The sequence below is a fragment of the Gracilinanus agilis genome, chromosome 6 (genome assembly GCF_016433145.1).
Source record: "Gracilinanus agilis isolate LMUSP501 chromosome 6, AgileGrace, whole genome shotgun sequence".
Taxonomy (NCBI): Eukaryota; Metazoa; Chordata; class Mammalia; order Didelphimorphia; family Didelphidae; genus Gracilinanus; species Gracilinanus agilis.
Genome location: NC_058135.1, coordinates 154715474 through 154787562, shown reverse-complemented (window position 1 = coordinate 154787562; position 72089 = coordinate 154715474).

Here is a 72089-nt window from a genome sequence, read left to right as displayed (position 1 = left end):
TAAGAAGTTGGAAGAAGAAAAATATTGGTTTAAACATATTCTTCTTTAAAATTAATTTTACATTATTGGTAGAACTACAATGGTACAAATTTTATTTTAAAGTTTGATGTAGCATAATATATGATTTGGTTCAATCCTGACACTTACTGGCTCTGTGTCTATGGACAAATGACAACCTCTCTGAGTCTCGGTTTCTTAAGCTATAATTTATTTGTGTAATATCTGTGATTTTATAATTGCAGGCAGTTATTGGTGAGAAATTTTACTAATGAGACTTGTACTTTCTCTGCAATTTTTAATCTTAGAGAGTTGTCTAAAGCACTGAGAGTTCAGTAGTAGGTCTATGGCCACAGAGCTAATATATGGCAAAGTGGGGATCTGAAACAAGGTCTTCATGATGGCAAGGCCGTTTCACTATTTACTTTAGACTGTGAGCTCCTTGAGGTCAGGGTCTATTTTTGCTTTATTTACTCTCATTTGGACATTTGAGACAGCCTATGAATTGATTTCTCTCTCTCTGGTTTTCCATTAACCACCTAGAAGTCAATGCAGGATTCCCAAGACAAGTTTCACTTGTCAATAATTCAAGTGGCTCCCTACAACCTTTAGAATCATATGTAAACTACTCTTTTTAGTACTTGAAGATCTTCCCAACCTGGCTCCTATGTACATTCATAGTAAACATTACTTCTTCTCTTTAGGACATAAATCAGTTCTCTGCCCAAATGAATCTGATTATTCTTCCCTCTTTAAGTTAATTTTAATGCACTTAAATATTAAGCATTTCCTCTCTCCAACCTCTTTACCCTTCCAGTGTACTGATCTTCTCCCCTTTTCACCCACATACTTCTTTACAGAATATAAATTTACTCAATTTTGTCTATTTTCCCATTTTTCTTAGTATTATCTCCTTTTTACCTCTCTAGTTATATATATATATATATATATATATATATATATATATGTAATGTGTGTGTGTATACACATATATATCTTGACATTTCACCTTATACAGTTTGTCACTGTTTCCTATAAGTAAACTTCTTCTAGTTATCCTGTTGATAATAACAAATTTTAATATTTACCAATATCTTCTTTTCTTCTATGGATACAAATCTTATTGGGTGCCTAAAGAAAACATTCCCCCACACACACGCACACTCTCTTAATTACCTTATGGTGATTCTCTTGAGTTTTCTGTTTGGGCAGCAAACTCTCTGTTTAAGATGAGTTTTTTTTTTCTTTATGAATGCTTGAAAGTCTTCAATTTTATTGAATGACATACTATATTTGCAAAAATATAGTCAGTTTTGCTGGATAGTTGATTCTTGGTTGTAGAACCAGTTCTCTTGCTTTCCAGAATATTGTATTCCATGCCTTCCAGTCCTTCAATGTAGATGCAGCCAGATCCTGTGTTATCCTAACTGTGGTTCCCTGGTATCTGAATGACTTCTTAGCAGCTTGTAATATTTTTTCCTTGGTCTGGTAGTTTTTGAATTTGGCTATAATATTCCTGGAAGTTGTCTATTGTGGATTAAATATAGGAGGTGATCTGTGGATTCTTTCAGTTTTCACTTTTCCCTCTTGTTCAAGAATATCAGGTCAGTTTTCTTGAATAATTTCCTGTAGGATGATCTCCTCAAATTTTTCATTTTTTTCATATTGTTTTATATATTCCTGCTGCCCTTTGAAGGCATTTGCTTTCAGTTGTTGAGTTCTATTTTTTAAAGACTGAATTTCCTCCCTGGCTTTTTGGTCATCCTCTTTCTGGCCTGATTTTCTTTGTAGATCATCTTTTGCCTTCTTTGCTTCATTTTTGAGCTGGTCAATTTTAGCTTTTAGGACTTTATTTTCTTGTTTTAGTTCATGTATTTTCTTTTTTCAAATTGTTTTGAGCCTTTCTTGATTGGCAAAAAACTGGAAAATGAGGGTATGTCCGTCAATTGGGAAATGGCTGAACAAATTGTGGTATCTGTTGGTGATGGAATACTATTGTGCTCAAAGGAATAATAAACTGGAGGAATTCCATGTGAACTGGAATGACCTCCAGGAATCAATGCAGAGTGAAAGGTGTAGAACCAGGAGAACATTGTACACAGAGACTGATACACTGTGGTAAAATCAAATGTAATGGATGTCTGTACTAGCAGCAATGCAATGACCAGGACAATTCTGAGAGACATATGGAAAAGAATGCTACTCACATTCAGAGGAAGAACTACAGGAGTGGAAACACAGAAGAAAAACAACTGCTTGATCACATGGGTTAATGTGGGCATGATTGGGGATATAGACTCTAAATGACCACCCTAGTACAACTATCAATAATATGGAAATAGGTCTTGATTGATGACACATGAAGAAACCAGTGGAAATGTGAGTCGGATATGGGGGAGAGGTGTTGGGAGGATAGAGAGTAAGAACATGAATCATGTAACTGTGGAAAAATTTTTTTTTCTAAAAAATAAAATTATAATGTATAAAAAACAAAGAAACAAAAAATAAACATTACTATACACCATTCATTCATGTGGCAGAAAGCTAGAATGTCCCTCTTGCACTTCCTAATACATGATATTGTCTTTGATCTGTTTTGGCAGAGGACAAACTGATCCATCAGTTACTAAATTAAACAGCTATTTTTCTTGTTTATTTTTATTCATATGTTTTTTAAATTTTTAAATACTTTAAATTTTTTATTCAAAGATATTTTATTTTCCAAATTATATATAATAACAATATTCAATATATATTTTCCAAAATTATAAGATCCAAATAGTTTCCTCCCCCCTTTTGGAGGTAAGCGATTTGATCTGGGTTATATATGTATTATCATGCAAAACATAATTCCATATAGCCATTGTTGTAAGAGAATACTCATATAAAAACAAAACCCCAAAATAAAATCATAAATAAACCAATGTGATAGATAGTATGCTTTGATTGACATCTGACTCCAACAGAACTTTCTCTGGAGATGAAAAGAATTCTTTGACATAAGTTTTTCAAAATTGTCCCAAATCATTGTTTTGCCTCTGAGAGTAGCTAAGTCTTTTACAGTTGACTATTACACAATATTGCTATTACTATGTTCAGTGTTCTCCCTGTTCTGCTTATTTCACTTTGAAATGTAGACTTGTCCAACTTTTTTGGAATCATCTTATTTATCATTATTATACCACAATACTATTCCATCACCAACAAATAACATTATTTCCCTTCTAATCATGGTTACAATATTTTATTTGTACAAAAGCTCTTAAATTTCATATAATTAAAATTATTCATTTTACATCTTATAATGCTCTCTATTTTTTCTTTGTTCGTACGATCATAGACCTGCCAAGTATAATATATCTATCTTTCCCTAATTTTCTTATGTAATAACTCTTTATATCTTAATAATATTCCATTTTTATCTTGTCTTGGTAAAGAATATGAGATATTAGTCTATACCTAGTTTTTGCCAAACTGGTTTTCAGTTTTCTAAGCATTTTTTTTAGTGAGTTCTTAACCTCAAAACTGAAGTCCTTGGGTTTATCAAACACTAGGTGGCTAATGTCATTTAGCCCTGCATATTGTATATCTAATACATTCCATTCATCTTCCATTTTATTTCTTAGCCATACCAGACTGTTTTGATGATTAGGATTTTTTTAGTACATTTTGAGATCTAGTAAATGAAAGGTCACCTCCTTCATATTAAAAAATAATTCTCATTATATTCTTGACCTTTTGTTCTTCCAGATGAATTTTGTTAGAATTTTTTGTATTTTGATAAAATAATATTTTGGTAGTTTGATTAGTGTGACACTGAATAAGTTAATTAATTTAGATAGAATTGTCTTTTTTATTATATTATCTTGACCTAACCATGAACAATTTAATGTTTTCTATTTAGATTTGACATTGTGTGAAAAATATTTTGTAATTGTGTTCATATAATTCCTGTACTTGTCTTTATAAGTAGATTCCCAGGTATTTTATATTGTCTAGAGTTTACTTCAAATGGAATTTTTCCTTCTATCTCTTGCTACTGAACTTTGTTGGTAATATATAGAAATGTTGATGATTTATGAGGGTTTATTTTGAATCCTGAAACTATACTAAAGTTATTTATTATTTCAATTAGTTTTTTAGTTGATTCTTGAGGATTCTCCAAGTATACCACATATCATTTGCAAAAAGTGATAGTTTAGTTTTTTCATTGTCTGCTTTAATTCCTTCAATTTCTTTTTCTTTTATTATTGCTAAAGCTAGCATTTCTAGTAAAATATTGAATAATGGTGGTGATAATGGGCATCCTTGCTTTGCCCCTAATTTTATTAGAGAGGTTTCCAACTTATCCTCATTGTAGATGATACTTACTGATGGTTTTAGGTATTTACTATTTGTTTTTTTTTTTTAAGGAATGGTCCATTCATTTCTAGACTTTCCAGTGTTTATATTTATTTATTTGTTTGTTTGTTTAGTTATTAAACCTTTGCCTTCTGTCTTAAAATCAATACTGTGCCTTGGTTCTAAGGCAGAAGAGTGGTAAGGGCTAGGCAATGGGGGTTAAGTGACTTGCCCAGTATCATACAGCTAGGAAGTGTCTGAGGCCAGATTTGAACCTAGAACCTCCCATCTCTGGGTCTGGTTCTCAATCCACTGAGCCACCCAGCTGCCCCCTTTCTAGTGTTTTTAATAGCATTGGATATCATATTTTGAAGAAGGCTTTTTTCATTTATTTGAGATAGTCATGTGATTTCTGTTAGTTTGTTTATTGATATGTTCAATTATATTGATTTTTTTCTAATAGTAAGCCAGCCCTGCATTCCTCATATAAATCCCACTTTGTCTTAGTGTATGATCCTCCTGATATATTGCTCTAGTCTCCTTGCTATTGTTTTATTTAAATTTTTTGCATCTATATTCATTAATGAATTTGGCCTGTCATTTTCTTTCTCTACTTTTGCTCTTCCGGGCTAAGGTAACAGTACACTGTTTGTGTCATAAAAATAATTTAATAGGATTTCTTCTCTGCCTATTTTCCAAAATAGTTTACTTAATTTTGGGATTAATTGTTCTTTAAATGTTTGATAGAATTCACTTAGTGAATTCATTGATGACTTGTTGAATTCCTTTATCTGAGATGGCATTATTTAAGTATCCTACTTCCTCTTTGGTTAATCTGGGAAGTTTTTATTTTTGTAAAGATTTAGTCCATTTCATTTTGATTGCCAGATTTCTTGGCATATAATTGTACAAAATAGTTCCTAATGTTTGTTTTAATATTCTCATAATTGGGGGTAAATTCGCCCCTTTTCATTTTTGATACAAGTTATTTGATTCCCTTTTTTAAGTCAAATCATTCAGTGCTCTATTTTAGTTGTTGTTGTTGTTGTTGTTGTTGTTGTTGTTGTTGTTGTTGTTGTTGTTGTTGTTGTTGTTTTTCATAAAAACCAACACCTGGTCTTATTTATTAGTCCAATGGTTTTCTTACTTTCAATTTTATTAAGCTCTCCTTTGATTTTTAGGATTATCAATTTAGTCTTTAATTGGAGATTTTTAATTTATTCTTTTTCTAGTTCTTTTAGTTGCATGCTTAATTCTTTGATCTGATTTATCTCTATTTCTCTACTTAGTGTTTAGATAGATAAATTTTCCCCTAAGTACTCATTTGGCTTTATCCCTTAAATTTTTATATGTTGTCTCCTCATTGTCATTATCCTTAATTAAATTATTGATTGTTTCTATAATTTGTTCTTTGACCTATTCCTTTTTCACATTAGATTATTTAGTTCCAAATTAATATTTTGTTTATCCTTTCATAGTCCCTTATTGACTATTATATTCACTGTATTATGACCTGAAAAGAATGCATTTATTGTTTCCTCATTTTCTACATTTTGGTTGTGAAGTTTTTATGCCATAAGCATGGTCAATTTTTGGGTAGTTTCCATGAACTACCAATAAGAAGGTATATTCCTTTCTATTCCCATTCAATTTTCTCCAAAAACCTATTAGTTCTGACTTTTATAAAATTTAATTCACTTCTTTCTCATTTATTTTTTGGATCAATTTATCTAGATCTGAAAGGGAAAAGTTGAGGTCCCTCACTAGTATAGTTTTACTGTCTCATTCCTCCTGTAGTTAATTTAATTTCTCCTTTTAAAATTTGAAGGTTATACCTTTTGGTGCATATATGTTTAGTATTGATATTACTTCATTGTCAATGATACTTTTTAGCAAGATGTATTTTCCTTTCTTATGCCTTTTCATTAGATACATCTATTTTTGCTTTAGTTTTATCATGATTTCATTTATTTATTGATTATTAATCTTTATTTATTTATTTATTTATTTGTATGTTTGTTTTGTTTGGCATGATTTCAAATCCAATATTTTTTATTTCAGATGATATATAATAAATTCTGCTCCAACCCTTTACATTTACTTGTTGTGTGTCTCCTTGCCTCAAATGTATTTCTTGTAAAGAACATATGGTAGGATTTTGGTTTTTAATCCACTCTACTATCTTCTATTTTATTTTTTAGTTTATCCTGTTCACATTGACAGTTAGAATTATTGACTGTGTATTCCCTCTATTTTTCCTTCCTCTTTTGATCCTTCTCTTTCTCTCTCTCTTCACTCTGTACCTCCTCATGAGTATTTTGTTTTTAATCACCACTCCATAATTCCTCCTCCTTTTTATTACTCCCTCACCATTTTTAATCTCCTCCTACTTTTCTCAATGATAAAATAGGTTTCTATACCCAAATGAGTATGGTTATTATTCTCTCTCTGAGTCAGTTATGTTGAGGGTAAGGTATAAGCATTATCTATCACCACCTCCATCCTTCCCTTCACTGAACTAGCTTTTTGTCTCTCTTTTGGTGAGATAATTTACCCCATTCTACCTCTCCCTTCTCTTTAATCTCAGTGCAGTCCTGTTTTTCAGCCCATGATTTTTTTTTTACATATCACATCATCCTAATTTGCTTACTTCCACAATCTCTATATATATTCCTAATTGCTCTAATACTGAAAAATAAATTTAAGAATTACAAATATCATCTTTCTTCATAGAAATATAAAAGTTTGACCTTATTGTATTCCTTAAATTTTCTCTTTCTTATTTACCGTTTTATGCTTCTCTTGAGTTTTGTTATAAGGACATCAAATTTTTTGTTTTATTCTGGTCTTTTCATCAACAATGCTTTGAAATTTTCTGTTTTATTAAATGACCATTTCCTCCTGAAAGAATATACTCAGTTTTGCTGGGTAAGTGACTCTGGGTTGTAGAGTATTTTCTTTTCCCTTTCGGGATATCATATTCCAAGCCTTCTTATCCTTTAATGCTGAGGCTACTAAATCCTGCGTAATTCTGACTGTAGCAACATGGTATCTGAATTGTTTCTTTGGGGCTCCCTATAGTATTTTCTCATTGGCTTGGGGGGATGGCTCTTGCATTTAGCTATACTATTCCTGGGAATTGGGAATTGCCATTTGGTACAATGGCTTGCACGCTGGGGTCTCTGAAAGCCACCTCTTACTGCTGATTCAATCACTTTCTGGGACTACTGACCAGCTTGTTGTGTTCAGACCACTGTGGTGAGCTACCTTGTGTTGCAGCTCAGGACCTAGCCTGAGGACCCTAGCTTGGGCAGAGGCTTTGTGCCTCACTCTGGGCTTGATCAGGCTGGGCACAGTGTGGACTGCCTTACCCTGAGCCTTGTAGTCTCACCTTGAGGTTGGATAGAAACCCTGGGCATCTCTCTGGGCTTACACAGAGCAGGCATACCTCACAGACTCAGGACTTCACTAAAGACGTGTGTGTGGGGGGGGCTCTCTGCCTTCCCTTGGACTTATACCAGCTTGGTGCCAACTGCCTTGCACTAGAATTTGAAGCCTTGGTTTGGGCTTGGGCAGGGCCTGAGAGCCTCCTTTTGGGCCTTTACCAGCCAGGCACATTGCAGACTGCCCTGTTCAATTAAAGGACTTGGTACTTTAAGGGGTGTATGTGAGGTTCTACTGCTCTTAGATTAGGCAGGGTCTCCAGGTCTCCATATTGTCTTGGATTCAGGTTCAGCCGCTGGAACAGCCAATGTGGGGTGGGGGGGCCTGCTGTTCATTGGCACAGGTATGGCTTCAGGCCATGGGCCTCTCTCACTTTCTCTGCTTATCTTTCAAGTTGTTTTCAGAAGGAAAGTTGCTTCACTCTGTCCCATTATTCGTTCTTTCACTCTAGCATTCACTTTGAAGAGTTACCTTGATGTGGATTGGAGAGAATTCTCAAAATAGTTTGGGCTTCCTTGCTTCTACTCCACCATTTTGGCTCTGCTCCTCTGGCATATCTTTTAATAGAATGTTTCCAAACTATTTTCATATTTTTAAACAAAAAAACTAAACATTTTTTTGCTAAACTAGTTTCCAAATAATTATTCACTCCTTTCTTCTCTCTTCCTTTGGCAAATTATAGCCTAGGAGTACCAAAAGTTCCCAATTAACGTTTATATGATTTCACCCAAAGGCAGTAGATGGACATGCAATTGAAAAAAAGACTAAGAAGGAGCCAGAATTAGTAATTAAAGCTATCCTCATTCCATTTTATTTATAAAGACTCTGAAACTTGAGATAGGCATTGGACTGTCCTTGTCTCACTTAGCAGAGGACTAGTAGTCCTAGGTACACTTTGTACCACTTGCCCCAGGTACAACAATTTCTAATCACTGACATAGGGCGAAATGAAGGAGAATAATTTAATATATAACATGAACATTATAAAAATGGATAATATTAAAAGAATTACAAACTCTTATCAAGGCAATGTATGCATGTTTCCAGAGGACTGAGAAAGTAACATGCTGCGCCCCCTTCTGACAGAGAAGTGATATATTCATAATGTAGAAGAGACTCACATTTTTTAACATTGTTAAGATGGAAATTTACCTTATTTGACTTGGCTTATTTGCCAGAGGATTATCTTTTTCCCCCCACAGTGTGAGGGAGGGAAAAAATGCTTGATCACTGAAAAGATAATGACAAAAACTCCAGTTCTATCCTTAGTCCTTGATTTCAAGAACTACGTAAAATTATTGAAATAATGACCTGAGACTACTGGTTATATCTTTTCTTCTTTTATATAATAAAACTACCTCTAAACTCTTGTATTAAATATGAAAAATCCAAGGCTCCTTTATGATAATTACTTTAATTTTAGAATAAATATGTAGAGAATCACCATATATAGTATGTGATATTTAATTAAATGCATTTAGAATGGAAATGTGTTATGGAATTAATTTGTAATCTAAAAAAACTAAGATTTTAAAAAATCCAATTCAATCTTTTTAGTTGATTTTTTTTTCTCTTTTTCTTCTTCAATCCAAATAGGAGAGTAGTTGGAAGGCTGAAAGTCCCCATGAGAGTTTGTTTTGTGAGTAGCTGTGATGCTTCCAACCTAAGTGGAAGCCAATTTCCAACCCAAATCATTTAATTTTCTCAAGCACAATTTTACAGTCTTTGATTTCTAACAGTCGGGAGAAATTTCCCACAGTAGCAGTTTTACTGTTTATAGCATTTATTTCATGGCTGTCAATACACTGAGATTTATTTTGGATCTCCATAAAGAATATAGAAAGATGTGTCTTTATCATACAAAATAATACTCTAGCAACCTCAGGATGCCCCTAAATTCCTTAATTTTATTTTAGTCTTGATAGACAAGTCATTAGAGCCTTATAATTTATTATTATAAATTAATCTAGTGAACCTCTAGTTCATATGTGTGGCTGTTGCACATGCTACAAATTCTTGCAGTGGTAGGTATTTTTTCTTTTTTTTTTCTTTTCTTTTTCAAAGAGGAACAATGACACCACAGGATGATATCGTAACTTGCATATGAGCTAGATTTAAGTGAAGCATAGTTCTGCAAAGTCATTAGTCTATTCTCTTCCAGAGTCAGTGAAGTCCAGTTACAAGAAAAAAAGAGGTTGACTAGAAATGGTCCAGGATGAAGTATATGATTTTAGTGTCTTCTATTTCTGACCAAGCACCCCATAGTGCTTACTTTAGCTTCCTTCTCTGGTGTTGGAACAAATTGCTCTCTCCCACCATTCTGCCAGAGGAAATAGTCACTATATACCCTAAATCTTCTTGGAGCCATAGGTAACAGTGGTTTAAAAGGTAGACACCAAAGGTGTATAAGCAGCCCTGAAAAGGGTTCAATAAGCTCATGCATTAGAGGTGCTATTCCTCCCTGAACACATTCTAGCAAAACCATATTGGCAGATGGACTAAACCACTGAATTAAGGGAATGTCTATCCCGAGCATATGCTTATTCAAGAGAAACAAATTCTCACATTAGCTATGTTTGAAATTCTGTCTCATTCTTTTTTCCCCTCCCTCTCAGCCCTCTCACCTCTCCAAGGGGGGCAGATAATATGACATAGGTTTTGTACATATATTAGCTTATAATCAAATATTTCCCAGTTCATCATGTTGTAAAACAAGACACAAATTGCTTACCCTACAGACAAATTCATGGAAGAAATAAAATGAAGAATGGTATTCATCAATCTGCATTGAGACACTGTTTGCCACTTCTATGTCTTTGTCTTTTCATCATAGGTTCCTTAGAATTGACCTATTGATAAGAGTTTGTTGCCTTGTTGATAAGAGTTAAGATATTTACAGTAAATCATCAAACATTATTGTTGTTACTGTGTAGAAAGTTTTCCTAGTTCTGATCACTTCATATAAGACTTTCTAGATTTGTTTTGTTTTTTTGGTGAATCTTATTTGGCATTTCTTTTAAGACAACAGTATTCCTTTACAAGCATATACCACAAATTATTCATCTATTCTCCAACTGATGGATATCTAAAAGTTTCTAGTTCTTTGACACCAAAAAAAATAGCTGCTATGAAATATTTTATGTAATAAGGGACTAAACAGGCTGAAAAAAGTGATGCTGGTGGTACCAGTAAGTCCCCTGGGCCAGGGAGCCTACAACTTGACTATTTGTTGGTCTAAGACAGCCAGGGATGTGAGGTCCTGAACAGTGATGACCAGTCAGTCTCCCTGATGTCTGTAGGCTCCTTTAAAGTGAGGAGTGAGGAGCCCCTCCCTGCTGGTGAGAAACTGGAAACCTGAAAGCTGGTTCACTTCCTGAGCAAGATGGATGCTTGGTCAAACCCCCTCTGGAGACAAGTGATAACTATCCTCCTTCTCCTCAGCCCCTAGTCCTGGTTGATGTTATAAATGAGTTACTGAAACTCTCAGAATCAGGCAAAGGGGTTTATTTAAGCTCAAAGTAAACTGAGGGAGGAGGGTTAGGGTCTGGAAAACTGTTGCTATGGGTGAATGGCCAGTGCTGGCAGAGGGCCTCAAAAGGTAAAATCAGGCTGAGGGAACCTGCCCCTCAGCCAGGGATAAATTCCACTGCCCTGATATCGAGTCGTCTACCAGCTTGACAAATGAGGGTAATGATTTGGTTTAGGGGTGTTCTGGCTAGGCTAACTTAACTAATTCCTGCCCATGTTCCACAACCCACCAATCCCACCTCCCTGGGCCCCAAGGGGAAGTCCAGGGGGTAGCTAGATGTCTCGGTGAGGTCAAGGAAATTAGAACCCCCAGGTTGGTTCTCCAGGGATATTTATAGTCCCAGCTCCAACAGTCAGGTCATGAGACCAGGGACTTGCTGGGTCAACTTTCCATTCCCCTAACTGCCAGGATTGCCTAGGGTGATTTTGCAAATGCAAGAGATCTTGCATCAATCCTGCATTACATTTAGAACATATGTTTCTTTTCTTTTTTTTCCTTGATCATCTTAGGAAATCTACCTCATAGTGGTATTACATGATCAAAAGGCATATACAATTTCACAACTATTTGAGTATAATTCCTGATTATTCTTCGTAATGGTTGGGTCAATTCACAGTTCCATCAGCAACATAGTAATGTCTCTATTTTTCCACATTCCATCTAGCATTTATCATTTTGCTCTTTTATCAACTTAACAAGTCTGCTAGGTGTGAGATGACCTCTCAGAGTTGTTTTGATTTGCATTTCTCTAATCAACAATGATTTAAAGCATTTCTTCATATGATTATATATAGCATTGATTCTTTCATGCGAAAATTTCCCATTCAGGATTGGTTCATATTTTTATATATTTGACAAAGTTCTCTATATATTTAAGATACAAGATCTGTGTGATAAATTTTTCTCCTAATTCACTGCTTTCCTTCTAATCTTAGCTAAATTAACATGGTTTATACAAAACTTTCAATTTAATTTATTATCCATTTAACATTTCACAATACTTTATGTTTCTTCTGTTTCTTGTTTATTCATAAATTCTTCACCTATTGATAAATCTGATAGGTAATGTGTTTTCTGTTCCTCTAATTTGTGTACAATATCTTACTATAATATTACTTATTATAATTACTTTTTGATCTTATCTTGGTAAATGATGTAATATATTGGTCTACATTTAATTTCTGCCAAGGTGCTTTCCATTTTTCCCAATATTTTTTTTACCAAATAGTGAATACATATTTCAAAAACTTGGAACTTACCTTTATTCAACATGAGGTCACTATCATTTTTTTAATGGTTGTAGGTCTATCTTGTTCCACTGAACCACTTTTCTATTTCTTAGTCAGTTCCAGATGGTATTGATAATTAGTGCTTTATAACATCATTAAAAATTTGGTATTGCTTAACTTTTTGTTTTTCAAATGAATTTTGCTATTTTTTCCTAATTTTTCTAATGATTCTGAGATAGAGTAAGGCTAATGACTCTATACAGTTCTGTTTCACTTAAATGTAACCTACATAGAAGTCAAAATATCATCCCAGCATGTCATTGTCCTCTTTAAAAATGAAGGAAAAATAAAAGCTCATCGATATAAAATCAATTTCTAGTCAGAAAGAAGCAAGCTCTCTATATATTACTTTGGATTAAAATATGAACTGAGATATTTTACCAGTTATAGAAGACATTATTGAACTATTAAAATTTGGATTGAGAAATGGCGGATTGATGCATTTTCTTGAACTAACATAACTAATTAAAATTTGTACATCCTCAACAGATGATCTTTTATGCCATTTTTAGAATGATCAGTCAGCACTCCCAGTAAAGTTGATCCTTCAAACTCATCTTGTCAGATATACATTCACTAAGTAATGACCCATGAAAAAACATAACTCTCTTCATCTAATAGATCTGATAAGATCCAAAGATTCATAAATTGGCTTTTTAACCACTTATATTGATTGATGGCATATATTGATTTCATTATTACTGGGAATAAAATATAAGAATATGAGAAACACCAAAGTGGGTCAAAGTAAGTCAATTGAAACAATGTGATGTTTTGTTTCTGACAACAGATCAAAGAATTTGTTGTTGAGAGAGTGTGAGGAATGCCTTCTGTGAAACTGTCATCAAATTTTGTAATATTCCCCTGATATTCCTTCAATCACTTGCTAAGTATATGCTATAGAAGTGAAGTTTAGAGGCAGTGAATTTGTTCTGCAAATGCAATTCAAGTAATTCAGGTCAAAAAAGGAATTTACTAGTGAAATGATAAAGGGCACGACCGAATGTTATAATCTGTAATTTCTGGGTCAGTGAGTTTCTGTGACTACAGATATTTTTAAGTATCTCTGTAATTTAGTTTTTAAGAAATAGATTTACTCTAATCTATAATCATATCAAACAGAAATATTTCTCATTTTTAAAATATGCTAATTATATTATGTTGCTTAATATTTTAACACCTTTACTCTAGAATCTCAGTGCAAAGCACGACATGCAAGAAGAATCAGTTAAAAACATTAAAAACATATAATCCCCCTCAAAATAATCTTAGGATTGCTTTATCTGAAAAAGAGAAAAGTTAGTTTGGTAGTGATGGATCTAAGTACTATCTTCAAGTACCTAAAGAACTGTCTTTTAGAAGATGATTTAGACTTGTTTTAATTGTCCTAATTGGTCCTAGAAAGTAAACTAAAAACAGCAAATGAAAATTATAGACAGTCAGATTAAACTCAGTATAAGAAAAAAAGTATAATTTTCCATGTAATTTGGTGGTGTAGTTAGCATGTTAAAGACTCCAGATCCCTAATAAAGACCCAAGTAAAACTCTAAAAATGCACCAGAAAGAACAATTAAAAAGAAAACTAAATATAAAATGACTGAAGTTCCTTCTTCCTGTCCATGACTGCACCAAAAAGAAAAAAACACATAAAAACTTGCAAATGCTCTTAATGAAGTAGTATCAGTATAAGCAGAAAGAACTGCTTTTGTTCCAGACTCAAAGAAAATATAAAGTCAAAACAGAGGCCAAGAAACTCAGTGCCCTTCTAGTGCCACAGCATGAGATTCAGCCAGACTACTACTCAACCCAGGGTTCATGCAGCTTATTAGGCTTGTAGCAGACAGAAATGGGATAGGATTGTCCCATCCAAAAAAGCGCATTTATCCAAGTAGCAACATTAAGCAATAATAGATATCAATTATATACATAATACACAGTAGTAAATGAACATAGTAACCTAGAATTTGATAAATCCAATGATCCAAGAATTCATTATTTGACATAAATTTCTGGAAAAATAAAAGCAAGATGACAGAAGATAAGCATTTCACACCACATACCAAATGCATTAAAAATAAAGGGTGATAATACTATAGGCAAATTAAGGGTGCACAAAATAATCTGTCAGAACAATTTAGAAGAATTTATAATAAAAAAGAGAGAGAAGTACAAGATATAAAATGGATAATTTTAATTACATTAAACTAAAGAGATTTTACCCAAACAAAATCATACAACCAAGATTAAAAGGGGAAATTATTATAACACATTTCTCTGAGAAGGGCCCAAATTTTCCAATAGATAGAGAACTGAGTCAAATTTAAGAATACAAGCCATTCCCCAATTGATAAATGGTTAAAGAATATAAGCAGGCTATTCTTAGATAAAGAAATTAAAACTATAGTCATGCAAAAAATGCTCCAAATCATATTGATTAGAGAAATGTGAATTAAAACAGTTCTGAGATACACCCTCACAACTATCAGGCTGGCTAATATAACTAAAAAGAAAATGACAAATGGTGGAGAGGAGGTGGGAAAATTGGAACACTAATATACTATTAGTGGAGCTGTAAACCTATACAATCATTCTGTAGAGCAATCTGGAATCATGCTCAAAGAGTCATAAAACTGCTCATATTCTGACTCACAATAGCACCACTACATCTATATCCTAAAGAGATTTAAGACGGGAAAGGATCTATTCAAAAATATTTATAGCAGATATTTTTATTGTAAAAATAATTGGGACAGAAGTGATGACCATCACTTTTGGAATGGCTGAACAAATTGTGGTATAGGATTGTCATGGAATACTATTATCTATGAGAAATGAGAGATAAGACTATTTTAGAAAAACAAAAACAACCTAGAAACACCTACATGAACTGGTGTAGAGTGAAATGAGAAGAAACAGGAGAACAATGTATGCAGTAACAGCAATATTGTAAAATGATCAACTACGATGACTTAATTATCAGCAGTGTGAGGATCTAGGACAACTCCAAGGGTCTTATGATGAAAAATGCTGCCCAGAGTCATAGAAGGAAGTGATGGAGACTGAATGCAGATCAAAGTATATCATTTTGCACTTTATTTCTTTCATGAGTTTTTTTCTTGTATGTGTGATATGTTTCTTTCACAACATGTGAACATGAAAAATGTATTACATATAGATATCCTATACCAAATTATTTTCTGTCTTGGGGATGGGGAAGGAAAGGACGAGAGATATTTTAGATTGCAAATTGTCATAAAATTATATTAAAAATTGTTTCTACATATAATTGGGGTGAAAGATAATAAAATATCACTGGGGGGAATTAAAAAAAGCAACAACAGTAAAAAGCCCCAGGTAATTTAAGGCACTGGCAACAGGTGCTAGGCAACAGCAGGCTAGAAGACTAAATCAGTATTCAGATCACCTATACCCCATCCAGTGCACAAGCAGCCTATGCACAAACTACAGCAGAACTTAAGTCCATATAATAGCCTGGGTATAACAGCTCCCAGCTAGCCCATGCCCTGGCCACAACAGGAATATTTGAAGGAAAAATGGCAAGGTTAGCAAAGCATCTGGTATCTTATAGGAGACCTGTTATCACAATAATTGAAAATATCTTATTAGTCTGGGTCATGCCAAGAGACAGAGTTAGCTCTAGGTACAGGAATGTGAGGCTCCTTGTCAGTTAGCTGACATAGTAGATAGAGCTCTGGGTCAGGAATTAGGAAGACCCAAGTTCAAATATGAAATCAGATATATACTCTCTGTGTAATCCCGGGCAAGAAACTTAAACTGATTTGCCTCCACTTCTTCATTTATAAATTGAGCTAGAGCATCCTAGTAACTTTGCCAACAAAACACCAAATGGGGTCATGAAGAGTTGGTACATACCCGAAATAACAATGGCACAGAATTGTCAATGACAAAGGAAACATAAAATAATTGAGAGTAAAACCAAAGTTCAGCTGCCAGGAAACAGAGTTAGTATTCAGAATTTTTGGCAAAGATGGAGTCCTACTCTTAGCCACCTTCAAAACATTATTACCCATTAACACGGGAAGGAATAGAATCTGACTCAAAGGACAATAGCCCAAACTAGAATCTAAAGCTGGAAATATGAGCTAATAGAAAATGCAAACAAACAAAAAATGAAGAAATACTACAAATTTAGGGAAACCCAAGATGGTAGAAGAAAGAAGTAAAAACTCAGAGGAACAAGATTCAAGGCACTATCCTAATTGTAGCTAGACAAAATAAAGCAAGAGATACAAAATAGAAAGTTTGAGGAAAGAAAAATTAAGTAGGAAATAAGGGCAAGGATAACTAATACCTGAAAACAGTTATATTTAAACACTACCTTTGTTAAACTCCTCAAAAATTAGAATGGACAAATGTCTCAGCTGAAGGTCTCATTTCTCAAATATAGAGAAATGAGCCAAATTTATAAGAATACAAACCACTTTCCAATTGATAAATGATAAAGGGATATGAACAGGCAATTCTCAGATGAAGAAATTAAAGCTATCTTTACTCATATGAAAAAATGCTCCTAATCACTAGAAATTATTGAGAAATTTAAATTAAAGCAATACTGAGGTTTCATCTCATACCTATCAGACTGGCTAATATGACAAAAAATGAAAATGATAAATGTTGTAGGCTACCTAGTAAAATTGAAACATTAATGCATTGTTGGTAGAATTGTGAATTGATACAATTCTTGTGAGCAGATTGGAACCATGTCCAAAGGGCTGTAACACTGTACATACCCTTTGACCCAGTAATACCACTACTTTCTATGTATACAACAGAGGTCAAAGATAATGAAAATGACCCATTTGTACAAAAATGTTTATGGTAACTCTTTTTTGTAGTGGCAAATTATTGGAAACCAAAAGGTTGTCCATTAATTAGGGAATGCCTATAAAGTTGTGCTATATAATCGGACTGGAATGCTATTGTGCCATAAGAAATGATATGCAGAATGACCCAAAAAATGCTGGAAAAATGTGTATGAAATGATGCAAACTGAATGGAGCAGAACAAGGGGAACATTGTACTCAGCAACAGCAATAATGTATGCTGATCAATTGTGAATGAATTAACTAGTTTAGCAATGAAAGGATCCAGGAAAACCTGAATGAACTCATGTCAAAAAAAAGGCTGGAGTGACAGAATTCTGTTTTTTAATAAAGAAAAGAAAATATATCTCTCATAATTATTGATGGGTGGTAGAAATATTAAGGAAATGATAGAGAAGATAGAAGAGAAAGCTAAGTAATTTGGAGATATTACTATTAAAAACAAATGTCAGAGGCACAAAGAAAATCAAAATTATCATACACATTAAAATATTATTTGCATTATGTTAGAAATGAATTAGAAAAAGAATGGTTACCCATCATTTATGGAAATTATTGGGGGATGAAAAATATTATCATATGTGGACATAATATGTTATTATTCAGTAAGAAATGACAAATATGAGGAATTCTGAGGAAATTAGATTTCCCTGAAAATATGCGGAATGAAATAAAAAGAAGGAAATTAATATTTCAAATGATGACTATAACAACAATAATGAAAAGATCATTAAAAGGAAATAACTCTAAATAATTGAAATTTGATTGATGGTTCCTGAGAAGAAATGATGAAACATATCTCCCTTCACATGGCTAAGAATTAGACAAAAACAAGGGCAGAATGTGGTATCATTTCTTAATACAGTCATTATGTCAAAAGTTGTTGTTTAATAGTTTTGACCTTTCCTTCTTTGTTTGCTTCCTTCCTTCCTGTTTAATTTTTATTTCGGATCAAGGGAATGTACAACTCAAAAATGATAAAGGCATAATAACAAAAGTTACAAATTATATTACAATGAAAAATAAAGGTATACATACACAGTAGACATGTTTATAGTTAGGATGATCAGAGGCCTTGATAAATCTGAGTAAACCTTTAGTATTTTCTAAACGATAGAAAAATTCAGTTCCAGTTAACAAATATTTATTATATGCTTACTATGCTTACATTGCAACAGGGGATATTAGAGATTAAACACCGAATTTCATAAGCTTTAAATATTATTTCTTGTTACATAAGAAATTTGTTATCAAGTTGTATAAAATTTATATTTTGAGATTTTAATATGTGTAATTTAGTTTGTACCTGTGACTTGAAGCTTTTAAAAGAAAGAATATTATTTCATTAGTCAAAATATTATATATAGAATGACTCCAAAAATACCTCATTATTGAAATTTTACAAGAATTAATAATAGAATTTTGGATTTGGAACATAACTTCGCTATGATCTATTTTAAGGTACCAAGTTTAGAGAAGAGTTAACTGAGGCACAAAGTAATTTTTTTCAAAAATCACATGGCTAATTTATAATTAACTTTTAAAAATGTATATGTTTAATTAGATTATTTGAAGCTATTAAAACCTCATCCTTATGTAAAAGAGGTGCTAAAATAATGCTAAGGGAGAACTTTAAAATTTTCCATTTGTGCACAGTTTATGTCAATCAGGTTTTAAAAAAAAAGGCTGGTTAGGTAGAAAATGAATCAGTGACATTTAATGTATACAAATATAGAACATTTTAGAGTTGAATCCAGACCTCATCTGCAATATTACATTCAATTTTGTGCACCAATATTTTTGAAAGGAATAAGCTGAAGAGAATACAAGGAAAGTAATTAAAGTCATAAAGAACCTCAAAATCAAGCAATTTGAAAATGGGTTGAAGGAACTTGGTATATTTAGCTCCAAGTAAAAGCATTACATCTTTCTACAAGTATTTGTAGGACAATCACATGAGGAAAGATTAACTAAGCTTCTGTAAGGGTTAAATTAGGAGATTTGACAAAGACCTTACTCTTTCCAAAACCAAGTCTTTCCGGCTTGATCTTATCCAGTGGAAATGATCATTGTTTCTTGTTAGCTATACAAGCAGAACACAAGCTCTGAATTTTCTGTCATAGTGGAATAGCTTGGAAAAGATTCGGAAATGTACTACACTCTATGTTGTCTACATATTAGACTCTGTGAGGATAAAGAAGGTCACCAATAGTAGACTGACAATTTGGTATTTAATTCTTTGCTCATATAGCATGCTATGAATCAAGACAAAACAAAAAATCAAAAGATGTCCCTCAGTACTATGTGGTTTCCTTCTACTTCTGTACTGGCAGTGGCCTAATGACATAAAATGGATAATATGCTAGAAATTACACCATTTTTAGAATATTATTAAAAATCAACTTAGCCTGAGTATGAGATTTTTGTCCAGAGAGCAATCAGTTACCAGGCCATTGTAAAAGGTGAATATCAATATTGATGTTATTGCTTTGGAGGAAAATAGACCAAGAAATAGTTGCAGCTAAAGAGAATGAAATAATGTCTTCCCTGAAGAAGAATGTGAATAAGTTGGTAGGTTTATTTATTAAGGACAACAAGTAACATCCATTCATGGGAAATCTTGGTTATTTCATATTATAGAGCTCAATACTTCTTTTTTTGAGAAAAGAATCAGAAAGCATTGGACATAGTGCCAAAAATAACAAAAGAAATGTAATTGATTATATACTTTAGTTGACATGTAATTATTACCAATATTATAATAGTAATAAATGAGCTGTCTGTATGTACAGACTATTTGTTTGTGCGAGCAAAGACTGAAGTCAATATCAAATAAGAAGCAAGAATAACAAAGAGTTGATATGGAAACTTTTTTTTTTCAATTCTAACCTGAAATTTTAAAATAAACTGCTGATGACAGGATTTTGGAAATGGATGAATGATATAGTAGCAGATTATTATCCATTTATTAAAGAAGTTATAGAAATGTAAATCAATCATAGTAATAAGACCAAAAGAGGCTAACATTTACTATTCCAGCAAATGTTCAATCTCTTTTTTCAATCAGAAAGATTTGACAATCAAGAACAATGTTGATATAGAATATGAACACCTTTCTTGAGATCTTGGCAGGAAGGATAGTGAAGACTAAAAGTAGGATGATCTTATAAAAACTGAGAGGAAATGAGGTCTGAAAAAGTTTACAAAAATCTTGGCAAGAAACTCAGCTAAGAAAAATTATCTCTATTATCCCAAGATCATTAGATTTTAAAGTCATTTCAATAAGAAATTTGAAGGACAGTACAAAGGCAAAAATGGGATAATTGGTAATTTTTTTAAAATAATGAACTTTATCAATTTCTCCATCAATACCACACCATTAGGAAGTAGAAACGGCAGCAAAGAAAAATAAGATAGGAAGAACAATTGTACTAGTCTAAAAATATATTGACTGACTGCAGCAAAAATCTACCTTAATAACTCTTTTTCAAGGTGCATGCTGAAGTTATTTACTCTTACTTAAGTATAAAAACTATAATAAGTTTAGTTGCTCTCTAATTATTATCAAGAAAGACTTAAAATAGTTTAGAATAAATTCAATAAAGTACTTAATAGTGTCATAGAGAAAGAACAGCATAAAATCTAAGGACTATAAGAAATCCTGATGAATAGTAGTGATTTTTTTATGCTCTGCTTAGCAGAAAGTATTTTGCTCGCTGTATCAAATCCGAGAATATTTCAATGTACTAATATGACCTATAATCAACAAAATTAAATAAAACCAGCCACCTGGGGGGAAAAACACAAATCAAGAATAGCTATTACCTTGTCATTGAGAAGAAGTTAGATAGCCAACCTTAGAGCTGAATCTATATTTATATCTATATTTTGGAAAATATTATAAATGGTTAATTAGCTGAGTTTAGCACTGAACAAAAGTAGAAGAGCAGATCTTTGGAAAATTGCTCCATGCTTTTGATAATTCTTGTCTTCTCTTTCAAACAAAGATCTTTTAACATATTTTTCTCTAGTTATTCCCTATGAGTATAACTCATGGAATACTACAGTCTTTGAAAACTTACACTTATATCTGCTCAAAGAACATGAGTAAGGTGCATGATGAGGGTGAGTATCCTACAAACATATTGCAAAGTTTATTAGGGACATACATGACTGTAAAAGAAGGTGGGCCAGTTTTTAAGTGAGATTGGATAGTGCTATGTGCTCCATCATTATCCATGTAATGTCAAATGTTGGCTCCATGTCTTGTGTACATATTATGGGGAATTATGTTCAAAATTGTATGAGTTTAGAAGTCATTAATTATTCATGATCTGAATTATTTGAGGGAGTACACATATCAATAAGCTCTTCTATTGAATTATCAGCATGCATGAAGCAATATCTTTCTAAATTGCCAGGGCACTCTGAACTTGTCATGAACTGCTTCAGAGTCAGTTCCTCCTCACTGGAACACAGAAGCAAAAAAGAATAATCATTGGTCTTGTTCAGATATGACTTAAATAGCCTCTGAATTCATATCTAACTAAGATACACTTCCCCCTTTGATTTCAGCTCTATTCCATTATTTTCCCATTATCTCATATACGAAAAGGATGGTTCGTATCATCTGGATCATAATTCTACATCTTCCTTCCCTATATCTCCTATAATCATTCAGTTGTCAAGTTCTAATGAGTTTATCTCCACAACTTCCCTCCTATTTGTTCTCTTTCTTCTACTCTCTTAGCTACCGCTCTAGTTCAAATATCTCTTTTATAAACTATTTTAAAAAAATAAGTTCTAATTGTTCTTCCTGCATATAGTTTGTCCCCTCTTCAATCTGTTCTCCTGCCAAATTGATAAACTTAAAGTATAGATCTGATCACATCACTCCACTGCTCAATAAGTTTCATGGACTCCTTGTTGCCTCTAAGAAAAAAAATACAAACTCCTCTCTGATTTTTAAAGCCTTTTGGCTCTAGTCTCGTTTCCAGGATGATTAAACTCTCCTTTCCATTTATGTATTTTAATAATAAGCCTTCTTGTTATTTCTAGTGTATACCATTCCATATTCTACATTTGTCCTTTTGCATAGACTGACCTTCATGCCAGAATAATCTTCCTTATCATTTCTGCCTCTGGGAATCCTTAACTCACTTTAGGCTCAGATGTAGCACAACCACTACAAAGTAAGTAAAGGCTATTAATTGAGCACACTAGTCCTGAATGAGGGAATAGAGTCCCAGATCCCTTTGGAGTCTTTGCCCTTAAGTTGTCACCTGACTTTGTTCACAATTTAAACAATCATCAAAATGATTTTCATTTATGAAAAATGCTTAACTGATTTTATTGCATTGTAAATAATCTATGAATTTCTTGACAGATGAACCTAATCCTTAAGATATTCAATGTTAACTTCAATGCTTTTAATCACTCCAAGAATTGCATTTAACTTTAAAAATAATTCACAAACTGACATCTCTGGCACATCTAATTTATTAACTCCCCTTAGTAGAACTGACAGGAGTAAATTGCCAGGTTTGGGATGTGAAAAGTATACTGTAAACAAAAATATTAAAACTTAAGTACTCTTTGCAGTTCGATTTATGGGGAATTCCTAAACCACATTCAGGTAAAAGATCTAAAGAATGCTCAGAGAAAATTGGAGAAAATTAACTTTTGCTTTAATAACAAAATTCTGGCAACATGTACATTACAGATTGCTGGCCACCACACAGAGACAAACTGGACCTGTCACTTGGAGAGAGCATCACTGGCAGTTTTTCCACATAGATCTCGGGGAAAAAAATCCTTAAACTGCATAATTACTACCCTCTGTTGGCAGCTGCCAGTCAACATTAATCATCTTAAGTGAGTAATAAAACCTGGCAGACTGCTTGAAATAAGTCAATCACCTCTTTTCAGGCCCACCAAGTATTCTGGTAATTTGGTATTTGCTTTATTCTGGGAAAAATAGGTAATCTTTATATAAATATGCAGTTTTGCAGATAGATACATAGACAAATAATATATTACATGTTATATGTTATGTGATATGTATAACATATAAGATTTCTATTTGAGAATTATGCATGCCTTCATCAATATCTATTTTTATCTATTTTAATATTTGGGGTATAGGCTATGTTCAAAGAAGACTAGCTTTTTTGGTGTGAGGACTTGCTCAGTCCTTTCAGGACTTCTCACCCACTTATGGCATCCACCTTTCACCGAACTCTCAACCGTGGCTCCAAGAAGCTGTAGCATACACAGCAGCTACCCCTTGGGAAAACTATTTTAGCAAACAGCCATCTAAGGATAATTAATGGGCTCAAACCCAAAGGTGAGCTAGGCGGTTTTCTACCCCAACCATGTAAATGCTCCCTCAGAAGAAAGGATGGATGAGAAGAATTTCTTCTGACGACAATGGAGCACTTAGAGCATAATCAGATGTGGAAGATGCCAAGACGATCCACTGTACCTTAGGCCATCACCAGTATTCCTGACTTTTGTCTGGCCATTGAACTTCAATGCCTTTGGAAGAGAAAGTTAGACTGATGACTTTGTGCAACTCTGCCTCATTTAAATCCAATTCATGTGAAACTCAAGACATTGCCTTGTGATGTCATGGTCCTCTTTGAAAATAAAGGATGAACAAAAAATGTTATATACTTGCTTAATTCTTCTTAGGATGATTATATATATATATATGCATATATATATATATATTCCATGATTGTTATACATACATATAAACAATGTACATAATGTGTATATTTCTTTACTCTCATCAAAAGTCTCTATACTGATTCCATAGGTCTTATTCAAATAATTTTCCTATATTTATACTTGGTTTGGTTTTATTTTATATGTATTTTAAGTTTTTTTGTGTGTCAAGATAGATGAGGCAGGTAGGTAATATAGCACACAGAGTGCTAGACATAGAGTCCACAAGACCAAAATCAAAATCCAGCCTCAGTCACTTACTAGCCATGTGATTTTTGGCAAGTTAAGTAACTTCTATCTGCTTCAGTTTTTTTTACCTGTAAAATGGGGATAATGATAGTATCTATCTCCCAGGGTTATTATAATAATAGCCATGTGATCATGGGGAAGTCATTATCTCTTACTGCTCCAAATATGTGCTCTAGGAATTCAAGTTATGAATAAGTTATAAATCTACTCTGATGGAAGGTGCTTCCTTAATAGCAGTACCCCAAAACAGTGTCAGTCAATGAACCATTAAATGTGCTAGGCGTGTGACTAAGTGATGGGAAAAACAACAATAATTAGCATTCAGATAGCATTTTCAGGCTTGTAAAGAGCACATATTATGGCAGTAAGAGATTATGACTTTCCCATGATCACATGCTACCCTATATCTGAGGCCAAACTTAAGATCTTGTCATTTTTGTGACTCCAAACCTTATCCTTACTCTACTAGTCATGCTGCTTTTCAAATTCATTGTATATTTATATTTAATATATATGTGTATTTTATGTCTAATCTATCTCTTTTATTATATATATCTGGCAGCCATGGTATAATGGAGAGAATAATATACTTGGAGACAAGAAGACCTGGTTTTATGCTCCACCTCTAATACCATCTTGTGTCTCCTCGGACAAGTCCCTTCACTTCTTAGTGCTTTAAGCAACTCTCTTAAGATTGTAAGTTGCCTAGAAGGTATTGTCTTGTATCAATAGAAATTTTCCTTATTGGAAGTTTCCCATATCAATAATTGCAGGACTGATTCCCATCCTTGTCCTTATGAACAGTCACATACCCAAATGAACATCTCTTCTATGCATACGTATTGAGAAAATTTCAGTATGATTGAGTGTTATTATAATGTAAAGGAAAGAGTTTACCTGCTAATAATTACCTCAAAACATATCTTCTTGGATTATATAATTCCTTGCCCTTGTTATTACATTCTCCAGATGAGAAACATGGTCTGCAACATCACTTAACAACTCTAATTGGAGTCGGAATCTAACCTCAGTGAATTTTGGACTCAGTAATTGAGAAAATATTGTTTTGTAATTGACAATGTTTAATTACCCATTTTCTAAACAGCTCTTATAATCCAATTAACAAAAGAATAAATTAATGGACAGAGACAAAACTAATTTGTCCAATTTGACCCCAATACTGGCAAACGCTGAGTTTAGGTCCGTGTTCATTTGAAGGCACTTACTACATTTAGAAATCAGATGACTACAAAGAGGAAAAAAAGAGTTATCTGCTTCTGACTGCCATTTCCTTTTATTCTTAATTTCTTTGTTCTATTCTCAATCATCATTCTTTAGAAATCTATGCTTTACTGTAACATGTTGGTAACTTATGGGGTTCATTTTCTCACCTCTCAAACTCATAGGAACTTCTGAGTGCCACTCAACACTCATCAGGGCATAACAGAGCTGCTGTTTTCATTGTCAATCACCTAAAGTTTTTTTTGACTCTCAAAATTAACATCAAATGGGAAAAGTTGCTCCTCCTATTTCCCAGATATACTCCATGTTTACATCTTAAAGGGTTCCACTGAATTAAAATGTTCTTTAATGGAGCCAAATCATTACCAAATACTATTAAAAGTTAAAGGAATCAAATGGCCAAAGCAATTTTAACCAATAAAGACTAATAGAATCTTAAAGAAAAAAATGTCCAGACCTGTGTTTTCACTAACTTTTCATATTGGTATCAAAATAAAATAGAAACAATGGCCACTAAACACTACATAAGAATGGCCATTGGTTCACATCAAATTAGATGGGGGAAATAACATTTTATCATTAACTATGTTTTATTACTTTTTGCTTACTTCTTTATATTTCCCCAATCCATTTTAATCTGCCTCAGATTAGACTCTAGATCAGTGGTTCCCAAACTTTTTTGACCTACCACCCCCTTTCCAGAAAAAATATTACTTAGCCCCCTGGAAATTAATTTTTTTTAAATTTTAATAGCAATTAATAGGAAAGATAAATGCACCTGTGGCCATTACCACTCTCCTGGATTGCTGCAGCACCCACCAGGGGGTGGTGGCACCCACTTTGGGAATCACTGCTCTAGAGTGTTGTGAACTTCATATGGATTGTAGACAGTATGTTAGACATCTTTAATGTGTGGAATTCCCTAATAAGAAAACTCTGTCTAATAATACATTTTGGCAATTGTTATGAACCTTACTGTTTTAGAGAATTTGCTGGAGGCACTGAGAGCTTCAAGAGAGTCATACAACCAATATTTTTCAGAAGTAGAGTTTGAACTCAGGTCTTTCCTGACTCTGAGGCCAGCTCTCTTCTCTTCCTTACATCTTGTCAAAAGAATTAGTCTACAAAATTCTAGGTCATTTATTTTAATCCAGACATAATCAATTAGTATTTTATAAGAATCTACACTATTCCGACCACTGTGTTGTGTAATTAGAATCTGTTACCCTAAAAACTACAATTCCCAGTACCCCACTCTCCTCACCTTCCATGCTGATGTAGGGAGGATATAAATTTGGTGTAGCCCCACCTTTCGCTCTCTTCTCTTCCTATCCAGGCTTTGGCGGAGTGGGCTTTTTAAACAGGCAAGGAGAACTTAATCACGTGGTCTTCATTTTGTTAAAAAATAAAGTTTTTTACCTCTATTTCCTTTTTATTCCTTCTGCTTCAAGTGATTATTAATAAGCTTCATAAAAATATAATTCTTGGAGTGTTGGAAATTAATTTAAATCCTACAGTGTTAAAGTACTCTAATCTCCAAAGAGTAATCTTAGATATTTGAATAGAACACAAAATTTTGTCCCCCTCTTCAGGGACTTCCTTATAAGATTTAACTAGGGACTAATTCAAATCATAAATATTTATTTATTTAAAAATTTATTAAGAATAAAATGTAATAAACATTTGCTATTTGCAAGGCACTCTGGCAAGTAAAGTCATTGTGTCAGGTGACAAATATTAAAAATAATTCCTGTCTTCAAGTAATTTACACTTGACTTGAGGATACAAAATATAAAATAGGTAAGTATAAGTTAATTTGATAAAGCAAAATACATTGTTGTATGCTAGAAAGAGGACTGTCATCGGAGTCTGGCTACATAATAAAATTCCTATTTATTACCACTGTATCAGTGGGAAAATTGTTTAACTTCTCTGAGACTCAAACTTTTTATATATAACATGAAGGTTTGGGGCTGTGAAGGTCCCTCTCAGGTTTAAATGTACAACCTTAAGATTATCTTCATGCTGCTTAGATTTTGTTGCAATGACTAAAGGGAAGCAGGAAAAGTTTTGAGTATGAAGGGGCACTTGAGCTGAGCCTTGAAGGAATCATAAAAACAAATACTAAAAGAAAGAAGTGAGGAAAGGGAGTACTACAGGTGTGAGGAATGTTCATACAAGGGTAAAGATACAAGAAATGAAATACTCAGTTTTAGGAAAGCTAGTAGTCAATTTTGTGAGGTTCTAGACTTTGTGACACAGAGAACAATAAAATAAGATTGAAACTGTGCCTGGAATCAGATTGTCAAAGCCATCAATGCCAGAGTACAGAGTTAGCACTATATCTTAGAAATAACCATAAGCTACTGAAGGTCTTAGGATAGAAGAATGACATGATTAGATCCTTGTTTTCTGAAACTTATTTTAGCAGCTGAAAAGGAGATGGATTGAAGGGAAGATAGATTAATAGTAATAAGACCAATTAAGCAAGGTTTTATAATAGTCCAGTCATGAAGTAATAACGGTCCAAACTAGAGTTGAGGTTATTTGAACAGACAGAAGAGAGTGGACACAGAAGATGCTATAGCTATACAATAGAAATAATTAGCCTTGGCACCTGATTGAATACAGAGTATTAGAGAGAGGGAAACATCGAGGATTATTAACAGAGTGGTCACTCAATATTAAGAAACTGTAGAGTTGTCATGACAACCACTGAGATCCTCTAACTAACTCTCTCACCTTGACCTTAAAGTTGCAGTTGAAGATACTCTAGGTCATCGCAGGAAAGAAGGAAAAGAACAAAGCAGATCAACTGAAAGAAAGAGTGGCCATAAAACTGGCTAAAGAAAGAAGCAAAAAGCGAATAATGAGTAAAATTGGAGAAGGGTAAATGAGAGGAATGTGAAAAGAAAAAATCAAGTAAATGGGAAATGTAGAAAAGCTGTGTTCAAGATTTGAAAGAAAAATATTCTGATATTTCATGTATGCTTACACTTAAACCATGATGGCATTTATAAAATGTTTTATTTTGATCTTAATGCCGGCCATAAGAAGTATGTAGCCTTAGTTAGGAAGAAATATTTTACATATTTTTATAAGTTTTATATTGCTTATTACTTTTAAAGCCTATTTCTATCTCTAAAAGTCTGTTGCCTTCTCCTTGTTAGGCTCTTGTTTTTCAACATTATAAATGGAAAAGTTTATTAAAGGGAAGAACAAGCAAATCATTCATGTCTTCAAGACAGAAAATACTATTTTGCTGCCTATTCTTTTAATTGTTTAGTCTACTTTTCTTCCTATCAACATAATAAATCCTTATCCAATAGTATTCCAGTCCTTCCTACTCCTTTCCATATCACAAAAGGTATCATGAAGGCAGCCAACAGGTATATATAAATGAAGTCTTTCATATTTCATCTGCATATAACACTCGCCTGGTTCTATTCATTTCACTGTTTGTTATCTCATGTAATTCTTTTCAAAATTTTTTTAAATCAGTCTGTTCACTGTTTCTTATGGTGCAGTAATATTCCATCATAATCATATACCACAATTCGTTCAGCCATTCCCCAAGTGATGGGCATCCCCTTACTTTCCAATTCTTTGCAACCACAAAGAGACCTGCTATTAATATTTTGGAACATATGGCTTCTTTTCCTCTTTCCCTGATTTCCCTAGGAAATAGGCCCAACAATTTAAAGGTATGCAGAGTTTTATAATTCTCTGGATGTAATTCCAAGTTGCTCTCCAAAATGTTAGATCAGTTTGCAGCTCTATCAACAATGGATTAGTGACCCCTTTTGTTCCACATTCCCTCCAACATTTGTTGTTTTGCCTTTTTTGTCATTTTAGCCAGTCTGATAGGTGTGAGGTGATAACTCAGTTTTGGTTTACATATCTTTAATCAGAAGTGATTTAGAGCATTTTTTCATATACTACATATGGATTGTATCTTTTCATCTGAAAATTATCTGTTCATGTCTTTTGCTCATTTATAGGTTGGGTGATGCTACTTATTCTTATAAATTTGACAAAATTTGATATTTCTGAGAGGCTTCCTATAACATCCCCCCATTTTCTACTTTCTTTCTGATTTTGGAAACTTTTATTTTATTTATTCAAAAACATTTCAATGTAATGTACTCAAAATGAAGCATTTCACATTTCACAATGATTTCCATCTCTTGTTGACACATGAATTCCTCTCCTACCTATAAATATGATATGTAGTATGTTCCCTGTTCTTCTAACTTATGATATCTCCTTTTATGTCCAGACCCTGTATCTATTTTGATCTTATCTTAGTGAATAGTGTAAGATATTGGTCCATACTTAGTTTCTGACAAACTAGTTTTCAGTTATCCCAGAAATTTTTACCAAACAGTGACTTCCTGGCCTCATAATCTGGATCTATGATTTTGTTAAATTAAAAATTACTATAATATTTTGATGTTGTTTATTGTAGGTCTTTCTTTTCTACCTATTACTTAGCCAGTATCAGATAGCTTTGATAATTACTGCTTTATAATACAATTTATAATATGGTACTGATAGACCTCCATTTATGTTTTTTTTTAACTTCAACTCCTTTGATATTATTGATCTTGAACTTCTCCAAATGAATTTTTTATTATTTTTTCTAACTTGATAAAAATATTTTTGATAATTTAATTAGTATGGTATTGAATATGTAGATTGGTTTAAGTAGGATGGTCATTTTAATTATATCAGCTCTGCCTATTGAGGAACAATTCATATTCCTCCAATTATTTAAAACTGACTTTATTTGGTAAAGTGTTTTATAAATTTTAAATGGCATATTTCAATATCATCTTGCAGGACTTTGTCAATAATGGATAAAATGCTGATGCTCTATTTGGAATTATTTTATATTTTGCTATCTAAATTGGAATTTAACATACTCATTGCATCTTTTATCATCATTTTGGTACATATCCATATTTATTTTTCTGAGGCAGTTTAAATGATTTGGTGTGATACACATTGCCTTTAAAGATAACTATTTGCTCCAGAATTTGTTTAAATATAATTTCTTTGTGGTAAACCCCACTCACATCACTTTTAGCCTGAGAGACATCCTATCTTAAAGTCTTCTAGCAATCTGAAGAAATCTCTTCTTTCCTTAACTAAATCATATAGTGCCATGGCTCATCATTTTCTCAACCAACTAGAAGTTAGTTGCATCTTTCTCCACATAAGATTAATATTATTAATACTAATGATAATAACTATTGCTAGTGATTATATAGCACCTAATATTTGTCAGGTATATACTAAGCACTTTTTATACATTTATTTCATTTGATCTTCAAAACAGCCCTGAGCAGTAGGTGCTATTATAAATATAATGATTATAAGTAAGGATTTTACAAATTAGTAAATTGAATCAAACTATTTGTCCAAGATAACAGTGATTGAGATGGTTTTTGAACCCTTATCTTCCTTACTCTAAGCTGTGCTTTAGAAAAATTATCCCAAGCTTGTGCAGAAGAGAGAATATATCTATAAAGTTTAATAAAAGATAGTAGATAAACTGATATCTTGGTGTCATATAGAATTCTACTCAAGCATACATATATTAATCTCCAGAACTTCTATACTTTAGGATATAAATTTACATGCCAAGTAGAACTCTTTATAATACTGGTGTTGGGGGCTAGAACTCATATTAAAAATAGAATTACAATATATATCAGGCACTCTATTCTGATCCTATGAAATATCAAAGTTTGTGTTATAATTCATTATATTGTAGTATATTTTTATGACCACCATGCTTTTATTTTGCTTTGAAATTATGTTAACTCAAATGATAATAACTGAGAAAAATAATTCTTCCCCAACTTAATTTCCAACAAATGATAATTAGGACTGCCAAGATATTTTAGAGTCTTGGCAATAGTCCCTTACATTATTTGGGATAATTGGTATAATTTTGGTCAAAGTCCCTCAATTTGAATTGGTGAAAGAATGAATATAAAAACACAAAAAAATCTCATTCATTAAAGTTTCCTTTTTCTAATATTCTTCCCTCTGGGATGTTAGTGTTAAACTGTGAGCTTCAATGATTCTTTCCAGTAAATTGTTGTCCTTTCCCCCCTGAAGAAAGTATTATAACACTGAGGAATGATGCCTGCTGAGTCTAAGGTCACAGCTTTGTTTCTTGAGGTTGGGTAATATTAAGTAATGACATATGCTTCTACCATCAGAAGCAATGAGAGTAAAGAGAAATAGTGAATCACAGAAACCAAAAATAGACTCTCAGAAGTATTGCAGGAGTAGAGGACTAGAGCTCCTTTGTGACTATGAAAGGTGGGTAATAATTCTTATACTGAAAGTGGCAGAAAGAAAAATCTTCAGTGTCTTAAAAGAAAAGAGGTCCTTCAAAAAGGGCCTGGTTTATAAATATAAATAGCACATGAAAACAGGCCAAAAAGGAGAGAGAAAGAAACAAGAAATAAACATCAATGAGGATATCAAAATATTCTTTTTTTCAAAAGCTAATTTCACATGAATAGAATCCAAGATATCCTAAATTGAGGTCCCTAAAAGTCACCTGCAGTCTCTCAGAGCAAAAAAATCTTAAAAGAAATAGAGAACTATTTAATTTTTAGAAGTGGGAAGGAGGAGATAACATTAATTCAAGGGAAAAATATCTGTTCTGCATATACAATTATTTTTAGCATATGAAAACTATTCCTATGTTCTTCCTTTTTCCATCATCAAGATAAGGAAGTCAGCTTCACTCTGAGATCCAAACTCAAATCAATTGGATTTAATTAAACTCAGTTTAATTCAATAAGTATTTGTTGAGCACTACCTGTATGTTGCAGTTCACAGTGGACATGGTAGGGAGTACAGCTGAGTGCAGAGAGAGAGACACATTTCCTGCCCTGAAAGAGTCTATAATCTAACAAGAGTTTAGTTTGTGGTAGAATGAGGAATGAGAACATTTGGAGCCAGAATTCAGTGGGAACTTTGGAAAACCAGAAGGAAAATAATTTTCTGTGATAGATGTGGAAACCAGGTGGGATAGATTTTAAATGGAGGCAGGAAAGCAACAGAAATAAACTTGCAATTCAACATTTTTTGTAGGTTTCTATTGGAAGTAGGTATTGATAATGAAAACATGTGATTTATTTATCTTGCCAAATTCCTAAATTGAGTTATTGGGGTTATGTTAGGCTATAAAAGCATCTTTCAGTTCATTCCAGTCTATCTAGTAAAGACTAGTTTAATCTTGGCTTTTTGGTTGTGTTCCATATGTGAAAGGAACTTCTTGGTTCTCTTTGTCTATTCTGAGTTTACACTTGTGAAAAGGGAATCCTTTATTCCCTTTGCCTAGTTAGAGTTAAAACTTTGGTTAACAATAACTTAAGTACCCCTACTTAGTATCTCACTAGATTGTGAGGACAGGATTAACTCTCCTTTGTCTATCTTCTGATTGAATCAAGGGCTTGAACTGGGTGGAGGAGCTAGAGAGCTACTTCCTGAATTCATACCCTACTTGTTGCTGGGTGAGAAGCCAGTGAGATGCTTGGAGAGGTCTACTCTTTTTTCCAACTTAAAAAGCCAGAAACTTTTGGATCCTTTTAAAAGCTCACACACTAAGAAACGTGTGAATCCTAGGAAGAAAATTAACACCTTTAGAGGTGAGAAGTCAATCCCACAGACACTGTCCCTGGGCAGTGCTAGACAATTTGGAAACTATAATTGGCCCCTGTGAAAAGGGACAGGGACGGGAAACCACCATAAAAGCCATGAAATCCTTGGGTTGAAGGCAGTCTTGTGAAGTTGAGTCTAGTAGAGAGTTTCTCCTGGAGATAATCTTCAAGGGAACTTTGCTGGAGACTGCAGCGTGACCACTTTCCTAGTTTCCTGAGAGACTAGCTTCCATCTTGGAGGAGGCCTCATAATTACTCACTAATGGCCTTCCTGGTAAAAGACAAATATAGGTATTTTCTCTGACCTCTCTCACATTTCTGTACCTTATTATTTACCTTCTATTTTGTAAATAAACTTCTAACTTGAGATGTAATAACTTCAGCAACCACATTATTTCATATAATTTAAGTCCAACCACTAAATTTAACCTTTACACATACCTCCACATCTGATCATCAAAACATCATTCTGCTGGAAGGAATTTATAGGGGAAGATGGATAAGAAAGAGGATATGTGTGTATATCAATCAATTTTTTTTCCTTTACTATGTTGAAATATAGGTGTTTAGAGGGCCATGCCTATTGCCCCTCCTGTCCCCTCCTCCATAACTCCTACCCATTGGAGTTAGAAGGAGATATAAAGGGTTAAGACAATTAGGTCTTCAGTGTAGAGTAGAAAGAATAGCCAAGTACATAATTCTTTGAAGATAAAAAGAGATGGAGGTATATGTGGTATCGATAGCTACATCCATAATGGAGAGGAGAAGTAGAATTGACTTCAATAGAGAGGCAATGGAAAGACTAAAAGGAAAATCTGTTAAAAATATGAAGTTCTTCATCTTCCCCAATCCTATCCTCTAGGGTGGGAGAGAGAGAGAAGAAAAGAGACAGACAGACAGAGACAGACAGAGACAGAGAATCTATCCAAAAGGAGGATTCTCCTTTAGGGAGGTAGTGGTCCTGGAGACCAAATAGAATATATATTTTGTTAAATGAAAATAATGTTTTTGTTTTTAGCAGCCTTTAATCCAATCAGTCTGCTTACCTAAACAATGATTCTTTGAGCCTCCATTGACTCAATATGGAAAGAGCAAAATCAATAGGTTGCACAAATGAACCAGACAGACTGACTGTATTCCATGCTTAGAGAAATAAAAGAAGAACCAAACAAGTAACAGGAAGGGGTAGAGTTCTTGAGTGACAGTCATTTATCCAGAATAATGGCTACTATATGGGGATCAGACACTGCACTCCAGACTGTGCAGTAGATATATTAGTCATTTCATCAGCATGTGTGTTTCCTCTAACAACACAGATTGCACCTCTTCATTATTCTCATATCTGTGCTATTTTAATCCACATAATATACATGCATATATAAATCACTATAATGTAGACAAAAGGCAGTCAATGAATAGCTGCTAAATTATTAAGAGGGGACTGACAACTGACTTAAATTAAGGCTTTGACTTAATGGGGAAGCCTAATGGTATCCAAGCCCCCCACCCCCCCAAAAAAAAACACCAGGAAGTGGGTACTTAAAAGGGAGGAGTAGATAGGTACCAAATATAAATTTCTATAGAACTAAGGCTGTTCAACTCAAACTCAACTTAATCACAATATTCATCATCTTGACATCATCTAATGCATTATAGCCATGTATACTACTTGAAGCTTTTAGCTTAACTAAGTAAGCACTGTAAGATCATAAGTTTAGAACTAGAAAGGATCTTAGTGATCAGTTAGTCCAGCGCCCTTCATTTTCCAGGTGAAGAAACATGTCTATTAAAGTTAAACTATTTGCTCCAAATAGCCAAGTTAATAACAGGAACTCAAATTTGTTTTCCTTTTTACAATTCACATATATTTGATCTTTACAACTGTGTCTCTAATTTATATTTGAGAAAACTAAGATCTAGTTAGATGAAATGACTTGCCCAGAATAACTTGAGAGGAAAAAAAATGTCAGCAAAAAAGTTTACTACATTATCTACAAGTGTTTTCAGATGTGTGTGTATGTATGAATTAGTTCAATTATTTTACATGTTCAAAAAACTAATTTTTAACTTTTTAAAAAATGGAAAAGCCATTTTCCTACTAACATTTTTTTCAAGACTATACAATGGATCTTCATTAAAACTGAATTTTCAATTAATTCTGAGCTCAACTTTAAGGTGCTTATTTGAGGAAAAAAAGTTTCAAAGTCATAGAAAAGGGACTGTTCAATTCATTTGAGCCACGAAATCATAAGGGGACTTCAGACTGTAAGGAGGATAAACAAGTGGAGAAAATTAACATCTCTGAGATTTTCTAAACTTGACATCTGGAACTTTGCATTCAAATAGAGGATTTTAAATGGCCCTGCTGTGTCTATTTACGATAGACAGGATGGGCATAGTGATAAATAAAGAGTATTTTGAAGCAAGAGATTTTCTTATGTCCTTTTTTTCTTGTCATAGATTAATGACTATAGGCATTTGGCTGAAATCCTCTTATTCTGAATTCTTTTATTGTGAACTCCTGACTAGAGTAACATTCTTTATTTAGATTATTGAATCCAGGCTTCATGCTTCAAAAGTAGGGAGTAAGCAAGTTAAGAAAAATATAGCAACGCGAAACTGAGAAAGTTGAAGTTCTGATCATTTAACATATGTAAAAATATGTTTCAAATTGTTAAATAAATTTTAAAAGTTGAAATAATACAAACTAAAAAAATATTCTTATAATCTTTATGGTATTTTAAGATAAATGACCCAAGAGAATGAGAAAAAATAAATTAAAGAAACATCAAATATTTGAAGGAATCAGAAAATTGTGAATAGATATTAATAAGTTAGGAAATAAAAATTCAAAAATAATAATATGGAAAAAGAAAATTAAACTGTAAAAAAAAGTATAAAACAAACAGGAAAATATTAGATATAAACTGCCTAAAATAATGAACAAGTTGGAATTATAAATTGTAAGGTTTATTGTTTTTGCAACTATCAATCAACATACATTTATTATGCATTTACATGTACCAGGTACAGTGCTAAGCACTAGAATTACAAATTTCAAAAATGAGATAGTTCTACTCTCAAGAAACCTGCATTCTACTAGGTGGTTCCTGTGAGTGAATGTTCTTTTGACAAAATGTACTTCCTTCTTTCCCACCTCCCCACCTTTCCTTAAACGCAAGGCATTGAAGAAAATGAGGGAAAGATGAGCAGAATCAGGATATTCTGGAAAGCATCCTAGATTTGATGTTAGAAGACTTGGTTTGGAATTCTCTCTGCCAATTACAGGCTGTGTGACCTGGAACAAATTCCTTATTGTCTCTGGGCCCCGGTTTTCTCATCTGTAAAATGAGGTTGGCCTCTAAGTTCTCTTCTACTTCTAAATCTATAATCCTCTGAGCCTATGTTCACAGATAAGTAAGTGCAGGATATTTTAATTTTATATAATAATTACAAATATAGATTTCACAAAATATAAAATATATTTCTGATCCTATGAATGATATTTTAAATAAAAAATCATAAAATTATTGCTATAAATATTAAATATATGAATTTAAGTTTCTATGTCAATATATGGTGTTAGGCAAGAAACAACTGGGGAAATCAGGAAAGTCCCCTTAAAAGAAGTAGTCCTTGACCTGAGCCTTGAAGGAAGACAGGGATTCCAAGAGGAGAGGTTGAAAAGGAACAGTATTTGAGGCAAGGAATACAAATTGTAAAAGATATGACTTAGACCACTGATGGGCAAACTACGGCTTGCAGGCCAGATACAGTCCCCTGAAATGTTTTTTCGGGCTGTGCCACATTATTCCTAATCTGTCGAATACAATGAGTAGGAAATGATACAATGAAACTTCGAAAGAATTGCCTCGGAAAGAGACCGACAGATGAGCATCTCCTTTCCTTTGGCCCCTCTTTAAAAAGTTTGCCTATCACTGACTTAGACTCTTTTGAGTAGGAACAGCAAATACCAATTTGGACAGAAGGATATTAAGGTTCAATCAATGTTAAGGAACATTTCTATTAGAGCACGATCAGCCTAGAAAGAGAGGCTGGAGTCAGATTATTATTTAAACTTAAATGGCAAGTGGGAGAGTATATATATTTTAATCTAAAAGTAATGGAAAGTCTCTGAAACTTCTTGAGCAGAGGAATGGCATGATGAAGTCTATTTTTATGACTATCAATACGGTTAGTAAAGGGTAGATTTGAGAGGAGAGAGCCTGGGTTCTGGAGGCCAAGAGAAATTCATTACTTATTAATCAAACTTCTGTTGATCAACCTCTCTATATGTAGCTTGTTCTATCTATTCCTGATAACTGTTGTCTTGGAGCCAAAGGTCAGAATTGGGTGAGCAGTAGACCCCAAAGTTGGATAATCCATGAAAAGTTCTACCAGAAAACCCTATACACTCCAAAGAGATAATACTGCACAAAAATAATATTGAATCTAAGGCATTAATGTCACTGAAAGACAGTATAAAGAGAGAAGAACAAATAGCCTAGGACAGAGCTGTGTGGCATACTAATACATGGAGAAAAAGATAGGCATAGCTAAACCTGCAAAGAAGACCAAGAACAGCTGGTTTCACAAGTAGAGAGTTATGAAAGAACACTGTCAAGAAATCCAAGAGGAAAGACTAGCTAGTAGGAGGAAATGGGTAATAATTTAAAACATTATACAAAAGTCAAAAAGGGTAAAAAATAAGGAAAGGTAATTTAATTTAGCAACAAATAGACCAGTGGTCCCCAAGCTTTTTTGGCCTTCCGCCCCTTTTCCAGAAAAAAAAATTACTTAGCGCCCCCTGGAAATTATGAGACTATTTATTGAAGTCAGAATAGAATGTAATACAAAAAAAAAGTGTGGCCATCACCGCTTCCCTGGATTTCTACAGCACCCACCAGGGGGCAGTGGCACCCACTTTGGGAATCACTGAAATAGACCATCAATGTTGACCTTAAAGAGTGAGATTTCTTGCAAGTGATAGGGATGGAAGACAGAATGTAAATGTTGAATAGCAAGTAGAATATGAGAAATTGAAAGCAGTGAATACAGATAAACTTTTTCAAGAAGTTTGGTTGTGAAAGGGAGGGACTCGGAGAATTGAAGTGATTTGTCTGAGAGACACAGATAGCCAGTGTAATAGCTAGAAAGAGGGTTCAGATCTAGTAGTTACCAGTTCCATGGTTTTTGTTGTGTTTTTTTTGGTTTTTTTTTTTTTTTTTATACCATGCTATCTTGTTTTACTACTGTTCTTTGGAATATGTAATCAATCATAAGACTATAAGCCCACTACTTAAAGGGATCTCAGACACCTCTGAAGTCATGATGTCCAACTCTCTTCTTTTATAGGTAAGGAAACTGAGGTAAGAAAATTTAAATTTCTTGCCCTATGTCTTACAAGAAGTATCAGACAAGGATTTAAACTCATAGGTTCTTTTCTTACATGATATTGAGGACATGGACAAGATCACGCAGGATAAGATGACAAGAATGAGTTCTAATCTGTGCTTTAGGAGAGAGTACAACAAAAGTTGGCAAATTGGTTCTCCAAAATTAAAAAAAGTCTAATGTGATGACACATTTATAAGTTTAAACTACATTAATAACAGTTTCTCCAGCACTTTCTTAATGCTAGATAATCAAGAAAACAATAAGACAGGCTCTGGTTTGTCCTATTTGCTGATTTCCAAGGGCAAATGCTCACACTGAAAAGTTAATAATTAGCAAATTAATAAGAATAGGATCTAGTATACTCCTTGTAATCAATATCTTTAAGATCACAAATCCATTGAAATATGGTGTATTAACCTATTTAACTTTCCTTAGGAATACTTAACAAGGTGTGAAATACCATGAAGGAAAGCTAGTTAATTTTCTTCTTTTATACAGGAAAAGGGCTAACCACTAAGTTATAAAATTTAATATATCTTATATTATGTTACCATGGAAAAGAAATATTTTTAGCCTTTTACAAATAACATATAAAAACAGAATTATTAACATTTTGTGATTACTTGCTATTATTAAAATATAAGAGGGGAGAGGCTCCTTAGGGCTTATTGATCCTTCACTTTTACCAATGAAGAAATTGCAGTTCTGAGAGATTGCACAAGAAAACTTTTTTTTTTTCTGAAATTGGGTTGTATAAGCTTTACATGATTGTAAATTTCAGAAAAAAAGTTTTCTTGTGATTTTCTTGACATGATTATATAATATTTATCTGTATATTAGGATTAAATGAGATAATGTATGTAAAGAGCTTTGTGAACTTGTAAGAGCAATATATCTTCCAGCATGGAAAAATAACTTTACATAGTGCATATGTAGCACAAACAATGTATCCCTGAATCTCTTTAAGCAAGAGACTTAAATCAGATGTTTTAGATGTATGTGTCACTTTTTTTTTGGAGGAGATAAAACAACTTCTTGAAATCTAGCAATTTTAGGGTTTTTAGCACCCACAAAACACACCAGATATATGTGTTCCCAATCTCAATGACTTAAAAGAGCTAGGAATTTGTTAGGCAGAAAAGTCTTTTCATTGACTAAGAATAAAACCATTTTTTTTTGCCTGGGTTCTGGAGGCCAAGAGAAATTCATTACTTATTAATCAAACTTCTGTTGATCAACCTCTCTATATGTAGCTTATTCTATCTATCCCTGATAACTGTTGTCCTGTATCTCTTCTCCCTAAATTTGAGTAGATTCTATAGATGGTATCTTTACTTTTCCTCTGTCTCTCCTAACTCTCACAATCTTAATTCTGACCTCACCATTCAAATGAAACTACTCTCTCCAGTATTAACGATGACTTCTCAGATTGCCAACTCTAATGGCCTTTTATCAGTTCTCATCTTTCTTGATTTCTCTACACCCTTTGATGTTGTCATTTTCTTGCTTCTCATTTATACACTCTTCTCTCTCTTTCTATGGCATTACTCTTTCCTGGTTCCTTTCCTTTCTGAACACTCCAATGCCTCTTTTGATAGATCTTCAACCAAGACATGTTCACTAAAGGTAAATATCCTCCAGACTCTCTCCTGACCATTCATCTCTTCTCCCTCTGTATTATTTTGCTTATTGACCTAGGTAGCTCCCAAGCATTCAATTATAATCTTTTATACTAATGATTCTCAAAGCTATTTATTTAGCCCTGATGTCTCCTGATTTAGCAGACATGCCGAATGAGATGCCCTATATAAATCATGCCCCTAATTGAACTTATTTCCCCCCACTGCCTCTTTTGCTCTTTTCCTGAACTTTCCTAATACAGTTGAGGGTACCATCATCCTTCTAGTCACTCATGCTCACAAACTAGGCATGATCCTTTATTTCTCGTTCTTTCTCACTCTCCATATCTAAATATTTGTCAAGACCTATTGATTTTATGTTAGTAATTTCCCTCACATACACTCCCCATCTCTCCTCTGATACTGCCTCCAACCTGGTCCAGACCCTCATCACATCACATCTAAATCTAGTTCATTAGTCTAATGACTAATCTTCCTGCCACATATCTTCCTCTAATTCAAAAAATTCTCTTAGTCTATTGAAGTGATTTTTCTAAAGCACAAGCACAAGTCTGACCATTCCCTCTTTCTATTTAATCAATTCCAGCAGCTTCCTATTGCCTCCAGGATCAAATACAACATTATTTGGTTGGTTTCCAAAACACTTCATAACCAAATCTCATCTTTCCAGTCTTCTTGAATCTCACTTCCTGCCTTGCTTTTTCAATCACTGCCTCCTTGCTATTCCATGGAATAAGACTCCCTTTCATGATTTGATTTTCTCAGACTATCCCCCATATCTAGACTCCATCTACCTCTTCATCTTCACCTGTCGGCTAATCTGATAATCTGATATTTGATACTAGAAGTTTGACATTAGTTACAAAGGGTTATTGGGAGCTTAGGCATTATATCCTGAAGGATTCTGAGGTAACCTGTCTCTACATAGAATAATGAAGACTAGTATGGTTTGTGTAATTCGTGATATTCCATTTTTTTCTTTCAATTGTTTTCCACTCTGAATCTACTGGAAGTTTCCTTACACTTTCCCAATTCTCTATGGTTTATTCAGAATATATCCACAATTCTACTGATTCATTAATCTACTATATTTTGTAAGTTCTGTTCTCTCCTCAGTATACTTCCCATTGATTATTTCTCTTTCTCCAAAAGAATAAGAGGTTTTATTTTGGCAAACTAATTTAGAGATTTTGCTGTCCAGTTCCTTAATCTGGGCATAGGTGGTAAATTTCTTCCACATATTTAAATGATAATAAACAAAGGCAATGTCATTTGACCATGAAGACAAGAGAATACTTGCTGATATTTCATTTCTAAAACAGAAAGTAGGACTGGATGACCATAAATGTCGTATAACTTCAAATACAGAACACTCCGAATTATTAGATGAGATTACTAGCTTTTTTTGTACCTTTCAAGGTATGTCTTCCACTTGCATAGTCTTTAAAACCCCACATCCACTTATGTAACACCAAGACATCAAAATTCCAACATTCTCTTTGTTATTCTCTTTAAGCAAATGAATCACTGGGACCAAATTCTCTTTAGTTTTTGGTTATCTAAAATGGTAAGGTCAGAGAAAAAATGCTATACCCAAAAAGATATTCAATATTGAAAAACAATCAGGAATCTTTGAACACTGAAGAAATCATCCAGCAAGTACAATTCTAAACTCCTCCTCAGAATGTTCAGAAATGGAGATTTAATCTAGCTAATACGCCCCTGCAGAATTCCTGAGGGTGAAGAAGAAAAGAGCCTGACTCTTTTTTACCTAAATCCATTATCAATATTTCAGATTAAGCATACTCTTTTCTCTGTGATTTCCTTCTTAATCTGAATTGCCTTATTAAAAATTATACAGTTTAATGATCATATAACCTAGCAATGAATTATTTATAATAAATTCTACTGTGAATGATAAAAACTGGTCAGTCTGAACATAGATTATTTATCCGTAGTTTATCCATCCCTGTGGTTCTTAGTTAAATTTTAGGATTCTGTGAAATTGGAAGGGAAAAATGTCTTTATTTCAATAAAATTGGTTTAATTTATAATTTTATGTTATTTTATACTTTCAAAAAGTATTGTTTTGTTTCTTCTTTGTTAGAAGAGATATATATAGACTTCACTACAATTCCATAACAACTTAAAAAATTGTAGTCTATGTCTTTTCTTTTCAATGGACTAGGAAGGACAAAAAGACAGCAGCAACTGGAAGGAGAACCAAATCACTTTAAAAATATTCATACATTTATTTTACTCACGTCTAATCTAGTTTAATTACCAACTGTACGTTGAAGCTATTTGTGATTTGCTTACTCCAGACTGTTGTATTTCAAAATGGCTCTGTATCAATTCATATCATATCATATCAAATCTTCTTAGGGTAAAACTGTGCTTTATCCTGACCTCCTCAGGCCATGAAGAATTAAGCCACCTTAAGATATTGGCATAGCTGGTCTAATAGAACTAGACCATTATTAAGCCTGTGTTGTCACTTTTCAAGACTATTTCTAACTTAAGATCCATGGCAATGACAAAGCAGAATTAAAATCTCCTTCTTAGTGTTCTTTTGTATCTATCATAGTTTGGTGTGTATCTTATCAATAAACCTCAGTAGTTAGATAAGTAGAGTGTGGAGTTCTGTTTCCTTGTTTCCTGAAACTCCAGAATAAGTTGATGAAGCAGAAGCATTATTATCCAAGTGTTAGAAATGAAAATCACTAAGGAGAAGAGAAGTGGTGACTTGTTCAAAATCATCAATCATTTGCAAAACCAGAAAGAGTAGGATGAAAACTTCTTGAGAGGAGGGGCTGTTTAGTTTTTTCTTTGCATTCCTAATTCCTAGCATAGAAGCATTTCAAACTTAGCACAAATCTTAGTGCATGTAATTAATTATATATGATTGTTGACTGATCTTTTGATTAGTATAGAACCTTACATATTTTATGCCTTGAAAATATTTCTTGACTTGAAGAGAATTGAAATAGAAACTTGTGTTTTCAATATCAAATTAAGCTTTATACAAACACAATGTGAAGGACAACGTCCATTAGTATGGAATTCTGTTCTCATTGGTGGAAATCAATACTGCACCTGTGTCAGGAGCAGGGTAGAGTTCACAAGCGTGTCTCAGTCGCTTAAGTTTTGAAGATATAACATTTTTTCCTTTTCATCCAGACGCAAAGCCAATCAAAGAAAGCTACATCCACCAATGTGGTAACCTCCATGTTGAACAATCCAGGCATGTTCAGGACATCACAATTTAAGACTATTTGGTACTGCTTCAAATACTTCAGCTCTCTGACACTATACTAAGCTGAACTCATCAATTATGAAAGACAGAGGTAATCTTATGGTGTAAATGTGAAGGCTATTCTTCATTTCTGCCTCTCAAAATTGTTAATTTTCTCTCAACTGCAACTCCCATGCCACCTCCTAATTCTGCCTTTCTATCCCCCAACTGGAAGTCCTTCAAACCCCATCCCTCAAAAATACTTTTATTTATTTTATATGTACCAACCCATCAGGACAGAATATAATTTTTTGTAGGCAAGGACTTTAATTTTTGTCTTTGAATCCCCAGCACCAGTTATATTATCTGAAACATAGTAGGCAATTAATACATCCTTATTGACTGACTGATTAGTAGTTGCTGTATATTTATAAATGTAGGGAATTTTGCAACAATTTACCATATGAATGGAACTTTTTATGTTGGGAAAGGTAAAATTATGCCTTAAAACCTTTAAGTTTTCACTTTCTCAAGATACATTTTATGGCAAGTGCAGAATTTAACATATACAGTAAAACTGAACACAGAAAAGTTCTTCCAAGGGCAAAAACTCTATTAGATATTTTATATGCTTATTATGGTTGAAATTGGCAAATCGCCTAAGAATTTAAGCTTTGGTTTGAAACTTGATATCAGACATAAAGTCCAGGTCAAACATAAAAAAATAAGAAATGCGATGTGAATATTTAGTAAAGCTTCTTACTCAGTTAAATACTTCATAAACAATAAATAGGTATCCTGTTATCTTAAAATGTTTGAGACAAAAGTTTCCAGGGAATCATGTATCTAGCACAAAATAAAAATGATCATGAGCAAATCTTCTTGATATATATATGTACATACACACACACACACACACACACACATATATATATGTTTAATGTAATGAGAGAAGTAATGAAGAATTTAATTCTATATTTGGATTGAAATTGCAATTTTATCTGAGTTTCCTTAAATACATATAAATGTATGTATTTTCATTAGTAAGAAAGAGTTGCTGGGAAATTATGTACATTTTTATTTTGGAGTTCAATGGTTCATGAAAAAGTGTCTTACTATATATCCTTGAATTCCAACAGTTGACAATTACTGAAAAACAATTAAGAAATTGATATCATCAGACTGATTATATAAGCTCTTGAAAGTAATATTTTCAGAAGGTTTAAGACATTTATTATGTGATATCAATGGGCTAATAACATGTGGCTATTTAATTTGCTGGTTTTTTTTTTAATTTTAGACTTTTAAGTCTGACAAATCTTTCCCATACTATGCTTTCCCCCACTTCTAGATTTCTAGAAGGTAAAGAATTATTTGGAGTGGTAAGCAATGTGTATTTTGCCTTTGTTAAGAAGGGTTCCACAAAGATTTTCTTTCTTTTTTTCTTTTCTTTGTTTTTGGCTTCATGTAGCAGGAAGGCTCTCACTACATGAAGGCAGAAATGAATTATTATAAGCCTGTCAAAAATAGATTGCCTCTTTTGGGAAAGATCAATAAGAAAGAATTGGCTCCAATATTCTTCCAGAACTAGATTCTTCAGAATCCAGCTATTCAGTAAGAAATAAAGACCAAATGGTATTAAAACTAATATTTATATATGCAGGCTTTACCCCCATGACTTGAATGTACAACCTTCTTACCAGTATGTCTTACTCTGCCTGGATTCCAATGGACTAATTGCCTTAAAGAAGAAGTGAAAGAAATTCTTTGACCTCAAGGAATTCAGAGAGGATTTCAACTTTTTCTAGCAAGTATATTGCAGATTTCTCTTAGCAACTTTACTGTCTATCAGTTCAAACTTTGCTTGGGTTTATTACTCCTTGAAGTCCCTTATCACTTCTTAAAATGGAATATTAGAGGTTCCTCATTATACTCAAAATTTCTTATGATTGAAAGATGATGGAAATATTATATATATATGTATATATGTACATATATATAGAGAGGGGGGGCAAAATTGTATTGTGGAAGGAGCACTAACTCTGCATGAGGAAATCTAAGTTCAAATCTAATCTGTTTTAGTTATTACTTGTCTTATTTCAGGGTAAGGCATTTAAATTCTTTGAGCCTCAGTTTATTTCTCTCTTATGGAAGTTATGATCAAATGAGGTAATATATGTTAAAAAACTTTTAAATTACATTAGTTTTTAAATCTCAGCTGTTATTATTACTCTTTTCATCTCTGTTCAAAAGAGTTCATATACAAATTGTCTGGGGACATGTCATGATGATGCTATTATTCCTTTATGTTTAATGCTTAGCAGACTATTGAGCAGATAGTTAAAATGATTGCTTTTTGGGGGAGGAATTGGGAGGAATGTAAGCTTGTCTTCTGTAGGTTCTCTAAAAACAGTTTTGAGACAGCTTCAGTAGATGAACAATTGCCTCTGCCTCCCATCGTTTCCAGGAGTAGATTACATCTGTATTTCACCTGATTTGCTAAATTATTCCTTAGCCACTAAGCCACCAAGTACAGAAACCAAATTCAGGAGGTCCTAGTTCTTTATTTCCTGGATTCCTAACTTGGAGTTCTGTTGTTCTGGTTGGTGGCTATTTTAGTTACTCATGACTTCTAGCTTAGGATGTTTTGTTTTTCTTTTATTTGCTTCATTCTCCCAACTTCTCTTAACCAGCAACTATCCCACCCGTGCCTTTACCATTACAAGCCCCCTTTCTAGCACTAGGAACCATAAACAAAGCAATTCAGTTTTTGCTCTTGGAAAAGGGTGGCAATATTCTCCCTTATAACTCTACCTACTATCTCTGTAACTCTAGAAAGTATGCTGCTCTCTTTTCTGTAATGCCTCTCTCTACTAAGATATAAGTTATATGACAGCATACACTGCCTTTGCTTTTCTGTCTATATGGATAGTACTAATAACAGTGCATGGCACATAATACACATTTAAGAAAAAAAAATACAGATTCCCATTTTATTCCTCCCTGAATATATGACCAAGAGCTGGCTAAATAAGTGACAAAGCTGCCAGTTAGCACCTCTTCCAATATCTTATACTAATTTAGTCCCCTCTTTGCTATCTCTGGTATATAGCTTGCAGCCCTAGTTCCTAGTGATCACAGTTCTCTCTATTTCCTGAGGGAGAACTGGGCTGAAAAAAATCACAACAACTTTTTATCTTGTATTTCCTAATCAGGATTTAGTCCGTTGTATTTTCTACATCTGTTTGAAGGAGATGTTTGTTTAGACCCATTTTGATTTTTTTATTCTTTTTTTTTAAACCCTTATCTTCTGTGTATTGGCTCTTAGGTGGAAGAGTGGTAAGGGTGGGCAATAGGGGTCAATGACTTGCCCAGGGTCACACAGCTGGGAAGTGTCTGAGGCCGGATTTGAACCTAGGACCTCCCGTCTCTAGGCTTGGCTCTCAATCCACTGAGCTACCCAGCTGCCCTCCACCCATTTTGATTTTATTTGAGGACCAGGAGAATTTGTGTGAATATTGTTGTTTTTTAGGTGGTTGAATTGGCATACATTATAAAAACCAAAGCATCATAAAATTTTTTTGATTGCAGATAGGCTGTTAGTAAAAGTATAGTGTCTGGAAATAGAAAATAATAATCTTACTGTAATCTGAACCTCTAATACCACATTGAGAATACTAAGTCAATTTATGGTCATCCCATTTTTAAAAGGGATATGTGCAAATTAGAGCTTATCCAAAAGGAAGATAACCAGAATGGTGAAAATAATGGAAACTGTTTCTTGTGATAAATGACATAAGAGATAAGAAATACTTAGGCAAGAGAAGAGAAAACTTGAATAGAACTTGATATCCATCTTCAAATATTTGAAGGGCTTTCCTGTGGAAGAGGGATTTGACTTTTTTGTGTATCTAAGAACTGCAGCTACTGGTTAGACATTATAAGGAAGAAGAGTGTAGTTCATTTTAAGGATGATATTTCTAGCAGTTAGAACTACCTAACAAAACAGGACTGGATCTTGAGCATATAAGGCCCTTCCATCAGTGAAGGTGTCTGATCAAAAGCTAGGTAACCACTTTTCCAAAATGGTGTAAGGGAAATACCCATATGCAATGAGAGATTAAAGTAAATGATCTCTAAGGTCCACTATTTTTGAGGTTCTATTATTCCATGATCTTTAGAAAAGCCAGCATTTTAATTATCAACTACACAAAGCAACCCCCACTGGACCAAATTGTTTCTTAAGTAATTTATATGAGTGTTACTGAATCAGATCATCTCAATGAGTTTCTCTGTGGGGAAGATATTCCAGAAGTGTGAAGACCTTTGAAGGGATACAGAAGAAATAGGATGATAAGGACAATAATAACCAGACAGTTTTTGCTTTCTTACAACTTCAGTTATTTATATTACTCTTATAAGATATTTCTTGGTATTATTTACCATTGGTATCCATGGTTAATTCTGCTTTTCTCCACGTTATGTATTAATGTTATTGGGAAAAAGAATAGCTTTTAAAATTAAAATTCAATTCTATTCACTTCTGTTAGAGTATCTTGGGTTTCTAACCACTATTAAAAATTCATCCCTTTTTATTTAATGGTGCCTAAAGATTATGTGCTTTTTTGCTGAAAAGAAAAATAACTTAATTCAATTACCTAAACAATGTCTAGAAACTCATTACAACGTTTGATTTTAGAAAAATTATTCAACACACAAAGAAACTGATAAATAATCATGAACTCCTGACCTAACTTGGGAATATTGCTTTTAGGTAATATTCAGCTACTTATAATAAAAATAATAACTCATATTTAGATGAACCATTTTCTTTTAATAATGCACTTTTTATGACAACAATGCGATGTAAGTATTATGAGTATTATCACCATTTTATGGAGAAGGTAATGACTTTCTCAGGATCACACAGGTAGTAAAGATTAAAGTCAGGAGGTCACTCGATTAAATTTTCTTTTTTTTTTCCTGTTGCATGAATCTGAATTCTTGTATATAGTATGATGGACTTTCCCAACCTGATATAAACAACTGACATCATTAAATTTCTGAATAAGGATTATCAGTTACAAATGATGCTTTCATGTTTAAATTGGCTTACTGTTTAGTTGCATATAAAAGGTGAACAAATGTAGTTATTCTAATGTTTTCTATGTATATTATCAAAAGTATTTATATATTTGTGTTTGATTTTAAACAAATATCTGTTACTAATGTGAACATTTATTAGTATTTTACTAATATTCAACCATTTTGAGTTGTCTCGAAGTACTGTACATGTAAGAATCATGTGCCCCATTTAATATACTGTGCATATAAATAAATAGTTAAGGGTGAAAATCCCAAGCCACTCAGATATGTGACCTCATTCAGTCAATCATTTGATATATTGATTACCTACTCTGTGCCAGATACTATATTAGGGCCTAGAAATGTAAATACAAAAAAAGGTTAGAAAATCCCTGCCTTATGCCAATAACCACCACTATTATACAATATTGTACTAGAAATGTTAGCTATATTATTAAAAAAAGAAGAAATTGGAGGAATTGGAATAGGTTATGAGGAAATAAAGCTGTCACTCTATGCAGATGTTAGTCTATTAGGAAAAATCCTAGAAAAGCAACCGCAAAACTAATCAAATAATTAACAACTTTAGCAAAGTTGCAGGTTATAAAATAAATCCATATAAACCATCAGTATTCTTACTACCATTAAAGTCCAACAGCAAAAGACAGCGATATTATGTTTAAATTAACTGTAGACTATATAAAATACCTGAGAGTCAATCTGTCAAGAAAAAAAACAAGGAATTATATGAACACATCAACAAAACACTTTCCACACAAATAAAGTAAGATCTAAATAATTCAGAAAAAACACATTAGTTGCCCATGAATTGATTGAGCCAATGTAACAAAAATGAAAATTATACATAAATTACTTTAGTTATTCAGTTCTAAGCCAATCAAATTATGAAATAATTATTTTTACAGAAACTGAAAAAAGAATCAAATTCATTTAGAAGAACAAAGACCAAGAATATCAAGGGAATTATTAAAATATATGAAGGAAGGTGGCTTAGCTGTACTAGATCTTAAAATAGATAATAAAGTGCACATCATTAAAGCAATCTGATACTGGCTAAGACAAGAGTAGTGGATTAAATTATGTATGGAGTAAGTATGGAATAAATTAGAGAAGTCAACATGAAGTAAATGAGCAAAGTAACCTAATATTTGACAAACGCAAAGAAGCAAGGTTTTGGAAGAAGAATTCACTATTCAACAAAAATTGCTGAGAAAACTGTAGAACAATATGGCAGAAACAGTCATATATCAACATCTCATATTTTATACCAAGATAAAATCAAAATGGATACATGATTTAGAAGTAAAGGAGATACTATAAATAAATTAGGGGAGGACAAAATGGTGTGCATGTTAGGGAATAGGGAAGAATTTATGACCCTAGAAGACACAAAGAACATTACAAGATGTAAAACGCCTATATAACGTTAACTACATTAAATCAAAAAATGTTTTGCACAAACAAAACTAATTTAACTAAGATTAGAAAGGGAACAACAAATTGGGAAAACTTTTTTATAGAAAGCGTCTCTGACAAAAGCTTCCTTGCTCAAATATATAGAGAGCTGAGTCAAATGTATAAGAGTACAAGGCATTACCCAAGTGAAGAGTGATCACAGGATATGAACAGGGATTTCTCAGATGAAGAAATTAAAATTATATTTACTAATGTGAAAAATGCTCCAAATCACTATCAATTAGAGAAATGCAAGTTAAAACAATTCTGAGGTAACATCTCATATAATAATAAAAGGGAGCCAGTAACCAATGTTATGATAGAGGGGAGATAGAGAGAGTCTATGAGGTGAGACTCTCTTCTAGCTCTCCCTTCATGCCAAATATACTCTGGGAGATTTCAAGGGGTGTCACCCTGAAACTGCATGACCTCGATGATCGTGCTGCCCCACAGGAGTTGGGGGCTAGGCTTCCCTATTAGACGAGGTATGTGGTACCCCAATCAGATTCTTAATGAGGGCGGGGTTCACACAAGCCTCCCCTGAGTTCAGTCAACTTCACAGTGAGTGGTCTGGCTTCAAGATGGAGGCATACGTACCAAGCTGTGGTTCCCCTCTTCCTTGTTGTCTCTTAGGTCCTCTGGAAAGCTATCTGACTAATGAATGGGTTTTAGTATTCGCAATTCAGGGATTGGGGAAAGGAGTGAAGGGAAGAGGGATTTTGGGGTGCCCTCTTCTCTATTTCTATCTTTCACTCAGGAGAGAACCTTTGGGGTTTCCACTCCCAAGCTTCTCCCCTCACCCCTTCTTCTGTTTCTATTTCTATTCTTTTTTTATAATTCTAAGTTTTGACTGAAAGGGGGTCTCTGAACAAGGTTGGGAATGGGCGAAGGAGACTAAGAGATTGCTCCCAAAATGGAGTCCAAACTTAGCTGACTCGATGGTTGAAGGATGGGTGAGAAGTGATTGAATGGCTTTGATTGGGAATTAGGGTCCCAATTTCCAAAGAAAGATCCTCAGGACTGGATCTGAGCTGGGACGACCTCCTTCTTTCTCCTCCTAGTACTCCCGCCTGACAACCTCTTGTCCCCTTCTTCCTCTGAGAAATTCCCAGAATTCTCTCTGGTCTCAACTGCCAATAACTGTCACCAACTGTCAGACACTCCTTCTCTGGCTCCTTTTGTCCCATCCTTCTTGCACAAATCCCATCCTTATACTCACAACTATCAGACTGGCTAATATAACAAAAATGGAAAATGGTAAATGTTGTAGGCTATGTGGTAAAACTAAAACACTAATGCATTTTTGGTGGAATTGTGAACTGATATAAAAATTCTAGAGAGAAATTTGGAACTCTGAGCAATGGACCATGAAAATTCAACCCAGCAATACCACTGCTAGGTCTAGGATCAATTTGTATAAAAAATATATATAACAGCTTTTTTTCTTTCTTTTTTTTTTGTGGCAGCAAAGAATTGGAAACTGAGTGGATGTCCATCATTTGGGGAATTGTTGAACAAATTGTGGTATATAATTGTAATGGAATACTATTATAAAATAAGAAATTATAAACAATATGAGTACACACACATATAAAAAATAATTAGAAAGCCTTATAGGAAGTGATACAAAGTAAAGTGAGCCGAACCAGGAGAAGATTGGACACAGTAAAAGCAATAATGTACAATGATCAACTGTGAATGATAACTTTTATCAGTAATGCAAGGATCAACTCCAAAGAGACTTAGGACCCATTACCACATGTTGTGAGAGAAACACACAAAAGTTCAGAATAGAGTCTTGGTCCAAGAATGGGAGGCTCAAATTGCATTCAATCTAGAAGGAAGAAAATAATTTTATTTGAAGAAGAGGTTTTTAAGATATAATAGCCTAATAGTGGATGGATTAAACTTGTGGCTAATGGGTTAGCCCTGGAGCTGCTGAAGTAGCTCTGTGAAATAGCACCTTTCAAGGTGTGAAACAGCAGCCCACCTGTGTGGATCAGGGTTTGCATATTTATTGAGGACATGGGGGCTTGTTGCCTCTCATTCCAGGAAAATATCTTCCTATTTTCAGAATAGACCATCCCTGGGCATTCTGGGGTGCTGACTTGTGTCAGAGGGACTGGAGAAGAATAGAATATTGCTTAATAAGTATAATATTCTCTATATAGATAGTATGATGTACTCAGGCGATATATACACACACAGCAGGGGAATTTACCATTACTTTTGGATGAAGCTAGGCAGGCACAGTAAGGTACATGTACTTTACATTATTTTATAATCTCTTAAGGAGCAACACCAGTTATACATTCACCTGAAAAATTAGAGGATATGGAATATAGAATTTAATTCAACAATCATTTATTTAGCACCTCTTATGTGCAAGTTACTGTTCTCAGTAGTGGAAATATCAAGAACCCCTTGAGGTCTTTGCAAGTCACTTAAACTCTCAGCCTCGATGCCATTACTTTTAAAGAGGGGGAATGATAATAACACCTCTTGGGATTCTTGTGAGGACTAGTTGAAATAATGTATGAAAACACTTCCTAAACCAGAAAAACGTAAAAGCCCTACTTAAATATGAAGTTTCCTTTTTCCTTTTTAAATGGACCCGTAACTTCAACATGTAGGAAACTCCTTTGGAAAAAGCTCTTTTTTAAACACGGCAGCTTGCATCTCTTCTACAATTTCTGAAGTTGCCTTAGCCATGGAGTCTGGAAGTCGTCTGGGTAACTGAAAGTTTAAGTGACTCCCGCAGGAACTTTCCCCCTAGAGGTGCCCTCCTCGAAAGCCCCCATATATTCATCTACTTTTGGGGTCTACTTGCCACGTAACCCTCATCTTTGCCTCCAAGAACCTACAGAATATACAGCGGCCATTCCTCAGGAAATCGGGACAAAACCAGATTGGAGATTACTGTTAGACTTCAGATAGACCAATTAGACTGGCTGGCGAGTTATGGGGATCTCTACCCCAAACATTCAATATTCCCTCCAGTGGACTGGGTGGAAAAGAACATTTTATTTCAAGGTCCATGAAGGTAATTAAAGAAGACTCTGTGGAATGTTTAGCACTTGGTCACATATCGAAGGTACCAAAATCATCCACTGCATCCCAGGCCACTTCAGCAGTCCTGACTTTTGTCTTGCCGTGGGTCTTTTCCCCTTACCTTTTGTTGTAGAATGGATATTAAGTATTGATTCTAAGGCAGAAGAGCAGCAAGGGCTAGGCAATTAGAGTTTAAGTGACTTGTCCAGGGTTGTACAGCTAGAAAGTATCTGGGGTCATATTTGAAATGTGGGTTTTGTGGTGTTGTGGCCAGGGGAACTGCATCTCCCACTGAGCCTCTGGGGTCCCTCCCTACTACTTCCTGGTATGGAATTGATCTTGAATAGACCAATCCCGTGCTGGGGGACGGACCACGCCCTCTACTTCCTGGAGTGGGATTGGTCTTAAATTGAACCAATCTCATGCTAGAGAGTATCACACCTCCCTACTTCTAGGTGCAGGATTGGTCTATATAAGGACCAATCGGACGCCTAGGAGGGAACTTTGAATCAGAGAAGATTCAAGGTTGAAAGAGTTAATTAATTTCATGAGGGGTAGGGGAGGGAACTCTGGTTTTTCTCACTTTAATAAAGTTAATAATATAAAAAGTCTTTTTTCTTATTTTAATCATTTCTGAACCCAGGTCCTCTTGACTCCAGACCTGGTATCTGGAGTCTATACACTGTGCCTGTGTTCTCTGGCTACCCCTTTGCCATTGGTCTTCAATACTAACTCTTGAAGAGAGAACAAGATTGATGTCTTTGTCTTTGTGCAACTATTCCTTACTTAAATCCAATTCACTAGCAAGTCAAGACATTATTCTGTAATCTCATTGGTCCTCTTTGGAAACAAAGGATGAAAAAGAACAATGATATAATCAGGGTCACAAAGCCAGGAAGTATCAAAATCAGTCAACCAATCCTCTAACATTTATTAAGCATTTACTAAGTACCAGGCACTGTGGGAGGTGTTGGACATATATGTAAAAAGAATGAAAAAAGGGACAATTAGGTGTCCTAGTGGATTGAGAACCAATCCTAAAGACATGGAAGTCCTTGGTCCAAATATGGCCTCTGACACTGCCTAACTGTTTGACCCTGGGCAAGTCATTTAACCCTTATTGCCTACTCCTTACCAATCTTTTGCCTTGGAACCAATACAAGAATGACATAATCCTGATTTACAAGGATCTTATAGAAGGACAATTTGTACTTAGGTCTTCTGGTCTTCCGGACCAGATCTCAATGCCCCATGCAGTTCTGCTTTCTAAGACTTTTATTTTCCCATTAATGATATTTTGAAGCAATTAAGAATGAAATAAATACCATTTTCCATTTAGAGAGAAAAAAATCCCCTAACCTTTAGAGGTCTCATGACTTAACAAAACTCACTCAGTCAGTTGAACCTTATTCCCCTGAGGCTCATTCTAATGCTCTGTCTATTAGACCATAGCATAAACTCTCATAAATATTTCTTAGTGTTTACTTATGTTCATATCAAGGCCAAAATATCCACAAGGACAGTAGTAAAGAATAAACAAGCACATATTAAAGGAGCAAAGAGAAAAATTTCACTGAAAGGTCAAGGCCCACCTCAGGGATCATAATAAAGAGAGCCTAAATTATTTAACTCTACAGAACAAGAGAATCAAAGTCAGAGATATTTCTTTTTATCAATGCCTAGAGCATAAGCCGTGATTTCAGGGAGCATTTAAACAACATGCTTTTCATTACAGCAAACAAGCTGGTATTTTCATTCTGTTCATATTATAAAAAATGAAGGCCAATTTATGAATTATAAATTAGGCATTCATTTAGAGAATTGAAGCTTTTAAAATTGAGTATTTGTCTAACCAGGTAAAAAGTCACTATTCTAGTTGCTGTTTTTCTGAGAAAACCTTACTGTTTTGATCATTTATCTTTTCATTTCAGAATCCTTCTCCTTTTGCTGTTCCCACCAAAGTCCTAGAATTTTAGATGTGGAGATGGAAGGAATTTCAAAGGCTCTATAGTCTACACCTGCCTCTTCATTTTATAGATAAAGAAATTGAATCTGAGGGAGCTGAAATGATGCCCAAAGTCATACGGACCATAAGAGGTGAAATTCAAACCTAAGACATCTGATATTAAAAGCATTATTTTTTAGTGTTTTTTTTTGTTTTCTCCAGATTACTGTCGATATATTTTTAATAATTGTTTTCTGACACTTTGTGATCCATGTTCTCTTCCTCCCTCCCACCCTGAACCTATCCCCAAAGGATCATGTAGTGTGCTATAGGTTGGATTGCAGATTCAGTATTCTTTCTGCTAAACTTCACAGCCTCCTACTTTACTTAGCTTCCGCCTACTGCATGTCACTGGATATTCATGCCTAGAAAATTCTAAACATGATTAACTCATGAGTTTTCCTAGTCTCTTATCAATCCCTGTAATGCCCTGATTTTTGTCTTATTAAAACATCTTTACATATGAATTATGTTACTCCTATAATATCTTTATTTTGAAATCATAGCATATACCTCAACCCTGGGGCAACAAATCTGTAAAATTATCCCTGTGGTGGAAGGACATCCAAAACCTGACACCAACCCCATGGGGCTCAGGGAAATTCACTTGCAGTGAGTTCCTAGCTAATCATATTCCTGGGCTCCCCCGTCCCTCAGTCCATCGGGAATTTTTCTGAGGAGGTTTATTGTCTATTATATCAAAGTAATTGCCATATTGTACTACCCCAGATTTATTTCTGTGGAACATTTGTCAGTAAAAATCTCCTTCGTTTTCTATTTTTCTTGACTATTCTAATACAACACCAACCCGAGCAGAGAATACATTTCATTCTGCTGATAATAGATGTTTTAAAGAAAAACACAAGAAATGCTGGCCCTTTTTTTCTTCTTTTCCCTTGACTTGAATCACATCTACACCAAATAAAGTCCAGTGAGACAGTGTAATCTGTAACAGGTGGAGGAGCAAGGTTTGCTTTGTGTTCCATTTTCGTAGTATATCTTATTGAATCAGTGACTGCTCTTTGAGAAAACCACACTCAGTCACTCTTGGTGATGTGGTGGTGGGAATAGTTGTGAGTGTCTAGACTTTGTACGTGCATGTATACATCTTGACTCACTTCATTTGTGTGCTTGTTCAATCTCTCCTTCTTGACTTCCTGCCTATTGGCTTGCTTTATCCTGCCATGATATACCTGGCCTTGACATTTCTCAAGTTTTAGCTGCAAGCCAAGAAGAAACCATATCTCCTTTTCTCCTTTTCCAAATGTGGCATTCAATAACTATGAACCTAACTGATTGTTCCTGTTATCTCAAGTGCCCCAAACTGGTATTTTTTTTTTTTGGTTCCTGTTTTTCCTACCTGAAAAAAGGAAGCAAGAACATATTTTAAGGTATTTTATATGTGTATATACATATATAATATGTGTAAGTACTTATGTGCATGCACATTTATTTGTCTAGCAATACACTCATGCACAACACAAGCCATTAACACCTGCATCAGCCTTTCTTTGCTTTCTACCTTGAATACTATGCCCCTATTTTGTTTCATGTGGAAACAAGAAATGTATTTCTTTTCAAAAGACAGAACCAAAGTAGTTACATTTCACTGTCAGAATGATGTAAAATGAATAGTAGTTTCCAAATGCTTCTGCCATATGCCCTGGTGGAGAGGTTGAGAAAAGTATAAAAGTAGTGAATTATTCATTCTATTATTGCTCTTTTTTCTCAAAACTCCAGGGCACATCACACTATTTGCTTGGCGTTGGGAGAGAAATACCAAACAGACTGCTACAGATCTCTTGATGATTCAAGATTAAAATGTTAAAGTTTAAATGTTGGAGAGAATGCAAAATAACAGCAAGGTAATTTTCAAACTAATTCCTTTTTGCTTAATAATATAAGATTTTCTTCCTTTAAAGGACAATGTTACATATACATGCAGCTAAAGAAAACCTACCCTCAAGTGACTCCAATAAAATGTCTGAGGAAAGGCATTTTGTAACACTCTCTTTTGTGCTTTCTTTTTGTAGTGTTTGATCAATCAACAGTATTTATTAAGTGCCTACTGTGCACCAGACACAGTGATAGGTGCTACAGATGTAAGTACAAAGAATGAAATGATCCCTAATTACAATTTACATTCTTACAGAGAGATGAAAGAAATGTATAGTAAGAAAGGTAAGCTTTTACAACTGATTAGATATCTGGGTTGAAGGATAGTGTGGAGTCCTAAAATGCTGAGCCCTAGACACTGAAAAGATGGAAGTACATTTGGCATAAGTAGGGAAGTTCGGAACAGGACAGAGTTTGACAGAGCAATAAATACATTCATGTAAATTCAGTAAATAAATAAAAACATGTTGAGTTTAAGGTTTCTCTGAGACATCCAGTTTGAAATATTTAACAGACTATTGGTGTGAGATAAAACTGAAGGGGAGGGGGGAGAAAAGAGAAAGAGAGTGAGAGAGAGACAGAGAAAGACAAAGACAGAGATAGAGAAACAGAGAGAAACTGAGACAGAGACAAAATAGCGACACAGAGACTTCAGAGAGAGAATGAGAGATAGCAAGAGAAAAGAATGAAATATTATGTCAAAGAATTCTGATATGAAAAAATTAAAAAAAAAGGTATTTATATCAAATGGCCTTAATTTTTCAGTAAAATTTAAGGCAAGGTCCTTGGTTGGGTGGAATATCAGGACATTCGGATAAAAAGAGGATGTTTGAATATATTTTGGTGGTGATGCGATAAGGAATCAATTAGAAAGGGACAAAAGTGTTTCTTCGTGATCTAGTTAAGTTTGGGTCACATGAAATTTAATGTAATTATTCGTGGTGGTTGGATAATTTTTTCAAACATCATACAGCAGCTTGTGAGCTTTGCCTCCCAATAAGAGCAGCAGAAGATCATGATGGGAATAATCTAGAGCTTGAGTTTTGAGGAAAGTTTTGATACAAGAAGGGAACAACAGATTCAATGGCCAAGGAAAGGAGAAGGTTGAAATGGCTAACTGCTGGGTTGAAGCTGGAGAATGGTGAAGTTTGAGCAGGATAATGGTCTGAGATATTACTGAATGTGAAGGGAAGCCTTGATCAGGGTAAAGAACAGTTGTGGGAGGGTTAAAGAATAAGTAGAGGTGGAATTATACTAGGTTGTGGTTGGTTTGAGAAATATTCAAATTTCTAATTAGGGAGAGGAAAAACTTGTGGGAAATGGCAAGATATAGTACGTCACTATCCCTATATTTGCCTGAGATTGACTATAAGAATAGACTTAAAAATAGATCTTAAGACTGAAGTAAACTGAGGAAATGAGAAGGAAGAATATGAGAAAATATCTTCATGTATCTATCTATATATATTATAATATTCTTCAAGCAGGATTTATTATTAGATTCATCACATAATAAGTTTTGTTATAATACATTTAATTATATAATATATAATATTTTGCTATTTATTATTCCTTAATGTAAAAGAAGGAATTAGGAAAAAGAAAGAGAAAATGAGTTGTGTTTTAACTCCTTCAGAAAAGAAATAGAATGGCTTAAGGGTTGGTATATCATAACTACTATAATTCATTGTGTGGATAATTTTGAGTAGATGCATGATTTCAAAAGAGGCAAAAGAGTCTGGAGATGATAATGGAGGAGAGGGCTTATTATGACTTTTTGAGACCAATGTGATGGAGAATATGCAAGTATAGTCAGACCAAAGAGGATAGCCAGAGAGGTGATGTCATCAGAGGGGAGCTAGATCTGTATAAAGCTAATATATAAAAAGAATGTGAAAGAAAAAAGTCTAAGGGAAAGAAGTAAAAGGGAAGTTACACACACACACACACACACACACACACACACACACAGAGAATAGAAATTCCAGAGGCCACTGTGAAAAGGGTAGATGAAGTGCAGTGATGAGAGTAAGGTCAAGTTGAGGTGTAAGTTATAAGAAAACATGAGAAGGGTGCCATTTTTTCCTTCATTGACCTGTGATAAATTATTATAGGGAAAGTTGAGAAACAGGAGATAATATAAGGGCATTAATAGATAGTTGAAGGGGAAAGAAAGTCGCCAATTCCCAGAGATATTGCAGAAAAAAACAGGGCCATTTCTGAATCAATTTCTTTACTTGAGTGATTAGTGTTTAGGTCTAAGACACAGTGAGATTGTGTGGGTAGTGTTGTCCAGGCAAAGGGTACTAGTTGGTGATGGCCATATCTTTCTCCTGCAATCTCACTAATTTTTTTGCCCACAAGTTCTGTAAAACACAATTTTTCAATTAACAAAATAATTTTTCATTGATAAAATATCTCATGTAATGTGCTAAAAACATTAGATGTTACATTATTACATGGATTGTGTTATTACATATAAAATAAAAATACAAATAATATTCATAATATAAACTTTATTGATGTGCATATGAAATATGCCAAGTATTAGATTTTCAAAATAAACACTTATTACATGTATGCACTAACCTTAAAACACATCATACAGACCATAAATTATCAAAGTACTGAATTTAAATAGCTATTTTACTAAAAATAAAATGTACATGCAAAAGTCTCCTGGCTACTTAGTAGTGTTGTCAATCTAATTGTTGGTTGAGCCGTGAAAATTCAAAGCAAAGATTACTGTAATGGGAGCAAAGAAGTCTGAAAATTCAAACATTATAGTAATGGCCAATGGTGTTCCAGGAACTTTATAGGCTATCTGCTGCCTCTACACCTATATAATGACTGTTCTGCATCCCTAGAATGCATGCCTTCACCTACTTAGCCACCATTCCCAAAACAAACAAATAAGCTCCTAGTTTTCTGTGATTTGTGGTTTAGGGTTTGCTTATCTTTTATCCAGCTCTGATTTTCTCTTTAATTAGTATAAATAACTCTTGATGGGACAACTCCCTCAACCAATGAAGATCTGCATCCTTTCTGCAACTTAAGAGTCAAATTGTGGGATGGAGAACATGTAACTTGCCCAGGGTCACACAGCCATCCTGTATCTGAATTGGGACTTGAAGTCTGCTCCATTCACTACCCTCGCCTTGCCTTGAATGTCTATTTTTTTTCTCCACCATTCCTCTGAAATGAGTATGGATATTCTTCTCTTGATAGTGCAAAACTTGGGAAGAACATATTGATGCACTCTTAATTATGTACTTTTCTTTGTGACAGAGTGATTCAGGTCCTAGGGAAATGCGTTTTTTATATATTCATGATTAATTGCCCACTTTATGCCCAGGAACATGTCCATATTCAATGAATAGTATTTCCTCCACTTACATCTGGATGAAAAGGAGAATTAGTCAGTTTTTGCCTGAAGCTATACTCTGACTCTGTGCCTTTCAGCAGAGGCTGAATTAAGCTTTTTTTATGTAGTACAGCCAATATTCTCTAGGGAGTACACAGTAACAACTCTTGTGTCCTCTGAGAATAGAGAAATAGAAACTGGCCAGTTCTATCTTTGTTCCACTCCCAGCTGTGTATCTCTTAGGCCATACATAGTGATCAGAGAGATATTGTATAATATCTCAGCATTCCTCGACTGTATATATGAAGTAGGCTGATTTCCTTTCCCCTATTCTTTCTAAAGAATAGATTCTCTATTGAAAACTGTGAGGAAACCATTTTATCCCCTTGCTTGAAAACTATTCTGTTCTGTTTACATGTGTTTAAAGGGGACTAGGCAAAGTCCTATTAAAAAGCACATTTGGGGCATGCTGGGAGACTGCTGCTGCTGCAGCAAAGAAAAAAACATCCTGTGGTACTTAAGGGCTTTCTACTGAATATGGAGAGGAAGGAAAAATTCTGTCTAGATAAATGGATCAGTCAATCGATAGGTAGATAGACAGACAGAAACAGACAGACAGACAGATAGATATATAGACAGACAAGTAGACAGACAGAAAGATAGATAGATAGATAGATAGATAGATAGATAGATAGATAGATAGATAGATAGATAGATAGACAGACAAGTAGACAGGTAGATAGATAGATAGATAGATAGATAGATAGATAGATAGATAGATAGATAGATAGATAGATAGATAGATAGACAGACAAGTAGACAGGTAGATAGATAGATAGATAGATAGATAGATAGATAGATAGATAGATAGATAGATAGATAGATAGATAGATAAAGTAGATAGATAGATAGATAGATAGATAGATAGATAGATAGATAGATAGATAGATAGATAGATAGACAAGCAGATAGATAGATAGATAGATAGATAGATAGATAGATAGATAGATAGATAGATAGATGCCATAATTCATAAGTCAAATAGCATTGAGAGCAGCAGCTACAACAAGAAGAAAAGACAAGTCCAGTAATTCACCGAGGACATATTACAAACAAAACAGTCTCCAGTAATAAAATCCATGGCCTTAGATGTCTAAACATATTTAGATTCTAATATCATATAGGGGACTCCTATTAAAAACCACATTTGGGGCATGCTGGGAGACTGCTGCTGCTGCAGCAAAGAAAAATCATTCTGTGGTACTTAAGGTCTTTTTACTGAATATGGAGAGGAAGGGACAAATCTGTCTAGACAGATGGATAGATAATGATAGATAGATAGATAGATAGATAGATAGATAGATAGATAGATAGATAGATAGATGCCATAAATCATAAGTCAAATAGCATTAAGAGGAGCAGCTACAACAAGAAGAAAAAGACAAGTCCAGTAATTCACAGGAGACAAATTGAAAAAAAAAGTCTCCAGTAATAAAACCAATGGCCTCAGATATCTAAACATATTTGAATTCAAATATCATAGTTTCTGCTGTACCACATGAGAAAGTAAAAAGGAATTAAAGTAAACCAAGATGGGAAAAACAATTATACTAGACTAAGCTTACTTATATAAGATCTTTATTGGAGATGACAATTTAAAGTCTGAAGTTCAAGATATCTGAAAGAGAGAAACATCAAATGTTTAGAGGAAATCTCAGGTTTCTAGCTTCTTTTTTTCTGTTGTCTTCTATCATTAGATTGTAAGCTCCTTGATACCACTGACTTCCTTTTTCATATTTGTAACCCTAGAGTTAGCACAGTGTCTGGCACATAGTAGGCACTCAACAAATGTCTATTGTTTTGCTGCTATTGAGAAATATAGCCTAACATGATATCAATAATCATAGTCCTATAGGATTACTTCTTTTATCTCTTACTGACAATAATTATGTGTCCAGAGTGTCCTTGATTAAAATATGAGAACAAAGTATGTTGACTTTTATAAAGAAATATATATATATTTATATTATTTAAGATAACATTTCATAGTAATATGATCAATTGAAGGATCTAGACAATACAAAACCTCAATGAACTTTATATTTCAGTGAGTATTTAAAAACAAGATTCCAAAGAGCTAACTATGTAGCCTCAATGGCTTTATTTCTATTCAGTGTGCCTCGTATTTTTGAAGAGCATATAAAGTATTTTGATAGAAATCACAAAAGAAACCTTTATTTACCAATTCTTGCATTATTAATATCTAGTGTGGCATTAAAGAGTAAGGTGTATACTCACCACAGGTGTTTACCATTATATGCCAGAGAGTGCATGATTCAATTGGAATAGGAATTCACTGTAGATGTTGAGTTTCTCAAAGTGTTTATATTTGTAGATTATATTAAGTTGATTTCATCAAATTCAGGAACATTATAGAATTTTAACTGTGATCCCTAATAACTTAAAAGCCTTTGGTCCAATTATCTATTTACGCACATGAACTCTAAGAAGGATACCTATTGTCTAGACTAGAGATGTAATTTAAGAGGTAACCATGGAGGTGGTTTATCAGCATATGCAGGTATCTTCTGGAACATCCCCTATGTCTTGGACAGCCTTAGCATATAGATAATGATCTGGCTCTATAACTGAAAAGATAAAAGAGGGCAGGCTAGCTTGTTTTTAAGAAATTGTGACATCTTCCTGAAGGAAATTCTCAAGTTTTTAACAACATTCTTTGGTGTTATCTGGGTACAAGTCATGGAATGATACAATTAAAGTTGTGAGTCACTCAAAGAGTCACGGAGATAGGAGAGGTGGTAATAAGTAGGCTACAGCCTATTTTAGTGATCAGTTGTGTACATGAAGCTCTATAAAACAATCGGGGAATCTATGATGAGAAAGGCAGACTGTCTGGTCATGGTGTTAGAATGGGTCTGTATATAATGTCCAAAGAGCTCCAGAAAGTCTTCCTGCAGGGAGTGGACCTACTACAGAGCCCTAACTGGAGGACCCAGACAAAATCTGCACAGGACAGAAAAGGAGAGATGAGCGGTGATCTGCATTATTGGAAAGACTATCCATGTTGACAATATTTTAGATACCTTTAATTATTACAAGCACAAAGATATAGATAGATTAAAATAGATATAAATAGATATATTGCCTATCTATGGCTAGTTTTTAAGATCTTGAAAAACCATCAGCTGTTTTTAATGTATAAATAACTTTGAAAAGGGTGATTTCTTTAAAAAACCTCTTACCTTCTGCCTTAGAAGCAACACTAAGTATTGTTCTCAAGGTAGAAGAGTGGTAAAGGGTAGACAATTAGGGTTAACTGACTTTCTCAGGGTCAAACGGTTAGAAGGTATCTGAGACCAAATTTGAGCCCAGGACGGCATGCCCATCTTCAGCTTTTGGCTCTCTATCTACTAAAGGGCATTCCAAATATTCCCCAAAGTGTGATTTTTAAATAAATGTTGAAAGAAGGTAAAATTCATAAATCCAATTAATTTAGAAGAAAAATTAATAGGATAGAATTAGACATTACAAATATTTTAAATTTCAATGATAATATCCTACAGTCATAGTGAGGAAAACTTGGAAAAAAGAAAAGGATGGTTCTTTTAATTGGTACCTTAACTCAAAAGGGAAAATGTCTTCAAGAGTTTCAAGATGACCAGGCAAAACCCATTTGTCTTCCTTTTAACTTATTGAACTTCTAAAATTCCTTTTAAAGTGATTTTATCCCATAATAAATTCTCTAGATGTTTAATTTTATCTGTGCAGTTCATGTTAAATTTTTGAAACACTGCTAATAATATTTAAAGGTTATTTTAATATAACTATGGAAGGAGGTAATTCTCTTTAAAACATAAATGGTGTATTTTTCTATAGCTTTACATTTATTTCACAGTCAGATTTACTTCTTTTAGAAATGTTGAATTTATGGTAGATTTTTTTTAGGTTTTGTTATATGAGTAGCCATCTATAGCTCTAGCTATAGATGTAGCACTTTGCCCCCACAAATATTTTCTTATTCCAGCTTGCTGGTGATTAATTTGGGAAAATTAAGCTAATATTCTTTGAAGTTTGAAGTATATTATTCCAATTCACCTTAAAGATGGGATTTGTGAAGGTTTTTATCACACCAATATTCTATTTAGTACTGACTGATATTCTACAAACTTCAATTCAATGAAACCATTTTTTAAAGACATTTACTATGTAAGGTACCAAAATAGAAAACCAATCTTTGATCTAATGATTCTTTGGTAACTACACCAGATGCAGGTTACCAAGTCAATCTTCTACTTATCTAAATAAAAGTCCATTTTCCTGGACAATTTTATTACTTTTTTCCCTATCTGGCTCAGAAGATACTTGTCCCTATGCTCCTCTGACTGCCCCTTATTTGTAGCCCCTAGTAATACAATTCTATTGCTAATGAATCCTTTTTATTTTATCTGTTCCTTCCTCATATTTGTATATTCTGGCACTAATAGAAATCTTGTTTTTTCCTGAAGTCACCATTTCCAATATTAATTGTTCTTTGCCTTATTTGTCCTAATTCATGGGGCCAGAAGGAATTGATAAATTCCTTGGTCCCTACTGATATTTCAGACACATGGATCATAAGCATTCAACGATACTCAATGTATTCCCCCTTATAAATTCACAATCCAATTATTTCACTCAATCCCAAATCTTAATTGCTTCTAGTAATCTCCAGGTCACCTTTCTCAATGACTTCAATACATGGCTTATGTTTTTCTTCTTTACCTCAAATTATCCAATCACTTTTTGCCATCAGCCACAACAATGACACCTCTAACATCTTTACCTTAGGTTATTGACCATTGTTCTTCCCATAATATTCTCTACACAAAAACTGCTCTGCTTACAAGATGCTAAAGTCTGAAATACCCCCTCCTGGTTCAAAAATCTAATTATTTTTCCCCTTTCTGCCTCATGTCTCCTGACTTAGATCTTTTTTCGTTGTTACCTCAACATTTTCAATTCCTCTTAATTTTATGAGTTCATCAATCTGGTCTGGCATCATTTTTGTTTTCTTCTTGATCTTGACTCTATAGTCACCATTTCCACAATGCATGATCCTCTATTCTTCTTCTTCTTTTGCGATTTTTGCCACACTAAAACCTTATGCTAAATCGTTGCCTCTACCTTTGGAACCACTAAAGGTTGATAGTAGAAGGAAACCACATCAAGTGAATATAACACAATAAAAAAAATCCCTCAACCAAGCATACATTCCTGCATAGCAATCTTTCTTTTCCTCTCCAATGAACATCATATCACTCTGCCCAGAGTTCTTCTTTTATCTAGCCCCCAATTCTATTCCTACCATTGTTCTCTCTGGAGATGACCTTGAATTCTATTTTATTTTCTCATTGAAGTCACTCATCATGAATTTCCTCATTCCTATTTCATTCAGGTGTTTGATATATTTTCACACATTCTTTAGATTTAGGACTGAAGGGAACCACATGAGTCCAGGAGAAATGGGTCTAAAAGAAGCAGGAGCAATCAGTGACTTTGCAAAGATAAAAGTATGAATTTTCCCACTTTACACACACCTGGGTTACAAATATTCTTCATTTCTGTGTTCCCTGAATGTATTAACACTTTCTCTGATGGTTTGTATATTTATAGGAGTGCATGCCCCAGGAGTATGGAGGAAATGTTCTATTACCATTTTTATATTATGTTGTTTGAAAAAAGCTAATACTTGGAACTAAATTCATCCTTTGGATGACTAATAAAAGGAAAAAAAAACAACAGAAGACTTTTGAATAAATTTGAACGTGGACTTTTTTATCCTGATTCCATATGTAAGAAGATTCTTCAGGTATCATGTAAAGATGAGAAATCTGACAAATAGCAATTAAATTCCTTGCTTATGATTATATAGTTAGTGCACATTTGAAGGTAAAACACAAGTGTCCTGATTCTTAGTCCAAGGTTTATACTAGTTTATGAAAATGTCTTTCGTTTCTACCTGATATATTAGACTAATGGATCCTTGATGAGTTTCTGAAGTAGTATACCAATATATAAACTGAATATCTTTATTAATTGTATTTTCACAGTTTAGTTGGCTTGCAAACTCCAAGTTCCTAATGATACAAAATCCATGTGTGTAGAAACACAAATAAAAACAAAAAAGCAAAATAAATACTCCTTTCCTTTACTACTTCTCTCACATTCTCATGTTTATCTAGTCCAACCATCTTCCTCTCCCATCTAAAATACCCTCTAGTCACTCTAGCTAAGGGTAGCTTCTTTTTATCTTCTCAAGGAGCTCATCACCCAATTCATAGTCTTCCTGTCCACCTTAGCTTGTAGTGAAGAAGAGCTGAGTTCAAATCCAAACTCTGACACTGACTAGTTTTATGAACATAGGCAAGCCACCCAACCTCTCTGAGTCTTACATTACATAATCAAATAAGAATACATATATAAAATGCCTTTCAATTAAAAAAACACAATCTGCAGTGCTTTGCAGTTCATAAAATGCTTTATATATATTATCTCATTTGTTTACATCAACGGAGCATTTTCAACTAATAGGAAAATTCTAGTGCAATAGTCTGGGGATATGTACTTTTCTGGTTAACATTGGTGGAGGAGAAGGGTTTGGGAACTAAGCATTCAAGAAGACAGCCAAAAAAAACTAATGAAATCTTAGACAGAATTAAGAAAAGTATATTCCTTGGGATAAGAAATATCAGGTTGAAATCTAGAATATTTTGTGGCACATTTTAAGAAACTACATTTAAGAAATGCTGGATTATAGTGTTTGACAAACCCAAAGATCCAAGCTTTTTAGAGAATAAATCCTCACTTGCGAAAAATTACTGAAAAAATTAGAAAACAAAACAGCAGAAATTATACACAGATCTACACCTGACACTATATACCAAGGTAAAGTCACAATGGACATAGGATTTAATTATAAAGGGTGATATCATAAACAAATTATGGGAGCACAAAATGGTTTACCTATCAGATCTAACCATAATGGAAGAACTTATGTCCAAACAAGCCATAGAGAATATTACAAGCTATAAAAGAGATAACCCAGAGCAGTCTGGGATCATACCCAGTGGAGAACAGAATTCCATATTAATGGGCATTATCATTTGCATTGTGTTTGTATAAAGCTTAATTTGATATTGAAAACACGTTTCTATTTCAATTCTCTTCAAGTCAAGAAATATTTTCAAGGGGTAAAATATGCAAGGTTCTATACTAATCAACAGATAGTCAACAATCATATATAATTATTTACATGCACTAAGCTTTGAAATGAGTTTGAAATGTTTCTGTGCTAGATATTAGGAATGCAAAGAAAAAACTAAACAGCCCCTCCTCTCAAGAAGTTTTCATCCTACATTTTCTGGTTTTGTATATGATTGATGATTTTGAACAAGTCACCACTTCTCTCATCCTTAGTGATTTTGAGGAAGGAAAAGGGAAGGAAAAAAAGAACATTGATCACAAAATGTAAGAAAACAATTATTAAAAATTTTATAGATATATTATCTGGAAAAATAAAATTAAAAAGAAAAACACTGACATCAGCAAATTGAAGGAGGTCTAGAGGAGTTCTGCCAGGATGGAGAGAGCACTGTGGATTATGTTTTTAAAAATTACAAAGCACCACAGACTGATATTCTTTAATACTTCTCCACCTGTTCTCAACTTTATCTAGTTCTATCTCTTCTCCTCACATCTAAATAACCCTCTATCCATCTCAACTAGGAAAGGAAGGAAAAATAATTCAGAAGTTGCAGAGGACTAGAGAGACTTCATGCTAAATAGGAGCTAGGTGATAGGTACATCTATCACCTGAGGAACTCATAATATCTTGACAAAGAAGTGCAAAGGTTGCCATCTGGATGTCTCAAAGTTATAGACCTAGAGGTCTTCAGAGAGTTCTCACAATGGTTTTTTCCCTAGGCCATATTTTATTCATCTTGTTTTTCCTTAACTTATTCTTTATACATCTTGACCCTAGAAATCTCTTAATTAGGTTATACCCCCCTCACTGATAGAATTTTTCTGGTTTCCACTCAGCTGAATAACTATGAATTCATTAAGAATTTAATTAAATTAATAATTCTTTGAATGTGGAAATGTTCATGTTTGTTAATCTTATCAAATTCATAGTAATAAAAGAAAATTTAAAAAAAAGAAAGGATATATCTCATTTTTAAAATCCAGTGTTTTACCAATTGAAGATGAAATTTTTTATTTCTTTTCTCTTTTCTTGCTTAGGGAAAAGCAAACACTCTAAACTAAACTACCTTCCTTATTTATTTGAATCTTGATTTTAAGTAAAGGGTTAGCTAACAAATTTGAAATTTTACAGACACAAAGCTCAATTAATTTCTGGAAAGAAAGAGCTTGTGAAATTTAGAAAAGAATGGAACAGAATAGACACAGCAAATGGAATGGTTGGAAAGTAAATCAAAGCCCTCTGACTTTAAACCTTTCTCTCTCAAAATTGTACAAAGGTAAGCTGCTTGAAAGCTAGATTCCTACCTAATTTATCTTTATTCTTGCTTGATGTAGATTTCAGTCATGTCTGACTCCCTATGACCCTCATTTAGGGTTTTCATGGAAAAGATAGAGTGGTTTGACATTTTCTTCTCCATCTCATTTTACAGATATGGAAACTGCGGCAAAAAGAATTAAGTGACTTACCCAGAGTCATATAGCTAATCGTCTTAGACCAGATTTAAACTCAATTGTTCCTGACTCCAGATCTGGTGTTCTATCCACCCCTGCACACCTATCTTCTCTATGTCTTACCTGAAAGATAGCATGATGTAATGAACAGATAGCTGTCCTGGGAGCCAGGAAGCCATAGGTTCAAGTCTTGCCCCAACAGGAACCCAATGTGTGTCCCTGGGCAAAATCCTTAAACTTTCAATGCTCTGAGAAATTATCTAAGTCAATAAATTGCCAAGAAGGTTCTGCCTTGGTAGTTGGAGTTTTGTCATTCCCTATCTTTTTTGGTGAGAACCATAAACTTAATATTTATTAATCATTTAATAAATATTTTGGGGAGAAAAAAGGAAGAAGGAAGGAAAGAAAGAAGGCTGACTCATTTATTGAGGAATTGAAAGTGAGGTTTCTTCTAACTCAATTATGGGAATTCAGTTGAAAACCAAACGCTACTTTTGGTTTCAGAAAATGATGGTGTTTAAGTTGCTAAAAAATGCATTATTTGCAAGAGAAATATTTGAAGTTTATTGAACCTTAGCAGTGTGTTAATAGTGCAGCTGCTCAGCATTTTCTGATGCTTATCTCAAGCTGATCCTAGTTCTCTAACCCTCTCAAGCTCTTCTCAATTAGTGTGCAAATCTCCAAAGAACATCTTTCCTCATTCTACTCTATTCAACACTTTTCCTTCAGATTAAAAATGCCTGAGCAGGGAAAACAACAACAAAGCATTAACAGCTTGAAGGATTCTTTATGAACTTGGAAAGGGGGATGGGGTACAGCATCCAGCTGATTTACAAAAGTTGGCTAATATCAAGAAACTTCTTTCAAGTTCTTGTAGAACGTTAGTCTGTCATCTTGAAATCTAGAGCTTTTATTTTTATTTAATGCAACAAAAGCCCAGCATGTTTCTGAGATGATGTTTTGCTAACAACACATATGTGTTACATGTTAAATAAAATGTCGTCAGAGTTTTAAAAAATAATGAGTAAGATAAATAACAAGTTATAAATATATCATGCTTTTAACTGGTTTCAAATTATTTGAATTACACATAGAAGCTCTTGCTATATCCAGTATTATTAGAGGATAAGCTATTGGATTCAAAGTTATACTGAGTCAGGAATCCATTGTTCCCAGCCCTGCTTCTCAGTCAATGTTGGGAAGGCTCTACTGGGGAAGGTGTCACCTAGTCTGTAGTTTTTTTGTTTTGTTTTGTTTTTTAAACTCCATTCCTGTTCCTCAGTTAGCCTGGTGGTCACTCTTTCCTATAACAGTTCATATCCTAAGTGTTAGCTTTCACATACAGGCAAGTGGGGAGGTGCTGACATGTAATAGTCCATCTCCTTTCACTGATGAGGACCTATCTAAATTATCTTTTAGCTTTTATGAAAGCTATCAATAAAAGCTGACTTCATCTTGAGTGATCAGCCTGTTAAGCCAGATTTTGTTTGACATATTTTAATAAACTCTTTTGATTCTCTTTGTCCTGAATTTTGCCTCATTAATCAAGGTGAAAGCCTGAACAAAGAATTTCCCTTTTAACAATTGTGCATAAAAGAATTACTAGATCATGGAACTACATTTTTAATTACTTTGTTTTAGTGATTTCTGAGGGAAAATTGACCAGCATGCAATATACAGTCTTCTACCTTTTTAAAAAGAGTACATTCACTTTAACCTTAACCTTCTTTTGAGGACTGAATATTTGACTAATTGTCAGTATTAGGAAGCCTCCTTATTGCTCTCCTATGTGCTGCCGACTCTACTTCTGATCTTCAGTACCTTGGCGCTGAAGCAGACTCACTTCTGCACTTCCCTCAGTATCAAGGGCCTCCTTACCTTGGAACATTATCTTCTTCTTTTGCCTTCTTGCCTTCTTCTGTGTTTGTTGAGTTCCTGTTGCCTCTTTTAAGAAGAGGAACCTAGCCATTCCAACCTTCATTTCCCTCCTGGTTATACTGCTGACTTTCTGGATTTCAACACCATACCTTCCTCCCTCTAGTGGGTATCTTCTAGTCAACTCTCCTTTGTGTACTATCTTTGCCTATTTGGATGTAAAAAAACAAAACAAAACAAAAACTAGAGGGCAGGGACTTCCTTTTGCTTCCACTTGCTTCCCTTGTACTTAGCACAATGCCAGAAAATTATTAAGAACTTACTAAATACTTATTTTCATGATATTCTTACTATAGTCACTATAGTGTATTATATATAATGTATAGTATATATTGTGGAACAATTGATATCTTTAGAAGGTATTAAAATCTATAACAATGTTTCTAAAACATATCAAAACATCTATACATAATAACTTGTACATTATATACATATATATAATATATTTGTATATAATTATACATGAACAGTGTAGTATGGGGCAATAAAAAACACAAGTTTTACAATAAGAAGACTAGATTTCAATCCTCTACTTACTTGAACTTAGGGTAATTTCAGCCTTTTTTTTAAAAAAAAATTTATTAATATTCATTTTTAACTTGGTTACATGATTCATGCTCCTACTTTCCCCTTCACCCCCCGCTGTCCCCCCACCCATGGCCGATGCACATTTCCACTAGTTTTGTCATGTGTCCTTGATCAAGACCTATTTCCAAATTGTTGGTAGTTGCATTGGTGTGGTAGTTTCGAGTCCACACCCTCAGTCATGTCCACCCCGACCCATGCGTTCAAGCAGTTGTTTTTCTTATATGTTTCCTCTCCTGCAGTCCTTCCTCTAAATGTGGGCAGTGTTCTTTACCATAAATCCCTCAGAATTGTCCTGGGTCATTGTATTGCTGCTGGTACAGAGGTCCATT